The following is a 72089-nucleotide window of genomic DNA, read 5'->3' as shown; positions in this document are numbered from 1 at the left end:
CCCGTCAGTCGATGCTACAATTCGCTTCGGCCGACTGCCAACAACAAGCCCTGTAATGGCTGCCTCGTAACCTTGATTCAGATCACATTGCGTCGTAACAACTTTCGTCGAGCGATGCGCCTTAGACAATACTGCCACGTGTAATCATTCGCGCAAGTCAACTATGTAAATAATCTCCCTATCGAACGTAAAATGAGATTTCGAGCCCACTTTCCCGTTCAAAAGCATTCAATTTTACGCGTTGTAGGAAGCCTGCGTTAGACCTTGCGAAACGCCCGTCAGTCGATGCTACAATTCGCTTCGGCCGACTGCCAACAACAAGCCCTGTAATGGCTGCCTCGTAACCTTGATTCAGATCACATTGCGTCGTAACGACTTACGTCGAGCGATGCGCCTCAGACAATACTGCCACGTGTAATCATGTGCGCAAGTCAACTATGTAAATAATCTCCGTATCGAACGTAAAATGACATTTCGAGCCCACTTTCTCGTTCAAAAGGATTCAATTTTACGCGTTGTAGGAAGCCTGCGTTAGACCTTGCGAAACGCCCGTCAGTCGATGCTACAATTCGCTTCGGCCGACTGCCAACAACAATCGCGGAAATGGCTGCCTCGTAGCCTTGATTCAGATCACATTGCGTCGTAACAACTTTCGTCGAGCGATGCGCCTCAGACAATACTGCCACGTGTAATCATGTGCGCAAGTCAACTATGTAAATAATCTCCGTATCGAACGTAAAATGAGATTTCGAGCCCACTTTCCCGTTCAAAAGCATTCAATTTTACGCGTTGTAGGAAGCCTGCGTTAGACCTTGCGAAACGCCCGTCAGTCGATGCTACAATTCGCTTCGGCCGACTGCCAACAACAAGCCCTGTAATGGCTGCCTCGTAACCTTCATTCAGATCACATTGCGTCGTAACAACTTTCGTCGAGCGATGCGCCTTAGACAATACTGCCACGTGTAATCATTCGCGCAAGTCAACTATGTAAATAATCTCCGTATCGAACGTAAAATGAGATTTCGAGCCCACTTTCCCGTTCAAAAGCATTCAATTTTACGCGTTGTAGGAAGCCTGCGTTAGACCTTGCGAAACGCCCGTCAGTCGATGCTACAATTCGCTTCGGCCGACTGCCAACAACAAGCCCTGTAATGGCTGCCTCGTAACCTTGATTCAGATCACATTGCGTCGTAACAACTTTCGTCGAGCGATGCGCCTTAGACAATACTGCCACGTGTAATCATTCGCGCAAGTCAACTATGTAAATAATCTCCGTATCGAACGTAAAATGAGATTTCGAGCCCACTTTCCCGTTCAAAAGCATTCAATTTTACGCGTTGTAGGAAGCCTGCGTTAGACCTTGCGAAACGCCCGTCAGTCGATGCTACAATTCGCTTCGGCCGACTGCCAACAACAAGCCCTGTAATGGCTGCCTCGTAACCTTGATTCAGATCACATTGCGTCGTAACAACTTTCGTCGAGCGATGCGCCTCAGACAATACTGCCACGTGTAATCATGTGCGCAAGTCAACTATGTAAATAATCTCCGTATCGAACGTAAAATGAGATTTCGAGCCCACTTTCCCGTTCAAAAGCATTCAATTTTACGCGTTGTAGGAAGCCTGCGTTAGACCTTGCGAAACGCCCGTCAGTCGATGCTACAATTCGCTTCGGCCGACTGCCAACAACAAGCCCTGTAATGGCTGCCTCGTAACCTTGATTCAGATCACATTGCGTCGTAACAACTTTCGTCGAGCGATGCGCCTTAGACAACACTGCCACGTGTAATCATTCGCGCAAGTCAACTATGTAAATAATCTCCGTATCGAACGTAAAATGAGATTTCGAACCCACTTTCCCGTTCAAAAGCATTCAATTTTACGCGTTGTAGGAAGCCTGCGTTAGACCTTGCGAAACGCCCGTCAGTCGATGCTACAATTCGCTTCGGCCGACTGCCAACAACAAGCCCTGTAATGGCTGCCTCGTAACCTTGATTCAGATCACATTGCGTCGTAACGACTTACGTCGAGCGATGCGCCTCAGACAATACTGCCACGTGTAATCATGTGCGCAAGTCAACTATGTAAATAATCTCCGTATCGAACGTAAAATGAGATTTCGAGCCCACTTTCCCGTTCAAAAGCATTCAATTTTACGCGTTGTAGGAAGCCTGCGTTAGACCTTGCGAAACGCCCGTCAGTCGATGCTACAATTCGCTTCGGCCGACTCCCAACAACAAGCCCTGTAATGGCTGCCTCGTAACCTTGATTCAGATCACATTGCGTCGTAACAACTTTCGTCGAGCGATGCGCCTCAGACAATACTGCCACGTGTAATCATGTGCGCAAGTCAACTATGTAAATAATCTCCGTATCGAACGTAAAATGACATTTCGAGCCCACTTTCTCGTTCAAAAGGATTCAATTTTACGCGTTGTAGGAAGCCTGCGTTAGACCTTGCGAAACGCCCGTCAGTCGATGCTACAATTCGCTTCGGCCGACTGCCAACAACAATCGCGGAAATGGCTGCCTCGTAACCTTGATTCAGATCACATTGCGTCGTAATGACTTACGTCGAGCGATGCGCCTCAGACAATACTGCCACGTGTAATCATGTGCGCAAGTCAACTATGTAAATAATCTCCGTATCGAACGTAAAATGAGGTTTCGAGCCCACTTTCTCGTTCAAAAGGATTCAATTTTACGCGTTGTAGGAAGCCTGCGTTAGACCTTGCGAAACGCCCGTCAGTCGATGCTACAATTCGCTTCGGCCGACTGCCAACAACAAGCCCTGTAATGGCTGCCTCGTAACCTTGATTCAGATCATATTGCGTCGTAACGATTTACGTCGAGCGATGCGCCTCAGACAATACTGCCACGTGCAATCATGTGCGGAAGGTAACTATATATAAATTTCCGTATAAAACGTAAAATCAGATTTGCAGCCCGCTTCCCAGCTGTAAAGGATTCAATTTTACGCGTTGTAGGAAGCCTGCGTTAGACCTTGCGAAACGCCCGTCAGTCGATGCTACAATTCGCTTCGGCCGACTGCCAACAATAAGCACGGAAATTGCTGCCTCGTAACCTTGATTCAGATCACATTGCGTCGTAACAACTTTCGTCGAGCGATGCGCCTCAGACAATACTGCCACGTGCAATCATGCGCGCAAGTCAACTATGCATATAATCTCCGTGTCGAACATAAAATGAGATTTCGAGCCCGCATTCCAGTTCAAAAGCATTCAATTTTACGCGTTGTAGGAAGCCTGCGTTAGACCTTGCGAAACGCCCGTCAGTCGATGCTACAATTCGCTTCGGCTGATTGCCAACAACAAGCCCTGTAATGGCTGCCTCGTAACCTTGATTCAGATCACATTGCGTCGTAACGATATACGTCGAGCGATGCGCCTCAGACAATACTGCTACGTGCAATCATTCGCGCAAGTCAACTATGTATGTAATCTGCGTATAGAACGTGAGATGAGATTTGGAGCCCGCTTCATAGCTGTAAAGGATTATATTTTACGCGTTGTATTAAGCCTGCATTAGACCTTGCGAAACACCCGTCAGCCGATGCTACAATTCGCATCGGTCGACTGCCAGCATCAAGAACGGAAATGGCTGCCTCGTAACCTTGATTCAGATCACATTGCGTCGTAACAGCTTTCGTCGAGCGATGCGCCTCAGACAATACTGCCACGTGTAATCATGTGCGGAAGGTAACTATATAAAAATTTCCGTATAAAACGTAAAATAAGATTTGCAGCCCGCTTCCCAGCTGTAAAGGATCCAATTTTATGCTTTGTAGGACGCCTGCGTTAGACCTTGCGAAACGCCCGCCAGTCGATGCTACAATTTGCATCAACCGAATGCCGACAACAAGCACGGAAATGGCTGCCTCGTAACCTAGATTCAGATCACATTGCGTGGTAACAACTTTCGTCGAGCGATGCGCCTCAGACAATACTGCCACGTGTAATCATGTGCGGAAGGTAACTATTAAAAAATTTCCGTATAAAACGAAAAATCAGATTTGCAGCCCGCTTCCCAGCTGTAAAGGATTCAATTTTACGCGTTGTAGGAAGCCTGCGCTATACCTTGCGAAACGCCCGTCAGTCGATGCTACAATTCGCATAGGCCGACTGCCAACAACAAGCATGGCAATGGCTGCCTCGTAACCTAGATTCAGATCACATTGCGTGGTAACAACTTTCGTCGAGTGATGCGCCTTAGAGAACACTGCCATGTGTAATCATGTGCGCAAGTCAACTATGTAAATAACCTCCGTATCGAACGTAAAATGATATTTGGAGCCCGCTTCCTAGCTGTAAAGGATTCAATTTTACGCGTTGTAGGAAGCCTACGTGGGACCTTGCGAAACGCCCGTCAGTCGATGCCACAATTCGCATCGGCCGACTGCCAACAATAAGCACGTAAATGGCTGCCTCGTAACCTAGATTCAGATCACATTGCGTCGTAACAGCTTTCGTCGAGCGATGCGCCTCAGACAATACTGCCATGTGTAACCATCTGCGCAAGTCAGCTATGTAAATATTCTCCTTATGGAACGTAAATTGATAGTTCGAGCCTGCTTTCCAGTTCTAAGGCATTCAATTTTACGCGTGGTTGGAAGCCTGCGTTGGACCTTGCGAAACGCCTTTCACACGATGCTAAGTTTCTCTTCTGCCAACTGCCCACATCAAGCACGGAAATGGCGGCCTCGTAACCCAGACTCATATCACGATGCTTCGTAACAACTTTCGTTGACTGATGCAGCTCAGACAATACTGCCGCGTGTAACCATGTGTGCAAATCACCTATGTAAATACTGTCTGTATCGAACGTAAAATCAGATTTTGACCCTGCTTTCCACTTCTAAAGGATTCAATTTTAACCGTTAGGTATGCTCCATTCGAACTTGCGAAACGCCTGTCAGTCGATGATAAAATTCGCATCGGCTGACTGAAACCATCAACAACGGGAATGGTTGCCTCGTAACCTAGACTCATATCACGATCCGTCGTAAAAACTTTCGTCGAGCGATGCACCTCAGACAACCCTGCCATGTGTAACCACGTGCGCATGTAAACTATGTAAATAATCTCCGTCTCGAACGTAAAATGAGATTTCGCGCCCGCTTTCCAGTTGAAAAGAATTCTTTTTTATCGTCGTAGTAGCATCTGGGCTAAACGACGTGTGAAACAGAAAAGGGACAAGACTAGACCAGCACATGGCGAAGGGGGTGGACGACTTCCGCGAGCTGTCTCCTCAGGTGCAGATAGGAGTGTGCACGGTGCCGGAGGTGCCTGTACGTGACAGTAACGTACGTAGCCGTTGTAGCTGTAGCTGTCAATGAGGTTGTATGGACAATAAGCTTAAGAATGGTTTGGAGGTTGTAGAAGTAAACATAGAAATGAGAAAGTGTTTTGATTTTCAACGAGACGGGATCGACATCAATCACAGGCTTGGACGAGAAGTGGACTGGTAACTTCCGCATATCGCGTTCTTATATTTTTTTAGGGGTGGGGGGGCACAAGCGCTCAGGAGGCCAGTCAATACCAGAAAAACGAGGAAAACATGAAGGAGAGCTCGCCATGTAATAGGATTCATAAACATGCAGGGCGGCAGAAGAAAGGAAAAGTGGGTGGAGATTTAGGAGGAGTTACATAGAGAACATAAAGCGGTGTATGCGGTTACAGAAACGCACCTTGGAGACTCGGAAGAGCCGCCAATTTGAGATTTATATTTGGGAGGTATAGAACAGAAGTAAATTAGAATGAAAATGAGGGGAGTCTGTATGCTCATCCACCAGGGAGCCGAATGTTGTACAGTAAATTCAAAATATCAGGAGCATCTTTAAATAACAGGTACAATCAGTGTATAGAAAGGTTCGCTGGCTGTAACGTATTTCTGGACCGGAAGTATATGCAGAGAGAAGAATCAAGAGTTAGTAGAATGCGTAAATATTGATACTAAGGCTTTTGGAATGATGTCGGAATTATGTTATTAGGTGACATGAATTCCCACGCACCGGATCTAGATGGCTATACCGACAACAATGTGAAGTCCGCGGTATATCTTTGTGAGCAACATCACCTCGTCATCGTGAGTACAGTACTTAAGTGTGATGGGCAGACGACGTCGTAAGTCGGAAACTGGTAATTTGGCACTGATAAGTGTGTGGTGACCAATTAAATTTATATGTTGGGAGAAATGGTCATTGACGAGGAAGGGTAGAGTAGCATAGGGAGCCACCATGGACCAATGATATTGAAAATGGGATATGCAGATTAGAAAGAGAGCATAGAGCGCAAAATGGCGAGTCCAAATTAGAGCACTGAACAAATAACAAATATAGCCACAAGAGTCGAGGAAGAACTTCGCAAATGGGCAATCAAAAAGTGAAAATATAGTGAGCTTCTAATTACGACAGAAAAGCACAAAGGAGAAGGGACATGCTCGTTGAAAAAAACAAAAAAAGAGACGGAAAAACTTCCGGAATAGGGAGATACGAGAAACGATCGCCAAACGACAGAAAGCATCCCGAGAGCGCAGGCAGTCAAAAAAAGTGCAGCAGCCACAGAATATTGTAGCGAGACCACTCGAAATATACCGGGAGAAAAAGCAATGGTTCCAAAACTAGTTTAAGTCTAGAGAAAAGGTGGAATTTAAAGTTTTTTTTTGTCAGAAATACGTGAGAAGAAGAAGGCCCCGCTTAGAATATTTTGCAACTACATAACATTATTAGGCAGGGAGTCTGGTACATTACAACAAGATTTCCTAGACGAAGCTGGAAACAAACTGGAAAGGGGCGCAGCACTAAATTACGTCCAAAAAATACCAGCTGAATATTTCCAAGGCAACGATGAGGCTGAGGAAATAAAAAAAACGAGCATAAAAGAGAACCAGATGGAAAAGGAGCCGGTGCTGAGAAATTTCAAGTGGAAGAAAGCCGAAGAGAAAATTCCTAAGCGCGGAGCCACAAGGGTGGACGAGGTTCCCGTTAGGCTGAATAATGCACAAGGACAAAAAAATAAGGAAGCTCTGTTGAAAGCAGCACGAAAAATTGCCTATGGCTTAGCTCAACTAGCTCTGGATATGCAAAGCGAAAGCTTGGTTTATTCTGGTTACGTTTTGCGTTCAGTTGGTTATCCTTTGATTTAGCTGCAATTATTATACTTAGTTATACAATCATCGTTAAGCCAGGTATGACGGATATGCCTACGCCGGTGGCTAGACATGACTTTGATTAGGTTTGGGCAGACACCCATCATTAGCCGGCGATATCCATGGGGGGTTCAGACGCCGCTTGGGGACGATGGTTCAAATCCTCCAGCTCCCTCGCAAGGCTCAGAGAAGGCGGCCCGACCTTGCTCTTAGCCATGCCCAAGCGCGTACTAATAGAATAAAGAACCAACTTTAGAACAGGAAAACTGTACCTTCCGCAGTGGTACGAAATTAAGCAGCGCCAGCGCATGGAACTTAGCGGGATGGACACCAGATGGCGTTGCTCAACCAGGAAGGGGAAGTTCACTTTTTTATAGCCAAATCCAATATGGCCGCTTTTCGCCAATGGCAGGCACTGGTACGCTCCGTTCTTGCCCTGATGCCTATGCGGCATGCCTTATTGCGTTTGCTGCCGCATAGCTGGCGCGTTCTAATCGCCAGGAGACCAAGGAGCCTCTACTGGCGCCCATACAAACAAGCCACAGATGAGTGAACAGGACATGAGACTTTATTGGCAGAAGAAAAGCAGTGCACCTTCTCATACAAGAGCAGAAACAAAATTGGCATTTCGAGATGCGCTGAAAAGCTTACTTATGTCGTTGCACATGGCGGTCTGGTAACGAGCAACAATCAGCAGGGCAAGCAAATTGGGCAGTGCCCTACCTGCCTTCTTTGGGAGTCACCGTAACTTGCATTGCGAAGCAATGAGGTGACGCAGGCATCTGCTGCCGCAGCTAACACGGCGACATGGACTACCCGGCATTTCAGCCTTACCTCCTTTCCAACCTGCACATTTCGTTTTGTTCTTTCGCGTGCCGCTAATATTTAATGTGGAAGCTAATGTGGAAGCTCAATCACACTTCGTGTCCACATTCTCTAAATATAGGCATGGTCGGTTTTGTGGGCATCGCCATTTTGCAGCCACTTTTTCAGGCCTTTCCATCCACATGGATATCAGCTTCATACACTTCGAACCATGTAATCACGTATGATAATCTCAGTTGACGCAAATCATGGCCGAGGAATGCCACAAGCAACATTTCCACATGGCAGCAGCAGGAAAGGACGGAATGGGGAACACCAATCACGGTGCGTGTAAATTCGGAGCCTGTGTCACTGTGCGTACTGCAGGAGCAGGTGCTTGCGTCGAGAGACTGTTTCCCAATGCAACTGACCAGGCTTCCAAATACGAGAAACGTAACAGAGTGGCGAGTACCAAGTCCAACAGCAGCGAAACAAGATTCCGCAATGAATCACTTCAATGTAGCTTGCGTAAAAACACAGACTGTCGAGCAAGAATAGCAATCCTGAACAGTACTAGGAATCAAATATGGGAATGAGAAAGCTTGCATTCAAGAAAGAAGCCACTTTACTTTGCAAGCACTGAAAGCCAGAAACATTAGGGAAAGTTTAGCGCTACATAGCCACATGATGCAAAGGTTAATGCAAGGCACACGCCAGTGCCGCATCAGCTATTTCAGAAGAGCAAGTGCACATGGCATGGTACACTAGAAAATACTGCTACAGATATGTTATGCTAATAGACAGTGACTGGTCTTAAGTATGAACAAAAAATCGGTTGACCTTTAATGTTTGAACGAGGAAGAGGAACGATCTCTAACTAGAATATGAAATGTAAAAGCATACATTCATTAAAAATATATATACTTGGCACAAATGGTATTTGACAAGGCCAGGAAGCTCATTAAGGAAGGGCAAGCTGATAGAGTTGTTGCAGGTACATCTGAAGAGACAGAATTTTTGTTGTAGAGGTACCTGGTGACTCGGCCAATATACGTGCTGATGGAATGATGGCAGAGGCTCTTATCACTTTTGACACAGGCGTCTGTAGATTTGATTTCTCGTGCAAATACTTCTAGAACGACTTCTTTGTTCGTGTTGTAAAACCTTGCGAATTCGGCTCCAGCCACGTCCTGTTGGTGTAGATTGGGGCTCCCGTGATGACCAAGATGCGTTTGCCGCAGACTCTGTTGGGGCAGAAGTGTCACATGAGATACAGCAGAGACTATCCACACTCATGTAGTGTTTTCTTTTACGTTTTAACCAATTATGCGGAAATCTAAATACGAACAAACGTTCATATCATCTTCTAAAAACAAATGACATTTACCTCAAGACTAGCAAGCCAATACAGCATATATAAAGCACATTTATTTCTGAACCAGGTATTGTTTACCTTGTAGTAGCAGCCAAGTCCACACAATAACCTTGTTGTAGCAGGCAACAGCTTCTACTGGTGCCATCCTCATTACTCTTGCCTGGAAGTTATATTTTGGCTGCATCACAAATTGAATAAGGACAATTTTGCAATACAAAATGCGAAAAGGTGTGACATATACATTGTAATGGTTTGTGACTACAGAACACTTGCAAATGTACCCTGCTTGTTTTAGGTTGCTTAGCAGCATGGTATATAAATATTGCTAGTGTCCATAAATTGATATCTGCCTAACTACAAGGCATATCGACAGCTTAAGTATTATTAGGATCCCAAGTAATAATATTTGTGGGCTCATTTATACACCAGAAGAGATCACACTGCTAGTTTCACGAGCAAATGCATGAAATACATTAGGCTATAAGAAATGATGCATTCATTTTCTGCATGAGCGTGACGCACCGCTTCACTAATACAAAAACAACATTTGGAACCAGAAGGTACAAAATATGGGTGAATTATGCGTGTCTATTACATTAAATTCAGTACTTTACCTTCAGTTTATCAAAGGGTTATTCGGTTCTGTGAACGCAACAACTTACAGGCGGACCCGAAAAGACATATACTGATAAGGCTACTCAGTCACCCATGGCTACGGCTACAGCAAGATCAAAAATGTGACGCGCGTTCCGATATTGCTTTCTCTTTCGTGAATCTGTGTGTAATGATGACCTCGCAACTAAATGTTTATTTCGGAAACAGCAACGTAGGGTCTTGACTGCCCATATGTAATGCACCATCTAGTTCATTAACTTGTCTAGGCCTCTAAGTTAACGAGAACAATATTACATAAGTGTTCATGCAGCAATATTAAACGACTCACCGGTAGTGCTGTCCTCAGTCGCAAAATACGGTTCCCGTTTTGGTGCATATGCATGGCTCACAACCGAAACGTAGCTTTCGGGCGCACAGGTCCGCTTGCAAAGACGTCACTTCACCTCAAGTTAAATGACGCGAGACATCGAAGCGCAATAAACTAGCTTTAGCAACAAAGAAGCAACCAGTCTAAGTGTACGAACTAATGAATCCGTGCTGCCGTGCACTCGAAAATACCGGTAAAAATTTTAAATCTAGGCAAGAGGTCACGTTGAAGGTTGATGATTCTGGACGATATTTGCGTTTATATTGAAAAAAAAAACAGTAAGCTTACTAATAAAGAGTACAATATCCAATTATAAATATTTTCTACATTTTTTTATGTATTAAAAATGCTTCGGTAAATGTAGTAGAAAATTTGTAAGAAAACTGGATGGATGGATGGATGGATGGATGGATGGATGGATGGATGGATGGATGGATGGATGGATGGATGGATGGATGGACAGTATGAGCGCCCCCTTTGGATTTGGAACGGGGTGGTGGGTTGCACCACCAAGCTCTTGCTACCATACTGCCTAACATCCTTCCTAGGTTAAACAATGAAAAAAAGAAAAAAAACACTATGAACTACCACGCCCAAATTTTGTGATCCCCTTTTGCGAACTGGGCTTTTCTATGTTTCCGTCTTATGTCGTTTCCCTACTTTTCTTCCACCAGTCCTCCAGTCGCCTCTTACTAATGTCTATTGCGAACATGTTTCCTTTACCACTACTCCCTCTGAACCCAAGGGATTCAAGGAGGCCAGCGGTGCCTAAATCGACCGCTGCGTAGACTTCACATTCGAATAAAACATGCTAAATAGTTTCTCTAGCTTTAGCGCAGCAAGCACATGCTTCTTCCTTTTTATCTCTCGCTTTATAGGTGCGTGTTCTAAGGCATCCCGATCTCGCTTTGAAAAGTAATGAGCTTCTCTTTGAGTTATCATAAATGGTTCCTATCCTGATTTCGTTTTTTTCCTCTTATATAGTTACTCATGGCAGGTTTCTCTTCCATTGCCACGACCCATGAGATTAGTTCAGCCTCCCTGACTTTCCGCTTGACCTTCTTTGTTTCTGTGTTGTCCACCCACAGACCGCATATTGCTGGTAAGCTTCCTAGTTATTTTCCTCCACTGTGAATCAATGTTTTTCCTGTATAGATACCTGAACACTCTCCCAGCCTATTTACTTTCTTCCATATTCCTCAGCCATTCTTCATACTCAATTTTACTGCGAGTTTCCCTCACTTCAAAACTAGTCCAGCCCATATCACCCTGCACAGCTTAATTTGTAGCCTTCCCGTGAGCGCCCAATGCGAGGTGACCCACTGACCTTTGGTTCCCGTCGAGTCCTGATTGTACCCCTGATTTATAGCAAACAACCGCATTTCCAAAAGTAAGTCCTGGAACCATTACACCTTTGCACATACCTCAGAGGGCCTCGTACCTATTGTATCCCCATTGCGTTCTGTGCTTCATTATGGCTGCATTTCTCTTCCCCTTTACTGTTCTGTTTTTTTCCTGTGTTTCCATATATCCATTGTCTTCGTGTATCCATATACCAAGGTATTTATATTCTGTTACCCGAGGTATTTCTTGGCCCTATACCTCCACTGTCTGTTCACTGTTTTCATTGTATACCGTAACACCTGATTTCATAACACTAAATTTCAAACCTAAATTGTTGTCTTCCTGTCCACAAATATTAGCCAGACGTTACAAATCACATTGCTTTTTAGCTAGCAACACAATGTCGTCCGCATAAAATAAACCTGAGTGTCGCTGTTCTATTACTGTACCCGCCTGTTTGTATGAGACATTAAAGCCGACATTACTTCCTTCTAGCGCCCTCTCCATCCTCACCATGTACATCATAAACAGCAGCGGGGATAAAAGGCACCCCTGCCTCAGTCCCTTGTTGATATGAACTTTCTCCTCGCTCCTCATCCCTTCCCATTCAACGCAAACGGTATTTTGTAGATAAATCTCTCTGAAAAGCTGTAGACAATCGTTACCTAAGACTGCCCCTTCCAGAATATGCCACAAAATGTTGTAGTCTACGTTGTCGTAGGCTCCTGTAATGTCTAAAAAGGCCACATGCAACGGTCTGCTTTCTGCTTTTGATATTTTAATACACTGAGTAAGAACAAACAAGTTATTATCCAAAAACCTACCTATTCTGAAGCCATTCTGAAGCTCTCCCAAAATGCCATTATTCTCTGCACATCCTTGAAGCTTTAATTTTATTGCCTGCATTGATAGCCTGTATATTACCGATGTAATCGTCAACAGCCTATACGAGTGAATTCTGTCTTTCTCCCCCTTACCTTTATAAATTAAATTCGTTCTACTTTTTCGCCAACTGTCTGGTATTCGTCTATCTTTTAAAGTTTTTTCCACTGCTTTCACGTGACCTTCCTTACTTTTTGGTCCTAGTTCATCTATCAGCCTAACGGGAACCCCATCTAGCCCTGTGGCTGTGCGTTTAGGAATTTTCTCTTCCGCTTCCAGTTTAAACTTGTCAGCACCAGCTACTTTTCCACTTGCGTCTCTTTCATGCTCTTTTTTTTCATGGAGTACAACCTCGTCATTGCTTTGGAAAGATTCGGCTGTTGCTTTTCGGATGTAATTTATTGCCACATCTCCTTCCAGTCTGTTTTCATCTTCGTCTAAGATATGTTGTTGTGTTGTTGTTGACTTCCTGCATAACAATTTTATGTGGTTCCAAAATATTCAAGGTGCGGCCCTCTTTTTCTCACGTATTTCTGACAACCAACGTTCACTTTCACCTTTGAGTTTTGCTTGTACCAGTATTTGAACCATAGACTTTCTCTCCTGGTATATTTCCCATTTACCGGTTACTTCATCCTGTGGCAACTGTGCCTTCTTTGCCTGCCTGTGCTCTCGAGATGCTTTCTGTCGTTCGGCGATCGCTTCTCGTATCTGCTTGTTCCACCATCTTTTCGGTTTCTTTTTTCCTTTCCAAAGAACATGTTTTTTTCTATTTCCGTATTACTGTCATTATTACACTTAGAAGCTCACCATATTCTCACTCTTTACTTGGCCATTTGCCAAGTTCTTCCTCAACTCTAGTGACTGCATTTGCTATTTGTTCAGCGTTCAAATTTGGACTGGCCATTTTGCTCTCCTTGCCCTCTTTCCCAACTACATATCCCATTTTCAAAATAATGCGTTTATGGTCACTCCGTATGCTGTTAAATCCTTCCTCATCGATGACCATTTCTCTCAACTTATCATGAATTCGTTCGGTCATCAGACAGTAATCAATGGTCGATTGCCGGTTTCCCACTTCCCACGTGATCTGTCCTTCACACTTAGGCCCTGTATTCATGATCACGAGGTTGTGTTGGTCACAAAGGTCCAGCATTGACTTCCCTTTATTGTCGGCATAGCCATCTAAATCCTGTATGTGGGCATTCATGTCACCTAATAGGACAATTTCAGTGCCATTCCCGAAACCCTTAATATCAGCGCTAATGCATTCCACTAACTCTTTATTCTTATCTGTACAATTTTTTCCGGTCCACAAATACATAACGCCCAGCCAAGTTTCTTTCCCACTCATTGTACCTGATAACCAAAGATGCTCTCGACATTGTGAATTTACTCTTTTCCATTTGGCTCCCTGATGGATGAGCGTTCCGACTCCCTCTCCCTTTCTTTCCGACTTAGTTTTGTTGCACCCTTCCCAAACATAATTCTCAATAACTGGCGGCTCTTCCGAGTCTCTAAGGCGCCTTTCTGCAACCTCATACACCCCTATTTGTTCTCTGTGTAACTGCTCCTCAATCTCTGCCCACTTTTTCTTTCTTCTGCCGCCCTGCAAGTTTATGTATCCTAGCGCATGGCGAGCTCTTTTTCTTGTTTTCCTCCTTTTTCTGTTATCGACGGCGATGCTCTTCTGATGTGCCCCTAGGAAACCTTCTCATTACTATCTACTCTGACCTCCTGAGCGCCCGCGGGCCCCCTAAAAAAGCAACAGCGCGACCACCAAGTCGCCAGCCCACTACTCGTGCTAGACTGTAATTGAAGTGGATCCCATCTCGTTTGAAACCACCACAACTTCTCACTTCCCTGTGTACTTCGACAGCCTCGAAGCCTTTCTCTCGGCTCATTTTCTATATTGCATCATTAGCAGCCACTACGGCTCCTTGTACGTGAATGTCACGCACAGGCACCTCCGGCAACTTGCACACCACGATCTGCACCTGAGTGGATAGCTCACGCAAGTCGTCCATCCACCCCCTTCGCCAAGCGCTGGTCTAACCCTGGCCCTTTCCTCTTTAGAACGTCATTTAGCCCACCTGCTACTATGACGAGGTTGCGCACGTGGGCATTTTCCGCGAGCTTTTCTTTTGCTCGCTCCATGACAGAACCCAGTGTGCGCCCTGGAAATGTCCGTACCGCCACTCTTTTGTCGCCTAACACCCTCTCCACAATTGCTTTTGAGCACCCAGCCAGGTTTGAATCGCCAGGGATAATCACCCTTTCACTCTCTCCTATCTCTCCCTGCTTCCCTTTGTCATTTTCCGCGTAATTCGGACTCGACAAGGGTCATTGTCCCCTGGGCTCCTGCTTTTTCCGCGTAGTGGCCTCAAAGTAGGTGCTGCTCTTTCCAGCTAACCCTTCATCACCCTGCCTGCGTTCCACGTATTTCTCTGACCCTCCCGCACCTGCCGGGTCGGGGGTCTGCGTTCCATTGTCACGCACATTTTCGGTCACAATGGTGGCCCTGTTCAGCTTTTCCTGGGCTGCTTCAAGTGTCTTTTCAACTACCTTCCCTGTCTCACGCTCTCTGTTTAGCTCATTTTTGAGCTGTTGCACCTGTTTGAGAAGCTCTTCCTGAAAAGCCTCCATTTTCTGCAGCCTAGTGTCGACATCACATTGTGTGCCGGTTGATTCGCCGCCCTCTCCATTCTCACCCGTTCCTCATCTGCCTTGAAGGACTACCCCCCCCCCCCCCCCCCTACTGCCTGCTTTACCGGCTTTCTCGGCATGTATTGCATGGCTTTTTGCAAATGCTATAATACTATATCAATGTAGAGCACATGCCTTCTAGAAACAAACCGATACGCACAAGATCCAAATCCTCAGAATGCCGCAACGCTACTCTCACCACTGTTTCAACAACGATCAATGCCGCGGAGGCCGAAAGTATGACACGCTCTCGCACGCGCTCAACCACGCGGCCATGCTCTCACTTTTCTACCAAACTTCCGCATATTCTACCAACCTTTTCTACCAAATTTCCGCATATTACAACGCCTCTAGCGGGAGATATTGAAACTAACCCGGGCATCCCTCGAGTACTTCTACTACACCTGTTTTATTAGCAGCAGCGTGCAGTCGACGTTTTCGCCCTCTGTGGCCATTTGTTGAACTTGAGAGTGCGTGGGGCTGGCACACTGACTAGGCGAGGGCGGCACTCCTCCTAACTAGGCGTGCGTCTATTTGTCGTATTAAAATCCCTCACGTGACCTGATTCTATAGTCGGATACAACTTTAGAAAAAAGGGGAGGCCCCGCTGGCCCCGCCCAGACGACCGAAGCGCGACAGCCGATTGCCTCCGCGACTAAAATAATCCCGCAAAAAAAAATCGTGCTTCTGAAACGCGCAATTCTCGGTATAAACAAAGACTTTTGTATTTTGATGACTGGTTTAGTAGAGCTCTCATGTGCTACAGCACATGCCGGATCACGACAAAAAAAATAACCCCGTGCCTTCCACAATGCTTCCTGTCGTCTGCTATTTCGCTTCATTGCAAGTGACAAAAGTAGAAGGAGCAGCTCTGCATGGCTTTTGCGCTTGTTTACATGTACACGGCACATTTACTATTCTTTTTCCTAGCTTAAAATGAATCAGTTGCTATTGGACAAGTACTTATATAAAACAATGCATTTATCGCAACCATTACAAACCTGGGGCGTGAATACTCGAGGCAGGAAAGGTACAAAAATGCTTCATTCATCGTATTAAATAAACACTCATGGTGTTAAATAGCATAAAATTTATATTTTTTGGTTTTGTGTTTCACAAATATTTTCCTTTTTTTTTGCGAGCCTGAAATCTCGCCAGTTCGCGCAAGGCATTCCGTGCGAGTTTTCCGACATGGAGCCCAACGAGGTGACATCGGAATGCGATTCTTTGTTGCCAAACGAGCCTTGTTTAGCCTCGATGTCCACACCACCAAGGATCCTCGACAAGAACAAGAGTGGCCACATCCTGAACAGCGATTCACGCAATATGATCCTCCACTGCTACACGTATTGGCGTAACAGGGAGCCTGAACATAGCGTGGAGGCCACGACCAAGTTTGTCGCCGAGATGCTTGGTGTCAGCGAAAGCACAGTGTTCAAGGTGAGGAGGGAGGACAAAGCATCGCATATTTCGGGTGGCAAACTGTCGACGCCCTCGCGAAAGCGTCCACGAAATGCGGAGAAAAGAACACGCAGCACGAAGTATGACAGCTTCACGTTGTGCGCGCTGAGGTCATGTGTGCACGATTTCTTTCGCCGCAACGAGATACCGACGGTCGAGAAGATAACTAACGAGTTCTCGAAGCGTATGGATCTCTCATCACTGAAGTGGTGTACTGTGCGTCGTCTGCTTGTCGAGATCGGATTCAAGCACGAGAAGAGGAGCCGCAATTCGCTGCTTATCGACCGGGATGACATAGCTGAATGGCGGAATCGCTACCTTCGTGACGTGGAACGCTACCGGGCGGAAGGCCGAAAGATCTTTTTCCTGGACGAGACATGGGTGACGCGGGACACACTCGGTCGATCGTGTGGACAGACACCGTGGTGCAGAAGCGCGGACGCCTATATGCGCGAGCGAATGGTCTGTCGACGGGTTTGAAACAACCTTCTGGGAAAGGCCAGCGCCTGATTGTGACGCACATCGGCAGCGAGGATGGCTTCGTCGACGGGTGCTTAAATATATTCCGAGGCCAAAAAACGGGCGACTACCACGAAGAAATGGATGGCAATCGCTTCGAGGGATGGTTTAATAACGTTCTGTAGAAGTTGCCTGCTGGTAGCGTCATTGTTTTGGACAATGCACCTTATCATTCCCGGCGAGAAGAGAAATTACCGACGACAGCTTGGAAGAAGGAAAAAATACAGGAGTGGCTCAAAAGCAAAAACATCACCTACAGCGAAAGGATGGTTAAAAAGCAGCTGCTTGAGTTGGTAGCATCTGTAAAGCCACGCTTTCTGAGCTACATCGTAGACAATGCAGCTGAAAGGGCCGGTTGCATTGTACTCAGGCTCCCACCGTACCACTGCGAATTTAATCCTATTGAGCTCGTGTGGGCAAAGGTGAAAAATGGAATCGCTGCGGACAACAGAGATTTCAAGCTGTCCACGGTCGAAGACGTCTTGAGGGAAAAAATCAAGCATGTAACGGCGGAAGACTGGAAGAAGAACATTCACCACGTGATGGATCTGGAGGCAAAGTTCAGGCTTGATACCTCTGGGAGTGATCATATCCAACCCATCGTCATCCAGCTGGGTGAAGATGACAGTGAAGAAAGCGACTCCGACTGCGAGCTGTCCAGCATTGAGCCACTCAATGAAGAATAACAGCTTTTTATTAACGAAAGAACAGCCCTTATTAGGGCTACCCAAATTTTGCCGGTGGGTTCGCAGCAGCCAAGCATTCTCCCGTGACCTCTCAAATAAATAAGCAGTTCATTTGGTGACACATTCCTTTTAATGGAAGCTCAATTCTGAAAAAGCAATGTCCTGCACAGATCGTGCTCAATATAAATATTGGCATGGAAACGTGCTGAAATGCTGGAAAATCTGACTGCAAATACAATTATTACCCCTGAATAACCATGTGGGGCCCAAAATGCTCGTTCGGGCAGCCATTATCCAGTTTCACACGAAAAAGCAGTAGTCAACGTGAAATTGACAGCCAATCTTAGCAGCCTGCAAGCGAAAGCACATTCATGTGTTTGCATTGTTTATTTTGGTTATCTGGCCCAGGCAAGTAATGCGAAGACAACAATTATCAAGCATCATTAGCTTAGTGAGGCCCAAAATACTCATTCGGGTAGCCATTCATAGAAGTACTCGAGGGCAAGCTTGAAAGGCACCATTAGCTGCACGTCAAAGCGCAGTCATGTCGTCACCACTGTTGGTGAAACGGCAGCAATCAACGCGAAAATGACAGCCACTGTTGCCAGCTTGCATGCAAAAACACATTTATGTGGTGGCATTGCTTATTTTGGTTACCTGGCCCAGGCAAGTTTTGCGAATAAGAACAATTATCAAACATTATTAGCTTTGTTAGGCGCAAAATACTCATTCGGGTAACTATTAATAGCAGTAGTCGAGGGCACGCTTGAAAGGCACCATTAGCAGTCTGCACGTCAAAGCGCAGTCAAGGTGTCACCATTGTTGGTGAAACGGCAGCAGTCAACGCGAAAATGACAGCCACTGTTGGCAGCTTGCATGCAAAAACACATTCGTGTGGTGGCATTGCTTATTTTGGTTACCTGGCCCAGGCAAGTTTTGCGAATAAGAACAATTATAAGACGTCATTAGCTTAGTTAGGCCCAATATACTCATTCGGGTAACTATTGATAGCAGTAGTCGAGGGCACGCTTGAAAGGCATTGTTCGCAGTCTGCTCATCAAATCACAGTCATGCCACAGCCATTGTTGTATTTGTTTATCTGACCGGGCAAGGAACACCAATGTAAGCACAATTCTTCACCCTGAATAGCTCTGCTAGCATTGTTTGTACGAAAAAATGCTGAGTGAAGCTGAATGTGTTTTATTGAGGCAATTATTTAATTCAGAAGCCATCGGCATAGTGATGGACAGCCAGGTTCAGACAATGACATTTGTGAAGTAATAAATGGTGAAAGTTGCAAAAGCTCTCAGTGCACTGCTTCGCTGGGCTCCACTCACAGAAAAATGTCTTTGCAACGAAGAAAGCGTCAGACAGGAAATGACTCCCCACTGCACTATGTTATTCGTGATGAAAACTTTTACCATCATATGTGATGGGCAGCGAAACCGTCTGTTTAGTAAGACTGAATGCACGAAAATGCAACAGCATAGAAAGATGTTGCTTCGCAATATGCAGCTTTTCATGTGCACTTCTGGTGAGCTGCCACATGTACTGATGCATAAACATGAACAGAGGTAAGAGGCAAAGTTGCTGTGCAACCCACATGACGCTTTTAAGAAAATGTATCTCTAAACCTTTCTGTTTTCATAGGCGATCAAAATTAGTTTTGAGCAAGTTGGTTAATCACATTGAAGCAACAACACAAAAAGTAAGGACAGAAAACACAGCGAGTAGGCAGATTGAGAAGACGAGGTGGACGAGTGAGAAAGGTTTTAATGAGATGGAAGAAGCCAGCCCTGCAGTGTACAGGAGTTGGTGCTATGAATGAGATTCGTTAATGAAAATGTGTATAGACTTCGTTGAAAGAAAACTAGCAAAAACAAATGCTAATATAAAATAAAAGGACAGAAATAAGAGTATGCGCAAACATGCATGGAATCAGGCACACAAACGCGAAAACTAAGAAAAACTCAAATATAAAGAAATGTAGGAAACAAAAAAGAATTGACAAACGCAAGAAAACATACACACATTTACAAACAGACCTGGGTAGAGGTATTATAGGAGCGGGTTCACAAGCTGCTGTGCCTACCTTCTCGTATGTTCTTTTTTTTTTTTTAACCGTTCTCTTAACACTGTCTTGGGAATTTTTAATTGCAGCACATCACAAGAATTTAATAGCAGCGCGAAGCTATGTTGTGGGAAACCATATCGAGCGCTGGCAACACAACTTATGCCTGACTGTGCCACAGCACGCATTCAACAGCTTGCGCGCGCGGTGAGCACTGGTGCAAAGCAATCAATCGACGGTGCCACACAACGCACGAGCACCGCCGTTAGACGCTCGGCCATCTCACTGCTGAAAACGATCGTTCACGCTAAGTTGACGGCGACAAATCTTTGCGTTGGAGGCTTCTTTCGCAAATATTTTCTGTTGAGACGCTCGCAGGTTTGTTTCACGCGCGCACGCTTTTCTGATTTCTCCTGAGAATGGTTTTGCTCCATCACTTCAACCCGTCCGACGAGAAACGCAGCGACACAGTACACGAACACCCGCCGCTGACAGTAGACACCAGATTTTGGCAAACTTTTCTCGTCGTAACTTCACTCGGGAGCGAAATAAAACAGACATGGAACAAACAGGCAGGATGTGTGTTTGCAGCGGTCGCCGTAGTTTTCAGGCAAAGCGTAGTGCAGCGTCAGCGATGCTCGCTGCAATGTCTCTTCCCCGGATCACGGCTTGGAATAAACGCGCGTGGCACAAATGCCGCATCGTAAGCTCGCAGTAATATTTCCGGCATGATAGACAATCACAAACAGTTTGGGAATTCACTGTGACGAGGCGTTGACGCGCACAGCTGACGCGACTTCGCCCAGTTCGAAGCCCGGGCGGCCATCTTCTCCGACGGCGGGGTCCCCGGCCGTCTGGCGCATGACGTCGGTCCAGAGTGCGCGCCCATTGGTGGATGTTCGTGTGCATCCGCCTCGGAGGAGTAAACGCCCCCTTTTTTCTAAAGTTGTATCCGACTTATAGGTGCCTAGGGACAGCATCGTTTAGGGATTTTTGAGAAGGCGCGATGCTGGCGCCGAGCGACGCCGTGGCGTGTTCGTCCTCGGCGTGATCGTTCTCTGGACCGCTCGTTGTTCAACATTACACATGTGATTGTACTTGCGTTGCTTGTGTGTTGGTTGTAGGTTCTGTGTTGCTTGGCGGAAAGCCGTGAGTAGTGGTGGTGCGGCGTAAGCCTCGGTGAGCTCTGGCAGTTCAGAATCTGCGTTCTGTGACCCGTGCTTTCATGAGAACCCGACGGTGGTGCCAAGTGGAATATCGAAGTGGCCTAGCGCCTCAGCAGCGAAGTTCTGCGAAGCGCGATGTGGCGTCGCCGTGTCCGACTTCGCTTAACGGACATCGAGGGATGCGCTGCTCGCTGCAAGTCATGTAAATGCAACTGCGTCGACCGCCCACTGTTCAGTGCTGAATGTGTGTTTGGTAAGCTGTGCTTAAAACGAGAGGTGCAGCCGTGCAGCGGGGGTGGCGGAGGAGCAGAGTGGCTTAGGGGCTTCGTTTGCGCGTTCACAGACATTTGCTCCCGTCTTGGTGTCATTAGCGGCTGTCGCGGGATTGTGGTGTGCTAGCTCCTTGCCTAGTATGAAGTTTACGACGCTAACACACAGCATCTTCACGTTTTTCAGCGCTATATGTCATTTGCATGATGGCCGAGTTGAAAACGAGACATATGCCTGTGTTCTTTGCGTTTGTCTGTCGTAAATTATTTCGTATTGTGGAAGTTCTGGGAGTCTTATTACGCAAGGAGTTCGAACGTAAACATAAACACGTGTGTCTGAAATCTTGAATTACCCATAATACCCTTTACGACTGATAAGTGGGTTACACGGTCTGTGTGAATCAGCTACCTTATGTTGCGACGCTCTTCCGTGCGGTAAACGGATGCATGGTGCGCGTTTATTTCTGTACTCTTATAAAAACCATTTGTTTATTCACTCAATACAAATGTGCAGCTTCTTCGCCGCAGTACACTTTAGTTACGCGGTGAAGCATACTAAAAGTGGTAGGGGGCCGCTATCAGCCAGCATAGTATGTCCACTTAGGCGACCTAAGAGGCGGCGGGTGCGCGAGTGTATAATTAAAGTACTCTTATTAAGGGTTCCAGTGACAGTGGCCCCTTTTCACTTTTTGTATGCTTCACCGCGAAATATTAGTGTGTTGCGAGAAAGATAATCGTAAAAAGCCTAATTATGCAACGTTTCTTTTGTAGCTTGCTACAGCGCAATACCGGGGTGTAATTAACCATCGTGCAGTAAAGCATACTAAGAGTGGAAAGGGCACATAGGTTTACACTGTGCTCATTATTTTTTAATTGTGACATAATTTGCGAGTGCATCTATGCTCGCGGTAAGCTTCATTGACAATTCTTTCTACATTACAATTTCATATTGCAGGGAAGCTTACTAAAGCACATTCGCCATTATGGTACGTGTTAATCACCTTCAGTGCAGGAGCACAATGCGGATTCTTGCCCCTGCTTTTGGCTGGACTGCACTTGCTCCTTGAGAATTGATTCATTCTTTGATAAAACGTGTGACCTAGCAATGGGTAGCCCAAATGTAGATTTGAGAAAACCAAACGAATTCAGCTGTAAGAAGCTAAAGGGTTGTTTTGGTGTAGACCAGTGGCCATGTCCGGATATGAAAGCGGAAGAAGAAAAGCCAAGTCTTTCCACTTCAACACTGGGAGGCACAACTCCCACAAATAAATACGACTCTTACTTATTTGACGTTTTAAGGAGATTACCGACTTTTGGCAAGTGTTCACTTCAAGAAACACTGCATGAAGTAAGCCTGTGCATATTTCACCAGCTACTGCATCATTGTTTCACTTTATGAAGCTGCAATTTTTTTTATGCGACAACTTGCCCAATTTTGTGTTTTGCAGCAGGATGTTAGCAGTGCTATTAAGGCACTTATATACTCATGAATAGTAGTAGAGAAAAAAATATAAGAAAGCAGTGGCTTTTCGTGCGTAGACTATGCATACACCTGGTGCTCGTATGGTCATTTTTTTTCCTATCTGCTAAACCATTCTACACAAGAAAAGTTTATACACAATTACTTTATACACAGACCACAACTAAATCGCAGGTATCGTTTGTAAGCAAAGTATACTTATTCGGTTACATTTTCTGCAGCCCTGCTATTGGGCTTTCCTTCCTTTTCAGCTGTGCAGGTTCATTAAGAAGTGATGAGACAGTTTGACAATTTTAATCGTTGAAAGACTTAGCGAAACCTTTTTCGGGCTGTTTTTTCTTGGTTTCAGACTCTGATATTGCATTTTAAGGCGTGTTTTCTGTGTTTGTTGCATTTTATTTATGGGTAGGGCATGTCAACATTTTTCACACCATGTAAAGTATGTGGTGCCATAGCCTGTTCTTAGATGGAGTCTTGCCTTTTCATTCTCTACAATATGATGCCGGTTTTTGTGTCCAAGGCCGTTTTACAGCGTGGCACCCAAGCTTGAAAGATTGCTACCCACTGCTGTTGACATGACACATTTGACATTTTTTTTTCAATAAAAGGAAGTCTGTCACTTAACCTGTGCACTGGGTGTCTTTTGTCTATTTGAATTGCAATTTGTTGCATTTCAGATTAGGAATGGCTATCATATTTGACATATAACCATATTGTACACAATGTGGATGATACATATTTGCAATATATGGCCAACATAAATATAATAGAAGTTAATAATTCAAGAACAGTGCAGCCATGAATTGTGGCTATAAGGTACCAGCACTGCAGGTAGCACTGCTTTTGCAGAATACAGTTCAACTCTACTACTTTCAAACATTGTTTTTATCTGCATTTGTATAGCTCCAGTTTCTGTGAACAACACACATCTGGTGGAAGAGTGGCTTGCACCTGCAGTTGGGCCCAATGAATATCCAAATTTCTGCCCGTTTTCATGTTATTTGCATATTAGTAAATACAGTCGTTTTTATAGTAGCCCGTTTGCCCAATGTAGAAGCCGCTGCAGGGTGTCAGGATCTCGTACACATCTTTAGCTTTGCAGGGGACACAGCATCTGGCACATAGTTTGTCACAGGCCATGTATTACGGGCAAGTTGAGTTTACTCACTAGCAAAGGGAGAACCGAGCTTGTTGGATATGAAGTAAATCCCTGTATACTCATTGGCCTTCTTCATTTCATGTGACATATGTGGTTATAGCGACCCTTGTTTTAAGCACTTCTTCTCCAGCAGCGGTTGTTTGCTTTTGAAACACTCAGGATACCTTTCAGCAAGCTGGACAGGAATAACACTGAAAAACCAGCAGATGTTGATTGTCGCACTTATCATGCGAAGCTTCGTACAGTATGATGAGGGCGTAAATAAATGAGGGTGTTCCTCAAGGCCTTGTAGCACACGTCATGAGTTTGGAGCAACATGATGTATAGCACTTTTTTGACCGCATGCTATAGGTTTAGCAGGTGTGGCCATGGTTGAAGTGCAGTGCAAGGTCAAGAAAACAGATATCTCTGAGCAGCACCCTGGTAAAGGAGACTTTGGGAAAACTAGTGCGAAGCCTGTTCAATATCTTGTTGACCCACTTGCTGGCTCCATCAGGCAAAGTATGATAAAGAGAAAGAAGTCATCAACACATCAGAAGGTTTTTACACATAAACAATGTGCTAAGGTCATAACATGCCAACAAGTCTTTGTGCGCAGGCTATGCACGACCAACTACATATGCCTCCTGTTCGGACATTGCTCACTGTAACTAACAAGGATGGAGTGGACAAAAAAAAGAACAGCAGCTCCATTAATTTGGTTTCACTGGTATCAACAGTGTTTTGTAAGTGTAGATTGCCATACTCGCCAATGCCTTCTTGGGTGATATCAGCATGGACCTGCTTGAGGCAAGGGGTAATAGATGTCCTTACAAGCTAAAAATGCATGCATGCATGGAGAGCACATTGTGTCCAAAAAGTAGCCACTTCACAGGGGCACTGGAGAAGGAATAGGTTATTAACAGTGGGCAAAGACAAGCTACTAAACACCCAACACTGTTGCCATGTAACGGCCTCTGAAACAATCCCCCTTAAAGAGGAAATCATCTTTGTGTATCCATAAAGAGGGCAGTTGGACAAAGCCCCTTCAGTAATGCTGCCAGCTTCAAAAGCCCATTTTGCACATCCTGAATGCTTCCTTCTTAAGACTTTGCTGGGTGCAAGCATTCTACTGTCCAAAAGCTGTCATTGAGAGCACTATTGGTCTGGTGGCAATACAGTTCAAAAGCGATTGCAACAAACCTCCCCTCCTAGTTGGCCTGGATGCTCACGGTGCTTATGAAGCAGCACCATCAGGCAAGCAAGGTGAACGGATGCCTCCAAGCCCTTGTTCGTTTATCACACTGTTCTGTTAGTAACAACCACGAGACTTGAAACCAACAAGCTCAAGTTCGGCACTCGGGTGGTTACTGCGGAGGATCCATAAAGAGCACAAAAACAGAAAACTCAAGGGAAAGGATAAAGCACCATTTAACACTTAGTATTGCTGCAGCCCACCCTCTTCTTTTATTTTGCCTGTTCGTGCTACATCTTTTTACTATACATAGGCATTAACTTAGCTTATGTTCCCAATCAGTGTCCAATATTTATGTACACTATGTGCTGGTTCAAAGAGGCTCGAAACATTGCAATAGAAGCTTCAAGATAAAAGGTGCCTGGAAAAAAAAAAGAAGCTGTGCTGCAACCATCTTAGCAACATCTTGTCCCCTTAATAAAAATTGTGCTCTCATATGAACTTGAGCCCTTCAGTTTAGAGTAAAGTACCAGTGCACTTATGAACAATGAATCAATTCTCAAAGGGCATATGCAGTCCAGCCAAAAGCAGGGGCAAGAATCCGCATTGTGCTCCTGCATTGGAGGTGAATAACACGTACCATAATGGCGAATGTGCTTTAGTAAGCTTCCGTGCAATATGAATTTGTAATGTACGAAGAATTGTCAAGCTTACCACGAGTACAGATGCATTTGCAAATCATGTCACAAGTGAAAATAATGAGCACAGTGTAAACGTATGTGCCCTTTCTACTCTTAGTATACTTTACTGCACGATGCCTATTTACACTCCTGTGTTGTGTGTAACAAGCTACAGAAGAAACGTTGCCTAATTAGGCTTTTTACGATTATATTTCTCGCAACACACTAATATTTCGCGGTGAAGCCTAAGCAATGTACTGCAGTGAAGCATAGTAAAAGTGAAAAGGGGCCACTGTCACTGGAACCCTTAATAAGAGTACTTTAATTATACACTCGCGCACCCGCCGCCTCTTAGGTCGCCTACGTGGACATACTATGCTGGCTGATAGCGGCCCCCTACCACTTTTAGTATGCTTCACCGCGTAACTAAAATGTACTCCGGCGAAGAAGCTGCACATTTGTATTGAGTGAATAAACAAATGGTTTTTATAAGAGTACAGAAATAGACACGCACCATGCATCCGTCTACCGCACGGAAGAGCGTCGCAACATACGGTAGCTGATTCACACAGGCCGTGTAGCCCACTTATCAGTCGTGAAGGGTATTATGGGTAATTCAAGATTTCAGACGCACGTGTTTATGTTTACGTTCGCACTCCTTGCATAATAAGACTCCCAGAACTTCCACAATACGAAATAATTTACGACAGACAAACGCAAAGAACACGGGCATATGTCTCGTTTTCAACTCGGCCGTCATGCAAATGACATATAGCGCGGAAAAACGTGACCATGCTGTGTGTTAGCGTCGTAGACTTCATACTAGGCAAATAGCTAGCACACCACAATCCCGCGACAGCCGCTAATGACACCAAGACGGGAGCACATGTCTGTGAACGCGCAAACGAAGCCCCTAAGCCACTCTGCTCCTCCGCCACCCCCGCTGCATGGCTGCACCACTCGTTTTAAGCACAGCACACCAAACACACATTCAGCGCTGAACAGTGGGCGGTCGACGCAGTTGCATTTATATGACTTGCAGCGAGCAGCGCATCCCTCGATGTCCGTAAAGCAAAGTCGGACACGGCGACGCCACGCCGCGGTTCGCAGAACTTCGCTGCCGAGGCGCTAGGCCACTTCGATATTTCACTTGTCACCACCGTCGGGTTCTCAAGAAAGCACGGGTCACACAACGCAGATTCTGCACTGCCAGAGCTCACCGAGTCCAACGCCGCACTGCCGCACCGCCACTACCCACGGCTTTCCGCTAAGTAACACAGAACCTACAACCAACACACAAGCAACGCAAGCACAATCACATGTGCAATGTTGAACAACGCGCGGTCCAGAGAACGATGACGCCGAGGACGAACACGGCACGGCGTCGCTCGGCGCCAGCATCACGCCTTCTCAAAAATCCCTAAACGATGCTCCAGCCAGGCGTGCGTCGAGCCACGTGGTCAGGCTGCAACCCAGCTGCGGAGAGCGCATGCACTAAGCCGGCGGTGGCATCTAGCCCATGCGGCGGCGGCGGTGCTACTCGCAGCGAGTCAAGCAATGTGTTGCCGCGGTTACAGTGGAACTGCGGTCATATGTAAGTCAAATTACTGGCCATGGCGAAACCCTGCTCGACTAGGTTAGTACAGCTTTCGCTTTAAAAACCTAAAAAGACAGGAGAATACCAGACTCTCGGGGACGTACCACAATGAATTAAATTTATAAAGGTAAGACGGAAAAAGATGGAATTCACTCATATTGACAATTGACCATTACAGCCCTTATATACAGGTTAGCATTGCAGGTAATGTATTTAAAGCTCCAAGCATAAGCAGAGATAACGTTATTTCGGAAGAACTCCAGTATGGCTTCAGAATAGACAGGCGCTTCGATAACTCATTTGTTCTTACTCAATATATTGAAATATCCAGAGTAGAAAACATACCATTATATGTGGCTTTTTTATGCATTACCGGGGCGTATCAGAATGCAGACAATAACATTTTGTGGTATATTCTGGAAAGGGAAGGCTTAGGCGACGATTGTATACAGCTTTTCAGAGATTTATCCAGAAAATACCATTTGTGTTTAGTGGCAAGGGATGAGGAGTTAGGAAAATGTTAATATCAAGAATGGACTGAGGCAGTGGGGCGCTCTAAGCGCACTGTTGTTTATGATGTACATGGTACGAATGGAAAGGGCGTTAAAGGGAAAAAATATAAGGTTTTCTCTGTCACACCAGCAGGTGAGTACAGCATTAGAGCAGTAGTTCCCAGGTTTATTTTATGCGGACGACATTGTGTTGCTAGCTAACAAGCAAAGTGATATGCAACATCCGGCTAATATCTGTGGACTGTAAGGCGAGAATGTAGGTCTGAAATTTAGCGTTAGGAAAATAGGTGTTATGGTGTTGAATAGGAACAGTGAAGATACAGTGTCAATACAGGGCCGGGAAATACCTCGGGTAAAAGAATTTCAGTACCATGATATATAGATAACCCAAGGCAGCATATATATGGAAACACAGGATCAAAAAATAGCAGTGAATGGGGAAGAGAAATGCGGTCATAAGGAAACACAGAGCACTATGGGGATACAATCGGTGCGATGTGCCCCGCGGTGTGTGGAAAGATGTCGTTGTTCCAGGGCTTACGTTTGCAAATGCGTTTGTTTGCTTGAAGTCAGGGGTGCAATCAGGACTTCGTGGTAACCATAGATCAGTGGGACGCCTCGCATGGGCACTCACGGGAAGTCTACAAATCAACCTGCACAGGGAGATATGGACTGGACAAGCTTGTAGTGAGGGAAGCTCATGGTAAAACTTATTATGAAGAACAACTGAAGAATATATAGAAGAATGTAAGTGGGCCAGGAGAGTGTTCAGTTATTCATAAAGAAAAACAATTTCATTCACCGTTAAGGAAAAGAACTACGAAGCTTACCAGCAAGTATACGACCTCTATGGTGAGCAACACGGCAATAAAAAATGTCAAGCGGAAAGTCGGAGAGGCGTAGATAACATCACGTGTGCCGGCAATAAAGAAGAAACCTTATATGAGTAACTACCTAAGAGGAATAAACGAAGTCTGGTAAGAAACAATTTACGATAACTCAAATTGAAGCTCGTTACTTTTCGGCGCGACGTAAGGATGCCTCAGAACACACGCTTATAATGCAAGATATAAGAAGGAAGAAGAAACATGTGCTTAGTGCGGCAAAGCTAGGGACGCGATGGAGCATGTTTTATTAGAATGTGAAGGTATCTGCCCAGTGGTCGATTTAAGCACCTGTGGCCCTTGGGTAGTGCGAGAGCAGGGGGAAAGTGAACATTTTCGGAGCAGAGAACTACAAGAGGCGATTGGAAGGTTGATGGAAGAAAAGTATGGAAACGACACACAACGAAGGCGACTAAAAACAATGTTCCCAATTGGAGTTCAGAATGTTTGGGTATGGGAATTCTTCGTCATCTTCGTTTTTTTATCATAGGCAGGACATTAGGAATTCTAATAACAAGAGCTTGATGACATAACCCACCCCCTTTCTTCGAAGGGGACGCTCATAGCATCTATACGCATCGATTCACCGACGAAAACGGCTATTGAGATGAGTCCATAACAGTTTACGCTGTAATAAAAAACTCTGTCATTATACATTAGGTCTTCACAACAACCAGCGTAGCCGTGGCAAATTACTTATTGCTGTTGACGAACAATCCAGTGATTACCTTGTCATTCGGTTCTTAATACAGATTCTGCACACTAACGCACAATTTTGTGCATGGACCAAGTTTTGTACTACTCACTAAATCGTATATATCAATGGCATATACGCAGTTGTAGAGTTTGTGTACACGTATGTATCCATAGTATATCCATACTATCCATATCCAGGAAACAATTCATTAGCGTAATACTGAAGTGAATACATTGAATTTACTTTAAAATTATATGCAAATCTAGAAAACATTGTGTAGGTTAGTGAATATTTGGAGCTATTGGCTGTTTCCTGCGGGGAGAATGTTTTCACCTTGCTTATAATATTTCCCTTTTTTTTCTCAACGAGAAAGCCGGACCAGTGCCACACGCGATTTTTATTCCAAGTAGCTGTATGACTAAAAAAAGAAAGCACATAAACTCTACTTATCACTTCGCCCCCTGTATTAGCAATGAACTGTTTTCTAATAATCGGAAATGTTATAATAGATAGCTTGGCTTTGTGGTTGCTACCGAATGAAGATTCGAAAGTGTTTTTTTTTATATATTCTGAAAGTGCATTTCCAAGGATGAAGGGCAACGTTGTAGAAGTGGCGGATGCAGATGTTTTCACAATTATAAAAAACCGAAGGTAGCACGGAGGATAATTTTACTGTCAATTTTGAAATTTCAACTTCAATGCAAAATCGTTTTTGATTACCACCTCGAATATATTTGTTTAAACCATACGAAAAACTTGACCCTGACGTTGCAATCTCATTACTGAGAACTTAGGAATTTTTTGTCAGCTAAAGATGTCTATGTTACATCTAATCTTCACCTTTAATAAACACACCGCATGAAGTTTGAATGGGAAAGCACTACGTGCTCCATAACGCGATAATCAGGCGTTTTCGTCACCGGTGTGACCGAAAGATGCTACCAAAAGTGGTAGGCGGCGCGAAGACACAAAAACGCATCACAGGTGCTTCCACTGAAGTCATATTTGGCAGGCAGGTCTTTGTAAACAAAGTCATAAGTGCCTTCGAAAAGCTCAGGTAAATTTCTGTCTGGGTTTGAATCTAACCTGGGCCTTCGGAGTGCGAGATGAGCATGCCTCCTCGATGCCGCAGTGGCTTCATGGTTATGGTTGATTGAAGTTGTGCCTACTGCATGCGTCATTGCACACGTCACGTCACTGGCTTCGTCACTAGGTCTCACGTGTCATTTGCTTTTCAGAATTCATCAGTGCTGTGTATACTGCGATGCACTCTCGGCACCAAATTACGAGTGTATAAATGGAGGTGCACCTACTGCGTTCGTTATTGCACACTTCGCGTCGCTGCCTTCCACGCATCACTTGCTCTTCGGATTTCTTCGGTGCTCTATTTACTGCGATGCACTCCGAAGCTTCTACCTCAGTGGCAGCACGCCTCAGAAGACGAACAAGGTAAAACAAAAGAAGACGGCACAGTCATGACAGACCTATAATTAGGCATAAAATAAAATAATCATTCTGCAGCAAAATGGTTTGAATGTTTACAGCGTCTGGCTAACGTAGAGATAAACACACAAACACACATCGATTCAGCAGAACGAAATTTAATGCTTGTCGAAAGCATCAATCGAAAACATTTTACTTAAGCGATTCTAATGGTTTCGCATTCCCACACGTAAGCAGTATTAAGTGCCTCTCCTGAATTTTTTACCCTTTTACTGCGGTATACGATGGCAAATAACATTATGAATAATTGTTTACTTGATTTATCTCTTGAAAATAAAGGATTCGAAATATTATTCGGGTGTGGCAGTTGCCTGTTTCAATGCGGATATGGCACTGAAACCCATTGTGATAGTGCTTATGCCATGGTTATCTGTTTGAAATTTAAAAAAAAAATGCGTGATAAGGAAATGGAAGGCCCCGCTGTATAGCTGCTCGTAAGGCCTGCGACGCAGTGAGAGCGTTAGAAAAAGTAATGCGCGGAAGACATGGTAGCTTGGGTTTTTCACCAAGGAGGCAAAGTACGTCAAGGACCGTATGCGTGTACTACCACTTTTGCTGTACCTGCAACGACTTCAGGCAATGTAACTTTTTAATGGCATACAGTGTCAGCGTGTGTTTGTTTAGAGCACATATACTTACAGTCATGTCCCCCGAACAATAATGTATTAAAGTTTTCAAACTGATAATAGAAAAATGGTCCTTGTTTTAACACTGTGACTGAGTTCGACTAGACCTTGTATGTTTTTAGGCTACGACTGCCAGCCACGGTCATTTGTGTGCCTCAAAAGCAGGTTTCCAATCATGGCCACAAGCATCTATACTGACTTGGCGTTTCTGTTTGGTAATTGTACTTTAAAATTGATAATAAATCTGCAGCAATAGTTTTATAACTTGTAAGGTATTGCTTTAGAGTGAGTTATATAATGACAGCGTACATTTACACGCCGTTTTTATTTGCCTACTGTTTCGTAACTGTCTCGTTCACATCAAACGGTCTCTTTTGTATGCTTGTCGTTTTGAAAAGTGTTCTGCATCAGTTTATCCTAATTTATATGTTTTCACATGTATATGTGGGCCGCTCAACTTTCAAAAAGTTCAACCTGGTCAGTCAGTGTACGTCGCATTTAGAAAAAAACAATGCTCTGCGGATTTACAACCTTGACAGCATTACGGCTGCAGTGTCTTGCGTTATTTGATGAACTAAGGCAACTTTTGATGAGATCTATCACAAACAACTCTCTTCAAACGCAGACTTTGCGCCATCGTAACACAAAAACAAATTAATATATGAAGAGTACAAGCAAACCAAGAGGCAACACTAGCTTTACAGGATGTTCACACAATAACTTAACGCGCAGAGCAGTATCTTCAACTAGCAAACCGAGGTCGTCGCCAGCTACAAGGTCGCAGCCGGATGTTTTGAAGATGCCAGCGCGTGAGTCCCATAAGGATTTGTACTGAGACCTATTCACAAAATCAATTAGCGAATTATAAGCATTACATGTGAACTCAACACTACAGAAGAAAATGGATTATGTTGGACTCAAAATGCAAGTACACGTACATTGTTTAATATTAGTTCATTTTTTCCCGGCGACACACATTACACGGTTAATAACGTACGGTTTTGAACAGCACAACACACACCGACTCAAATTAGAACATTATCGATTATTATCGTTGATTTGATCTGCTGCTTCGTTCGTCAACGGACCTTCTGTAATAAGAATTTACGCGCTACGGAAATAATGTCGTATTTTCTGGAAGGCACGTGGAAACCAGCGAATATGCTTCAACCTTCGTAGAGTGATCTACAAATAGCTTATCTGCCAGACTAGCTGATCACATTTTGGGATGATCAAAGAGTTTCGTCATCACCATTATTGTACTCTATTACTTGTTTGGCTAGGCACACCTTCACCCAAAAAAGATTTAGATTCGTAACTGATACCTGACATCGCGTTTTTCTTCATTGTCACAACAACGTGAAAATACAGACTGCGATTTCTTTCGATGAAATACAGGAGGCGTGAACTCTGATGGACAACTTTTTAGTCGAAGGTAAAAATGTTTCATTGATAACCCTCGTCGGTCTGGTGGACTGACATTGGGGCATAAAGTTTGTAAACCGGGATAAGGTGCCTCAAAAAGGCTGGCCAACGTTTCGATAGGAGGACATACCTTCGTCAAAGGCGGCCTCGTCACCCTTGTCATATTAGTTTTAAAGGGTTAGTACAGGGACATCACGTGCGGGTGTTACCCGTGGCGGTTGGTTATAAAGAGAGAGACTTCATAGGTAATGAGCGCTGTTGCCTGACGTCTGTGAGTTTCGTTCTCAAGATGAGAGAACAAGAGCGGGAAAGTGGGAAGGCGCAGAGAAAAGAAAGAAAAGGAGTAAAAAAAACATGGGGAAACACCAAGAGGGAAAAAAAGAAAAAGAGAAAGAACAAGAGCAAGAAAAGGAAAGAATGGCGCATGGGAGGGCGATGGGGAAGTGAGAAGTTAGGGAGCATTCAGGGGTGTCGTTGGCGGCATGTTTTTGTGGTATTAAAAAGAGCCGGTCAGGCGGTCAGTGCGCGAGCAACACACACACACAAAAAAAAAAAAGCATGAGTTGAAATAATAACTTGAGTGGCATAGCTGCAATGCGTCGAGTAATTTTGAAGTAGTTAAGATGGTGACAAGGAGTCTGCGGCGCAATGTATGGGGTGACTGAAAGGCAGCGGGATGTTCTTTCACGGGGCCTTAGTTCCAGTTGCTCAACATAGGTGTCGTTACGGCGGTATCCAGAAATCGCAATACCCTGGGTTGAAGCACAGACAAAGGCATATTGACGTCTGGGACTCCAGAATGTGTAAGGCGAAGGTGTTTCAAAAGATACATAAAAAAGAAAAGAGAGGGGGGGAACCGAAACCGGAATAACAAATAGGAGGGTGACGTGCGCAGAAGCGAGGGGGGGGGCAAAAGTATGTGGGAAAAGGGGGCCGTACATTTGATATAAACGTAAAAACCTGAATGAGTATATTATATTGAGTAGTAGGCAGGAAAAAATTTTCGAAATGAAGGAGTCGGTGAGCTTATGAATTAAGGTTAGCTGATGGCATAATGTGTTTTGTGTCTTCGTTGATGATAATGAGGATGAAATTAAATATCAAATTCTCATATCATCAACCAAGACAAAAAACACATTATGCCACCAGCTAACCATAATTCTGAAACTCACCTACTCCTCCATTTCTTAATTTCTTCCTGCCTACTACTTAGTTTATTATTGTTTTTCAGGTTTTTTACGTTTACATCAACTGTACGACCCCCTTTACCAATGTACACTTGCCCCCGCCCGCTACGTACGTCACCCTCCTATTTGTTATTTCCGTTTCAGTTCCCCCCTTCTCTGTTCTTTTTTTAAATATATTTTTCGAAACACCCTCACCAAACACATTCCGAAGTCCCAGACGTCAATATGTCTTTTTCTGCGCCTCAACGCAGGGTATTGCGATTACATGACACCGCCGTGATGACTCCTATGTTGAGCGACTTGGGCTAACGTCCCTTGAAAGACCATGCCGCTGCCTTCCAGTAACCCCTAGATTGCACCGCAGACTCCTTGTCTCCATCTTACCTACGTCAAAATTACTCGATGTATTGCTGCTATGCTACTCAAGTCACTTTTTCAACTCATGTTCTTTTTCTTTGGGGGAGTGTCTTTTGCGTTACTCGCGCACTGACCGCCTGGCCGGTACGTCTATTGCCACGAAAACATGCCGCCAACGACAGCCCTGAATGCTCCTTAGAATCTCGCTTCCACAACGGCCTCCCATGCCCCCTCGTTTCCTTTTTTTTTGCTCTTGTTCTTTCTCTCTTTTTTCCCTCTTGGTGTCCCCCCATGTTTTTTTTACTCCTTTTCTTTCTTTTCTCCACGCCTTCCCACCTTCCCGCTCTTGTTCTCTCGTCTTGAGAACGAAGCTCACAGACATCAGGCAACAACGCTCATTAACTTTGAAGTCTCTCTCTTTATAACCAAGCGCCACGGACAACACCCGCACGTGACCTCACTGTACTAACAATTTAAAACTAACATGCCGAGGATGACGAGGCCGCTTTTGACGAAGATAGGTTCTCCTATCGAAACCGGACCAGCCTCTCTGAGGCACCTTATCCCTGTTTACAAATTTTATACCATAGTGTGCTATTCAATCTGTCAGCCCCTTCCTTGATACTGGACTGATATGCGTGTCCACTTTGCTGCAATATAACTTTAGATTAGTTATGCTCAATTCCATGCCCCAGATTGAAGAATATATTATTGTTTGTAAAAGTAGTTTCATTCGCGTATATTCGACTGTACCTCTTCAGACAGCTGCACCTGTAGTAGTTCCTGGAAAAAAATATATATATATATTTACACTCTACAAAGCTAAAGCTACAAAAAGTGCTTAAGTACTTAAATATTACAAGTCGAAATTTATTAATCCACATATTAAAGCAGTACTGAGCCGTAAATGTTACAGCTAGTTTCTTTTCGGCTACAATAATTACTTCATGACCCAGTAATCAAGGCACGAAACATCATTTGCTTCAGAGCACGACAGGTAATTATTTGGAGTCTCGTTTGTAGCGACCAGTCCAAGTTTCAGTTACAGAGAGCAAGGAGATGGGCCAAAGGAGAAATGTAAACTTGACAGCGCACGTGATTGCACAAAACTGTGAAGTACGCACGCAAGCCCGATCAACGGCGCGCAAGCTTCTTGATAGTACTTCGTCTGCTACGCTTGCGCGCGCTTTGTGACGTCCTCATTTTCCTATTCCAACGGAGACTATTTCCTGCAGGTGGGAGTCACCATCATGTTAGACATGGTCAACTACTTTTGATTGGATTTACGACAAAGCAGCGACTCAGAAAGTGCAGCGAGCGACGCTGTCAATATGCCTACGCACTACTACAAGTAGTAGGAAACATTCGTCGAGGGCGCTTTTTGGATGAAGCCTACTCGGGGACAAGACACAATGCGGGGTGATAGTCAGCACAGCATCAGGCTTGGGCGTACGTTGTCTTGGTGGAATATCATCGGAATGTTCTAAGCTCGGCGGCTTTTTTTTTATACCAGGCACGCTCGAAATGAAACGAACAAAGCTGACTGCTGTGCAATTTTAAGCGTCCAGCGGAGCGCACGAACGCGGATCTCTTGTGATGCTTATCGACGCGGACGGTAGCGAACGAGCAAGCCGAGGGATGTGGCCATAGCTGTGAAGCGGTATTAGTCCCGAGAACGAACTACAGTTACCGAAGCGAGCGACGCTCGCCTGAAGCCAAGGCATGGACTCGGGCCTTTCGTGTACTGCAGTTCGGGCGGTGTCCGGCTAGCGGCAGCGCACGGAAAACACATCTCCGAGGCGCCAGGGTGTCTCAGTTGCGCGCCTATTGGCTCTAGCCGCAGGGCACTTCCGTTGTCATGGCGGCACCCAGAGCCGCGTCCTCCGACGTAGACTCCGAGGTTTAGGTTTGTTTTCGCTCCGACGCTGGGCGGCCATTGCGGGGAACGCGATGCAGCCGTAAGCACTGACTCCCGGTTATAGGACCACGCATCACTTGCATTGTGGTGCATCCGAGGCACGTGAAGCAACTTGAAATGCTTCAAGAAACCCCTGTACAATGTTGCGCAATGGCTGTGTGCAAGCCTCTGACAACGCCAGGCCCCGCTGCAGAAAGCCGCGTCGCTCCGTTTTCATTGACGTTGGAAAATCATTCATGCGGAACGTGGACACGCGCCACATAGAAAAGCAAGAAGACGGCAACGGCATGATCATGGAGCCAAGTGTTGAGGCCACTGCATAACGAAAACACGCTAAGAAAACCGAAACGTTTTCGCAGACCCCATGTTCGGGTTCCGCCGGCACCGGTCCACGCAAGATGTCCTGCTTCAACTAGACCGCGATGTTCTAAATCCCGTCGAGTACCCCCTCAATGACAAGGCAGTACTTGCCCTCGATTTGAAGGGGGCTTTCGACAATTTCACACACGACATAATTTTGACGCACCTCTCCCAAACCAACTGTGGACACAATATATTTCAATACGTTAAGCAATTGCTCTCCGACCGGCAATCGTACATCCGCATACCAGATGAAGAACACGGCCATTACCAATTAGGCACCAGAGGCACCCCGCATGGGGCGGTCCTCTCACCGGTACTATTCAATCTGGCAGTGCTGAAACTCCCGGCTCAGCTGGGGAATGTAGAAGGCATACAGCACGCGCTCTATGCCAACGACATCACCATCTTAGCTAAAAACGGACCGGTAGGGGACATTGAAGCAAACCTGCTGCAGCGGTGAAAATTGTGGATGCCTACGCCCGCCACTGCGGCCTTCAATGCTCCCCGGCCAAATCGCAATTTGTGCACATTCGCCCCTCACCGAAGTGCACTACCAAAATCTAACTGTCCCTACCAAATGGACCCGTCAGAGAACAGGATGAGATCAGAGTAGTGGGTCTCTTTATTCATAAACAGCAGCCTGCCATTATCCCTCAAAAGAAAAGTGTATAATAGCTGAGGGTAACCAGTACTAACGTAGGGGCAGAAACATGGAGGCTATCTAAAATGGTTCTACTTAAATTGAGGGCGACGCAACGAGCTATGGAACGAAGAATGATGGGTGTAACGTTAAGGGATAACAACAGAGCAGATTGGATGAAGGAACAAACGGAAGTTAAGGACATCTTAGTTAAAATCAAGAAAAAAAAATGGGCATAGTCAGGACACTTATTGAGGAGGGAAGATAACCGATGATCATTAAGGGTTACAGACAGGATTCCAAGGGAAGGCAAGCGTAGCAGGAGAAGGAAGAAAGTTACGTGGGCGGATGAGATTAAGAAGTTTGCAGGGACAGCATGGCCAGAACTAGTAAATGACCGGGGTAGTTGGAGAAGTATGGGAGAGGCCTTTGCGCTGCAGTGGGCGTAGCAAGCCTAATGATGATGATGATTCATAAACACCACCGAGTCGACACAACACTGGCCACACTGCGCAAGGTGGGGGACCAGGTGGGCCGCATGGTTCGCCGGATTTCCAATAAACGTGGGAGGTTACGGTGCAAAGACACCTTGTGGCTGGCGCACGCATTCGTAACCAGTCGAGTGTTGTACACGACTCGTTACCTCCACCTTCGCAGGTTTGACGAAAACGCACTCGAGGTGATTCTCCGTAAAATTTACAAGCGTGCTCTCTACATCCCAGTCAACCCATCCAACCAGCACATTGTCAGCCTGGAAATTGTCAACACCTTCGCGGTACTCCAAGAAGCACACTTGATGACCCACTACTCAAGACTCTCAATGACACCGTCGGGTCGCCACTTTCTTGCCCGACTACACATCCACCATCCAACACTGACTGAAGAGCGGGTGCGCATCCCGAAAAACTGGAGATGCGCCCTGCACGTGCGCCCTCTTCCAGCCAACGTGGCACGAGGCGACCATAGTGGCCGGGGCCTCGCGCGCGCGGAAGCATTGGCACGTCAATATGGGAAGAAGCACGGAGTATCCTACGTGGACGCCTCCGGCCCACACCATGGGTGTTGGTACACGGCCGCAGTCGTCCACCAAAACACCGCGGTGAACGGCCTTACGTTCAAAGCGAAAGACATAACACGTGCGGAAGAGGTGGTCATCGCGTTCGCCGCCGCTGATCAGGATTCACGGGTCATTATTAGCGACTCGCAAGGGGTCTGCAGAAACATCGAAAGGGACTTTATTCCCTACTTTGCGTACCGCATACTTCAAGGCAGCAATTTTCTCGGGGTCCCCGCGTCCCGTACGATAATATGGACTGCGGCGCACGAGAGTCTCCAGGGCAACGAAGCCGTCGACGCCGCTGCCAGCCCGCTCACTCTCTGGGCATCGCCCTCGCCTCCCCTCGCTGCGGACTCCGACCCAATCCGCATTTACATTTAAGAAAATCACCCAACATTTCCAATACGGCCATGAAATCCTTCCCATGCCCTGTAAGGGCCTCGCGAAGGCGGAGGAGTATTTACGCCTTCGCCTCTATACTAAACAGTATTGTGCCCGACAGTCCGAAAACATTTCGACCCTGCGTGCACAGGGAAGTACCCGCACAGTGAGAAAAAATCTTCCGACATTTTCCACATGCTGTGGGCATGCCAATAAACCCCGCACCTTCCGCGTATACCCTACCTTACCCGGCAGGACTGAGAGGCGGCCCTGCTCGGCTGCTCCGACCTGTCGAGCCAGAAGGTCCTGGTCGGCCGTGCCCCATCCGCGGCTACAGCCAATGGGCTTCTGTAATGAGGAGCCCACCTAGTCTTTATGAGGAACGGACCCTTAAGAACTGCTCCACCCGCTTCCTGTAAATACTTCGACCAATGAAGTTTTTCAGTCAGTCAGTCAGTGCTCCTATCACCAAATGTGCCCACCGCTGCATGGCGTTCACCGCGGCGAAAGCCCAGCGTCAGAGCGTGAACAATCCTAAATCACGGAGGCAACGTCGGAGGCCGCGGCCCTGGGTGCCGCCATGCTACCGGAAATGACCTGTGGCGAGAGCCAATAGGCGCGCAGCTCTGACCCCCCGGCGCTAGGCGATATGATTACCGTAGGCACGCCAGGGGCCATGCGAGGGGCGGTGGGGGGGACTTGTTTTTTCGGCGGCTGCTACTTAGATGCGGCCATGCGGGCGCCCTATCTTGAAAGCGATCTGTGAGGAAACCAAAGTATGCGCTCGCTCGGGCATGATCTTCAAAGTGATGTGGAATGTTTTCAGAGTGCGCGTAGGCACGGTAGCTTCCTATGCGCTGTGTTCGTTCAGTTTCGTACGCGTTGAAGCAAAATCTGATGATTGAGGAATCGCTGCTGGTGCCGTGATTCCTCAATCCAGAGTTCTGACAGCTAGTTTTCGTGGTCATCTTGTGAGTTGTGTCAATCTTTACCTGCACGCACGTGACACGGCACTTTTTATTTTAGTCAGTAACCGAATGTTTACAAGTTTATACAGCCTATAAAACTACTATCCTCACTTTGTATATGTATCTACAAATTTTCTGTCACAAGCGGTGCTTCGACTTTCGGGCGAAACAGCGGCTTTTCATTTGTCATTTTTAATAGCGACGTTCAAAAGGCAGATACAGGATACATGGTACTTCATCGACATCTTTCGGCACTGAAATATAGTTGCCTGTTAAACGCCAGTGGTAAGCGGGTTCCGCCGCACCGCTTTTCCGCAGCCTCGAGAAATGTCGCCACGCTGCGTGCTGTCTCCTTCAGGCACTTTTCTTTTTCTGGCTGGGCAGTGCACTCTGTCTTCCTGGCATCATTCGCTGCCCGTCGTGTCGCCTTCAGCCGGTTTTCTTCTTGTAGCTGGGCAGCGTCCATGTGGACCAGCGCACATTATGGCGTGGTGGGGTGTTGTGCGCTGTGGTGTGTGTGTCTTTGAGAACATGCAGTGCACCTAAATTAAAATTGTTTGTAGTATCATCTCCAACAAATATGCTTGGCCGGTTGCCTACAGGAATTTTTTTTAAAATTCTGCAACTAACCATGCACTTTAAAATTGACTTGCTTATGAAGGTAAGCCTGTCTCCCTTTTACTGCATATTTAAACTTGTCCATTCCATTCTTGAAGAATAGTGGCAAAATGAATAGCGGCAAATGCCTACGACGCTCAAATAGTGCTTCCCAGCGGTAAAATAGGCATTTCCCTTCAAACACTGCAATTAAACGGCACAGTTTAAAGAAATTCTCTATATCTTGCAATATTGTTACTATTTTAGAGAAATGCAAGTTTTGCTGCTATATTAGGTTGTTCTTTGTCACGGAAAAATCATGCATATAACGTTTTCAAACGCTTGTACGATGCTTTGCAGTATAAAACACGTCACTGCAGCGCTTCGGGAGCGCTCTTCAGAAATGGGACACTGCAAACGTGAACGACGTAGCTATGTTTGCAAGTAGTCAAGCAAAACGTGTTCTTGCCAGTTAACGCGATATATTTTATGCCTTTTCATAAAAATAAAGTTGTGTTCTCCACACCACTTATACTAGAGTAAAATGCTTTAAGTTAGCCTTCGTCACCTGGAATTGATAGAGAACTTTAGTCACGACACACGACATCAGGTTCAGTTGCTTTAGATTTCATACAAATCAATTTTCTAATAGGAAACAATAAAGCTCATTCACCGCATCCATACCCCTCTTCACAATTATGGTTTCGTCTCTTCGAAATCGGGTTACACCTGGCGGCGCACATTAGACAAGGCACCATAAAGTGTGGTAATTATAAGGTAATAAACAAAAGTCTTATAATTAGCTTCCTTTTACATATTCATTTACGATGTCCATCGCAAGTAAGTAAACTGAAGCGACAGATTTTTTATGCTACATCAGCATTTAGATTACGGAAATAGCGATTGCCCGCTGCTTTTCAGTGTGACGAATCTTCATATGCGTGCGAAACCGAAGCTCAAACGCCAATAGAATTGCAAGCACGCGCTGAAAGAGATGTCACTCGTTGTGAACACAAGTAGTACTTTAATAACGATATGCAACGTCCTACAATAGACTGATTACCTGCGATAAAGGAGAGTAAATAAAATACTCTAAGTAATAAAAATATTTGTTCCAAGAGGAACGCTCCCAATTCACCTTTTATTAGTTGGATGACAGAAGTAATGAAGAAAACTGAAGTGACGCAACACAGTCGCGACAGGCATAGTGAACGGTTTATTGCGCTGTACTTGAGCTGTAAGTGAATGAAAACAACATGAGTAGCGATACCTGCTGCGAGTGACCACATCGTTTCTTGCTGATAGCTAACAAGGAACTCGGCCACGCAATTGTGCTTTATCGATTACGACACTGGAAAAATGACATTGGTCAGCAGAATACTGTGAAACCTATGAATGATAGCACCCTGGTTGACTCAACACATGACAGCCTTAATTCGGCTGCTCAGGGATTTCTTACATGGTGGTAAGTGGCCTATAGACGCAAAGGAAGACGCATCTCAATAAAATGAATTCTCGCCGCACTCACACGTCATCATTCCGCTACAATGTCTCGGATGCCGTGAAACTGTCGCTCCGAGCAAACTACACTGATACGGATCAAAACTACCGAAACAAAAGTGGCTTGGGAATCGCATAGGGGCTGATGTGCATCATTTGGTCGGGTCTTAATTGTATACTAGCTGATACGAATTGAATATTGGGCATCATCTTTAAAACGAGAGGGAAATGTGTGCAGATCCGACTCACAGGGAGTATGAGTGCTGCGCGCAAATTAAATTTGCAATAATTGGCTTTATGTATGTCGGCGTATGACAGCATCCGCCTATGGCTAAAAGATGCTTGTTCTAATCCTCTGTAATATTGTTCTTTTTTATTGAAGAGGCCTCAAAGTGGGCTAGACACAGATTGCAATGTTCCGCAAAGGAGCAATGAATCTTTACACTTGAACTCACATGCGTATAATTACCGCACTACCAATTAGTGCTCGCGCAACCGACAATAACATGAGTGTTAGCGCACAGTGTTAGGCAACATGAGCCTTAGTTTAGCTATAATAGTGCTCTTCAACAGTTATATCGCAGCTGAAGGCGACGAAGGGATTACTTAGGCTTCTGAGAGGCGGGATTGGACAGGCGGCTGTGACAGTGATGTCATGTACCACGCAAGTGTGATGGACTCTAACTGAAGATGTGTGAGCTGTGATGTGATGTATAGTATGTGCTGCGCTATGTGCTCTCTCTATCCCTCGCTTCCCCATCTTTTATTTCCCATCCCGCTCCCATGTGGGGTAGTAAATCGGTTGAGATAAACTGGTTAACCTCCCTGCATTACCTTCTCCACGTTTTCCTTTCTTCCTTCCTTCTCGCAGAAGGACACGCGTTGCCACACAATATTCTATAGCAACGTCTTCCAGCCAATTCTGTGGCAGTGTTATGCTGCACTGTTCACTGTCGACTGGACCCGTTGACAACGCGGGTGGACTGTCAAACACAAGCGAACTGCTCAAAAAGAGAAATCCGCGAAAGAAGCACCGCTACAATATAGCGGTCCAGATATTCCGCCAGCCTATTTCTGTGGGTAATCGCCATCTTTAAATAAGACTAAATTGTTCACGTCCGACTTCAATCCTGAATTGGTTACTCCGTCTTGAGCGATTGCAAAGCCGCCCGGCATCCACATGGAGAATGATCACTCGCAGACCTTTCCAAGGTTTCGAGTCTACACAGCAAAGGGAGCGGTATATGTTATGACTCGGTGCCATGCAACCATTTCAATAAATAGTTGTTCCCAAACCGTCATGCGCGAACACCTCTAAAAAAACCAATGCTCGTACGAAGGATAAGAAAAGTTGATCCAAAGTGGCAACAGCTAGCCTCGATATGCTTCTTATACACAACTAACGCAAACGCAGCATGGCATATTTATTCAAACGTGTTTTTTTGCCGCAGTCAACACGCTAGCAGGGAAAATAAGTCTAGACACTCTACTTCTTAGCATAGTTGATGAATCCCTTGCTTGGAAGAATCTTCAGCTAAAAACAGTTAGCTTTCGGGAAAGGCATTACCATGTTGCCCAAGTGGATGAATAATAGCCTGCCTTCCCTCACCATGTAATATAACGCTATCGTATCTCTGCAAATCTTCGCCAGGTTTTATAGTGAGTGCATAAAGCGACGCAGCCTTGCACATTTCGAGTTAAACATGCAGTATCATATGTGCCTACAGTAACCTAAGTCAAAAACAATAAGAAATATTTACACACATCTTGGCGACTTTGTTCTGTTACGTCAGAGGTGCATGTGAAGGCCTTCCTCACGAGGTTACTGACAGCATGCTGAGGCCTTGGTGGCCTTGACTTTGGTGTCCTAGGTACCCGATATTCTCTCATGTCAACAACTGCGTATACTTTGTAGCCTGTGTCCTGATCGAATAAAGCCGATAAACGAAGAAAACGAGACACCAATAAGAATACACTATGAATGGCCACCTTTTCTCGTATGGGGCATACTTAATCTTATGCAGCTGATTGTCAGGCTCATTAGTAACGAGGGTACCCAATAAACACACCGCAGTATTCAATTCAAGAAGAGTGATATCCACATATGAGTGTCTGTGGAAGATTTCCGTAGGTGCTGATTTGACTCTATACAACTGAGACGCCTACTCCATTCTGCCTGAGGTGTATATATCACTTCGAAGTAAATTATCTAAACTCAAACGGCACTTTATATTCCGTGTAACGTGAAGATGCAATGAAAGTAACCTCCGGATAAGTTTGTAATAAATTAGTAGCCTATACCCTCAGCAATATTGGTAGAGATGCAGGGGTGGTAAATGTCTTATTTTGTATCTAAACTACAGCCCAAAAGTATCACGCAAGTACCAGTTTAGAGTGGGCATGTCATAACGGCAGAAATGCGTTCATAGTTCACAAACCTGTTTATGTTCTACATTCAGTTTGTCATTTTGCTGGGCACATCCCTGTCGGAGACTTTTGTAGGTTTTGCCGGTGACACAGTTCATATCATCTACTTTCGACCAAGATTGTGTGTGCTATTTACATTACTTGGATAACAGCGTCCCTGAAATATTCGCTAGCCAGCAGCATAGCCACCGAAAGTCCCGTCAGAAGATTATAAAACGCCAAAGATCCGGCCGCCACCTTACTGGTCACAGGATTGCAACACCAACGCCTTCATCTCTCACAAACCCGTTTCTGTTATACAAACAGTTTGTCACCTTGCTGAGCTCATTTCCCCCGTACAAAGCTTAAGCAGTTTCGCCAGTGAGCAGATTGCAACATCGACTTGCGGCTATGATGGTGGGTGATACATACCTTACTTGGACAACCGTGTCCCTACAATCACTGGCTGGCCAGCAACATCGTAACCGACAGTCCCACAAGATTACAAAAGCCCAGAGGATCCGGCTTTTGCCTTCACTTGGCACGGGATAGCAGCGCCTACGCGTTCGTTGCTCAAAAACCCGTTTCTGTTCTACATTCGTCACATTGTTCAAGACATCTCCCCAGCCCAAAGCTTAAGTGGTTTCGCCAGTGAGCAGTTTGTAACATCGACTTTCGGCTGTGATGGCGGCTGCTTTCTACCTTATTTGTATAACAGCGTCTCTCCAATAAGTGCTAGCCAGCCGCATAGTCAACGAAAGTGCCGCCAGAAGATTACAAAACACCAAAGATTAGGCTGCCACCTTCACTGGTCACAGGATTGCAACACCAACGCATTCGTCGCTCACAAACCCGTTTCTGTTATACGTACAGTTTGTCACCTTGCTGAGCACATCTCCCCTGCACTAAGCTTAAGCAGTTTCGCCTGTGAACAGTTTGCAACATCGACTTTCGGCTATGATGGTGGGTGCTACCTGCCTTACTTGGATAACAGTGTCCCTACAATCTGTGTCTGACCAGCAGCACCATCACCGACAGTCCCACCACAAGATTACAAAAACACATATGATCCCGCTTCTGCCTTCACTTCGCACAGGATAGCAGCGTCAACGGGGATGTCGCTCAAGAACCTGTTTCTGTTCTACATGCAGTTCTTCATTTTGCTGGGCATGTCCCTGTCGGAGGCTTTTGCACATTCCGCCAGTGACGCAGTTCGCACCATCCCCTTTCGACCACGTTGGTGTATGCCATTTACATTACTTGGATCAGCGAAGTCTTACTGGAAATTTAGCGATTTCTTACTGAACCTAGCTACGTCTTATAGGAACTGTATTCCAACGGACATCAAGCTGTCTCATGGTATAGACGGCTTTAAGAAGCATTTGTTATCATGTTAACTTGTCAAAGCTGTGATGGAATTTAACATGTTATTTTTGCCTAATTATGAGTAAACCATTTTATCTCTTTACCATTTCACCATGTCTCAGTCCACATTTTTCTCGTTAGAACAGTGCCTCTTGGCTACAGTTCACTTCCACTCACTTGATTTCTTTTTAATTCAATAAAGGATAAACTTCTGTAGAGCGTTATGCCATGTTTTGAGTTAACTCGTTTTCTTGCAATAATACATGGTAATAATTCTACCGCTTTGCTTTATTTATACTAACTTGAATTGTTTTGTTATTTTTATTTGATCAAAACGCAATTCTGCATGTTATTATATAATGTGTCAGTTATTTTGTTGTCATATGTAATTATTTGTAGATAACTTTACAACTTTGCTGCATTTTCTCTAACCTAGCTTGTTTTGATCTTTCTAATTAGAACAGGAGGCCCCCTACAGCCTTGAGCTTTGGGACCTCCATCTGTATATTTTGTTACTGTGCTTTTATTTACATGAGTGTGTCAATATAATTCTTCTTCTTCAACAGCGTCCCTCCAATAATTGCAAGCCAGCGGCGTAGTCACCGAAACTCTCGTCAGAAGACTATAAGACACCGAAGATCCGGCTGCTGCGTTCAATGATCACAGGATAGCAGCGCGAACGCGTTCATCTTTCGCAAACCCGTTTCTGTTCTACATGCAGTTCGTTGCCTCGCTGAGCACATCTCCCCCACACAAAAATTAAGTGGTTTCGCAAGTGAACAGTTTGCAACATCAACTTTCTTATATGATGGCGGGTTCTATCTACCTCACTTGGATAACAGCGTCCCTCCAATCACTGCCTGGCCAGCAGCACCATCACCGACACTCCAACCAGAAGATTACAAAAGCACAGAGGATCCTCCTTCCGCCTTAACATGGCGCAGGATAGCAGCACCAACGTGGTCGTCGCTCACAAGTCCGTTTCGTTTCTACATTCGTCACCTTGCTCAACACACCTCCCCCGTCCAAAGCTTAAATGGTTTCGCGAGTCATGCACTTTGCAACATCAACTTTCGATTATGATGGCGGGTGCTATCTACCTCACTTGGATAACACCGTCCCTCCAATCACTGGCAGACGAGCAGCATTGTCACCGACGGCACCGCCAGAAAATTACAAAGCACTGATGATCCAGCTTCCGCCTTCAGTGGGTCCAGCTTCCGCCTTCAATTTGTCGCCCACGAAGCCGTTTCAATTTCCCGGGCACCTTTCCCTTGTCTGAAACCTAAGCTGTTTTCCCATGGCACAGTTTTCACTACTGACTTTCGAATATGATGGACTGTGCCATCTACCTTACGTTTATAACAGCGTCCCTCCCATCACTGACTGGCCATCAGCATCAGCACCGACAGAAGAAAAGAAAAGCGCCAAGGTTCTGACTTCCGCCTTCAGTGGGTACAAAATGGGTTCAACAATGCGTTCGTCTGTCCGAAGGGTGAATCTCCTCGTGGCTGCGACTGGCTGTTTTAATGCAGACGCTGTATCTTTCCCGCCAAGGTGCCCATCAGTTACGGCCCTAGTAGGAGGACGACACTTTGGCAAAATACCGGTGCACACGATTGTCTTCGTTGTCATCTCAACAGGAACAGCACCCACGTGGCGACTCCTCCCCCTAGCGCTGTTTTCCTTTTTTGGTTTTATTATGACGAACCGCTCCGCTATCTTTCTACCCTTCCCCATGCCCCGCGCATCTTAATTTTCGCTTTCTTCTTGCCTGTCTGCGGCACGTTTTCTTGTTTCTTTGATCGCTCGCCCTCGCTAAGCCAGGCATTGGCATTGTTTTTGAAGTGACGTGCGGTTTGCTTTGGATCCTTTATGTGTTCACACGCACGCAGTCTAGTCCATACATTGAGTATGGCGGCACGCGACAGAGCATATACAAAGACCACTTCCAACAGATCTTTGGCCTCATTTTGTTGACTTCAATTTCCGAAAAGCAAGTTTTTCGTATAACTTGGTATGATACACCCTCAGAAAATGAAGAAATGTGAAAACTTCAAGACAAGCACATGACTTCTACACAACACAAAAGCTCACAAACAGTGAAATGACAGAAAAAGAAACACTCTAGAATGTTCGGGGCCGTTTCATGTGCACATTTTAAAAAGATTTTTGTATAACGTCCAAAAGAAGAAAGTGTAGAAGAGCTTCTGCTATACCCACTGAGATATTGCACAAAACTAGACTACGGATATGACATCGTCATGGCAACTACAGAAAGGTAAAATTCTCTGGTAATGGCAAAAAATAATGACATGCAATGTAGCTAAACAATACAATAAAATGCTGATTGCTTTATTGCCACCCACATAAAAAAGCGGGAACTTATATACCTGCACAAAAGTACATGAAATGCGTGACGTGTTCATTACTACAAAACCAAATGAGGAAGGCATGGGAGAACAGAATAGCATTTTACTAAAAACAGAAATATGGTCACATTGTTTTGCACTTTGCCACTACTTGATTATGATGGAAAAGGTGCGCAGAAGGTAGCAGCTTTTGCAGTAGCAGGTAGAAAACATTTGCGGAAAGGCCTATTAAATGAAAGACTAGGTAAATAAGCCGACATCAAGATTTTTCTTTCCCCACGAACCCAATGGTCAGCAGGAAAATCATGTGACATAAGGCACTAAGCCATACCTTGTATACTGCGCACTCCTTTGCGTAGAAGACGACGAGTGATAGGCTCGCTTCCGAACGCCCGTCTGTGATTTTAGGTCTTTTCAGCAAGTGTAGAGCTCATTTTTACTTTTTGTGCCTCTCTCTCACCGAACGCCGGTCTGGGGGCCACCGCCCTGCGAGAGAAGCACAGCAAGCGGCTCCCGAAGCGCCCCGGACCGAAGCAGCGCGGCGAGCCTCCGCCGTCGGCCGCCCTTCGTGATGCTCTGATGGCATCCGTCACAAGCAATCAGCAATCAGGTCAGCATGTTGCTTCTGTAGACCACAGGGAGGATGAGCAAGCAAGGAAAAGGCTACGTGAAGATGAGATCGACACAATGGAATCTACAGGAGGCAACGAAGAGATGGACCAGGCAGCCTTTACTGTTGTGCCTTACAAAAAGAAAAGAGCCGCAGGTGTTCCTGTGATATTCAAGCCAACGCAGCCTGACAGCAGCTTATGGAAAGCAAACCCAAATCTTCTGGCTTCTGCGGTCGGGACAACAGCCCAAGAAAAGATACTCAGCCACCGTCTCAATAAGGATGGCAGCCTCATGGTGACAGTGTCTTCCTGCAGTCAATCGTCTTCTCATAGTGACACATCTATCGGGTATTCCTGTAGAAGCTCGAGTTCCATACTCCTATTCTGCCACGTACGGGAGGATAAAGGACGTTCCTGTTGAGTACTCGGATGACGACCTCAAGGAGTATTTGAGCGAACAAGGAGTCATATCTGCTAAAAGGCTAGTTTTGTACCTTCCTAACGAAGATGGCGTAGTAACGGAAACCCGAAGACGTTCGGTCATCCTGGAATTCTCTAAGGAAGCCCCTTTACCAAACCGAGTGTCGCTTGGATTCTGCAGTTATCCCGTGACGGAATACATGGGGTCGGCTACACAATGTTTCAGATGTCAATGACATGGACATATAGCGAAATATTGTAAAGGCGCCATCCGCTGCAAGATATGCGCTGGTCCACATACGCATAGAGTGTACGTCACGTTCCCAGCGTCGGTGTGCAAACTGTGGAGCTGAGCACGATGGAGCAAATCCAAAGAAAAGTGCGGAAACGACGAGAACCACCACCGGATTCGGATGTGATATATCCATCGACAAACCAAAAGCAACACGACACAGTACAGCGCAGCGACACAGCTTTGAAAAAGTCCTTCGCCTCAGTCGTGAAAGAAAACCAGCAAAGGCCTTCAACTGCAAAGGGTCCATCTGTGATGTGTGGTGCGCGACATGGTGCGGTGATCGGGTCGGTCAGCAGCAGACGACAAGGAGTGCGCGCGCCAAGGCAAATTCCGTGCTGGAATGAGAAAGACGACAACGCCGAAGAGCGTGCGGCACGTGAACGCGCGGCGCAAGAAAAACAACTAAAAGAAGAAAAGCAAACCAATTAGGCAGAACCACGGGGCGTCAGGCAGCCAATCCGAGAATGCCAAATCGGCCAAACCAGAAGAAAAAGTGTGGTGCGCTGGCAGGAGACGCAGAGGCGATGCCAGGAGACGCCAGGAGAGTTCCAGCAAGCGACGGCAGGAGGAGGTCAACCACCGGAGCGGGCGTTGAAGACGGGCCGTGGGGTTCCGGACCCGAGCCACGAGGACTTCACCCGACCGGGGCCTCCTGCCAACCTGTTCCTGTGTGTCGCCCGTCTACCTGAGCGTGCCGCCAGCAGCTCAAGGCTGGTGAGCTTCTGCGCCCGTGGGCGAGACGAGAACAGTCGGGTTTCGGGCCCGAGTTCTACGCCAGCTGCCCGGCCAGAACGCCATCGCCGTCTTTCGTGCCGCCTGCTGCCCGAGGCCGGCGTTCGAGCTTCTGCGCCCGTGGGCGAGACGAGAACAGTCGGGCTTCGGGCCCGAGTTCTACGCCAGCTGCCCGGCCAGAACGCCGACGCCGTCTGCTCCTGCCACCAAGCCGCCCGCTTTACCTCGCCTAGCCAGAGCTGGCGCGCTCCGGTCGCCCGGTTGGTCAGCTTACGCCGCGACCTATGGTGAGACTGACGCCACTCCTCTCGCCAGCTTGTCGCCGTGTCCCAACGTCGAGACTGTTACGCGTCCCTACCCTTGTGGCAAGCCCAGACTCGCGCACTCGTTAACCTCGTGCAAGTCCTATGTGTGTTCCTTGCCGCAATGTCTGCTTGAGTGTTTATTTTAGGCATGCTTTCTATTTCCTTCTATTTACTTTATGCCTCTTTTATGCGAAGCATACTAGCCGCACAACCACGCTCTTCCTTGCTGTGCCGCGCGCGGCCGCGTAGCTACCATATGACGTCATAACAGCTGCAAAAGCGGAGGCTCAACTCGTGCGCTCGCTTGCAGCCGCGTAGCTACATAGCCGGGTCTCAGCTCATGCGCTCGCCTGCATGAGTTGTTTCTTCGCCTCGAACCAAATATAGCCAAGCAACAGCAGTTCACCAGGCTAAACAGTGGTTCAACAACTAAAATAAAGGCAATATGCTTCGCATTCTGGGCTTAACCTTAGCTAAGCCACAGCCATTTTTTAGTTTGATTAAAAGCCTTTGTGTGTGTGTTCAAACCAACGGCTTTGTCTTCAATTGGGTTCTCGGAGGCTCCGCCTAAGAGAACCAACCTAACCATTGAGTACACGAAGCTTTGCCCCATATTAGGGTCATCACACCATCAAAGCCCTCAAGTGATATAACCTCAAGCCCACGACAGGAACAAGTGTCCTCAAGGTCGCAGCAGAAGAACAGGAAGAACCAAGAAAAGCTGTTCAGTGGTACCACTGAAAATGAAATATCAAGTACACTGATTCCCATGATGTTCGCCACAATCAAGTCTATTCTCCGTGCCAGCCCATCGTTTAAGAGCATCCCTGAGGTAGAGGCCGTCCTGGCTTTAGAACCTCTGGTGTCGTCTTCTTTCACGGCGCAAAGCCGTGATTCTTCGCAGTAGCAGCGATGGCTTCACCAACAATCGTCTCGCAAGTGGTGTCCACCAACAAACACTTCTGCACATGTACTATATTCCAGTGGAACGCTCGCGGCTTGCGCTCGAAGTTAGCAGACTTTAAGCATCTTGCGCAAGTGTACCGATTCCCCTTTATGGTCATTTCCGAGTCACGCGTCGGCGAGCAGTTTAGGATAAAGGGTTATTATTTTCTTCATTCAAGGCGACAAAATAGAATTAGCTGACTGCTCGTTGGATTTCGCAATGACATACCTGCCTCTGCGAATGGCGTAGCACCACATGACAAGAACGAATATGTTTGCGCAACCACAGTGATTGCATCCAAAGTGTTTACCCTGATCGGCGTCTACTTGGAACCAGGATCACCTTTCGACGTGACAAGATTAGACAACTTGTTGACAAACACTCAGTCTCCACATATTATTTGTGGCGATTTCAACGCACATCACGAAATCTGGGGCAGTTCACATACATGTGCTCGGAGTGCTAAGCTGGCGAAGCTTCTTGCAAAATACAATATACAGCCCTTAAACGATGGCAGCATAACATGCCTGAAAAATCCCAAGACTGTTAGCTGCATTGGCGTAACATTCGTATTATGTCAAGTGGCCCCTATGTTCGGATGGTGTAGAGATTTCGAGACTCGAGGTAGCGATCACTTCCCAATCCTAATCTCTGCCATTCATTTTCGGACGTCGCCCAGAAGAGTGAAACTGAAGTCGATAGACTGGGAAGCTTACACAGCAGCCGTAGACAAAGGTATCGCAGCCTCGACTACGAATACAGAATTAATACCGACAATAGCTCATTGCCTCAAACAAAGTACCCGCTCTGCCACTAAGCATTGTAATGTACCAACTAACGACGAGGAATTTGAAAGGTTATGTGCCATTCGAAGGCATGCCGAAAGGAAGGCTCTACGTACTAAGAATATCGAAGACCTCAGAACTTGTCGACGGGCACAAAGACATATACGACGTTACCTCACCAAACTGCACCGAAAAAGGTGGCGGGACTTTTGTGGGACACTGGACATATGACAACCGCTGAGCAAAGTATGGCCAGTCGTCAGAAGCATTTGCAAAGAGCCGCAACAACTTTATCCCTTTATCGCCCTCTTATTACAAGAGCGCGCACCCCTGAAAGAGGTGGCGGAGCAGTACTGCAGGCTGCTTTCCAACGGGGCACAACCTTTCCGGCAAATTGAAAGTCATCAGCCAAGTCCACCTCAAGCTACCTTTCCTGACTTAGAAGCTACCTTTCCTGACATTCACCATCGAAGAGCTCACGCTAGCAATCAGCGACGTAAACAAGCGTTCATCACCTGGCCATGACGGTGTAAGTTATGAAGCGCTCGCAAATCTATGCCACACATCTCGCCTACGCCTTCTGGAGTACTACAACGCCTCATGGATAACTGGGGAGGTTCCTACGGAATGGAAGCTTGCGAAAGTTATTCCTATATTGAAGCCAGGAAAGCAGCCAACAAACTACGCCTCCTTCAGACTCATATCTCTGCTTAGCTGCGTAGGGAAGCTATTCGAAAAAATAATCTACAAACGACTTAACTGGTTCCTGGAAACTACAAAAGTTTACCCGGGGGAAATGAATGGCTTGCGGCAAAATAGGTCCGCAATTGATAACGTCATTGCCTTGGTCTCATCAATTGAAGAGGAATTGGTCTCTGGAAACATGCCTACTGCATTATTTTTAGACATTAAGGCAGCATATGATTCGGTCTTTCACAAAGCAATACTTGACGCTTTGGAAACCCTTGGTCTTGGATGACGGCTTTACGCATGGATTGAAGACTATCTTCAAGGATGCCAACTTTTCATGTGTACCCCGGATGGCCCCACGGCGCTTTATGCCGTCGAGAAGGGAGTGCGAAAAGGTGCAGTGTTAAGCCCGGTATTATATGATTTAGTCCTCATCCATCTGAGAAGAAACCTGCCCCGCGGCGTCAGAATCACACTGTGCGCGGAGGACATCTGCATTTGGAGTGCAGCGCGTTCCCGCAGTACCACCTAACAACGTCTCCAGAGAGCGCTAGCAAATATATTGGCCTACCTAAATCCAAGGGGTCTGAAATTGTCCCCCGACAAAAGCGTTGCCATGGCTTTCACGCGGAGGTGTATGGAAAAATACACACTAGTGTTAGGTGGGCGTGCCCTTCCATACGTCAAGACGCAAAGGTTTCTTGGAGTGACGATCGATAGGAACCTCACATGGTCGCCCCAAGTAAAAAAACTGAGTGAGAAGATTTCTTCGGCGTCGCACGTATTCTGATTTTTAGCCGGATAACAGTGGGGCAGCAACTGTCGATCAATGGTACTCCTCCATAAGGCCTACATCGATGGAACACTATGTTATTAACTCCCGATCCTGCAGAACTTGTCTCCCACAAGCAAGAGAAAACTTGAGGCAGCACGAAACAACTGCCTTCGCGTATGTCTTGGCCTTCCGAAGGGGTCGTCCCACTCAGGAACTGTAGCAGAAGCTGGATGCCTGCCTCTCGAAGTGCTATCGTCGCAGGAGACACTTCGGATTCCCCTCCGCCACGTCATTCATACGAAGACTCACTTTTTAAAGGATATTTCTAGAACCCGTGCTACATCTAGCGTTGGGCAGGCCATCGGAAGCATATCTATTTCGATTCCTGCTCAGGCGTCACAAATTATGCCACGAAACATATCACCATGGCCACTGTCCCCACTGGAAATCGTGCCTTATATACCTGGAATAAGTGCGAAAAAGAAAATGCCTCAAGCAGCGACTTATCAGACAACTTTGGAATATATGCACAAAGAATACGCAGCCGCAACGCACATTTTCACAGATGGCTCTACAACTCCAGATCGTTCATCATGCGGACTTTTTGTTCCCTCTACAGGGCTACGGTTCTCGTATCGTCTTGAGCGAGCGACATCATCTACTTCAGCGCAGCTATATGGCAATAAATAGGCCCTTGTGTATGTCCTTCGACAGCAGCCGCCGAAGACATGGGTGATTTTCACTTATTCAAAAGCAGCCCTACAAAGTATGTGGAACAGGAACAAGCGTTGCAATAATCAACCTGCAGCATTTCACATTGCTTATCTTCACCACAGGGCTAAGATTGTTGGGCATTGCATAAAGTTCCAGTGGATACCTGGCCATGCCGGCGTTTCGGGAAATGAAAGAGCGGATGAAGCTGCCAGAAATGGACTCCAATACCGCAAGTTCAAAAGAACATTTTTTTACAAAAGCCGACGCTTCAAATATGGCAAAAAAATATGCCTATAAAAAAAGACCGCATCTGGAATCTGCCACTTCACCAAGATAACTTCCTGCGTTACATTGACCCAGAAATGAGACCGAAAATTCCACGACCGCTTCCTCGACACTTAGAGACGTTGTACCATCGTCTTCGACTGAACTTGGCATACACGAACAATTATCTGTATCACATAGGGCTTACCGCTAACCCATACTGTAATAACTGTCGCAACCCAGATACAATTAAGCACATATTAATAGAATTACCCGCGTACCGCGATGAGAGACAATTTTTTTAGCAACAAATGGACATGATTTGCCACGAACCGTTAACGTTACCGAGCATCTTAGGTCCAATGCCCGGCCTTTCAAAACAGCGACGAGTTTTGCATTTATTTTTCAAATACCTATCAGAAATTGATCTAATCGGAAAGCTTTAAAATTTGCACCCTTCATAACAAAAGCCTAAATTTACCCGCCATGTCACCTGTAAATATTAGTATCAGGCCCACTCGGACATTTCATATTTATTTTTCTCCTCTTTCTCTCACTCTCTTCTGGAATATTTTAATCCCATTCCCCATCCCTACACAGAGTAGCATGCCAGCGGTTATATACGCGCCGGGAAAATTCTCTGTTTATCCAATATAGAGCTCTCTCTCTCGCTCTCTAAACACGCACTTCGAAAATCTGGATATGTACAATTGCAATGATCATACTTTCCAGAAAAAAAAGAAGCGTATCCTGCCTACAAAAAGAGGTTGCCCGCGTGGCTTTCTCATCGGCTATTAGTGTGATAATACATAAACACGATCTGTAATTCCTCTGCTGTTAATACGTTTGTTGCACGGTGACACACAAGATCACTGATGGCGGAATGTAAAGCTGGGCTAGTTGCTGAAGTTGCAGAATGATACTTAGCACAGAAAAACACAGGTAATAGGCCAGGTGACAATAAGGAGGAACATCTATTTGTCAGCTTTGTCTACTGCTACGAACCAACAATACACTATACTGATTGGCGACTTCAATGCCAAGGTAGGCAATAAGCAGGCTGCAGACAAGTCAGTGGGCGAATAAGGCATAGGCACTAGGAATAGCAGGGGAGAGTTATTAGTAGACTTTGCAGAACAGAATATTATTCGGATAATGGCTGCCTTCTCCCGCAAGCGGAATAGCCGAAAGTGGAGGTGGAGGAGCCCGAATGACGAGACTAGAAATGTAGTAGACATTATACTCTGCGCTAACCCTGGCATCATACAAGATGTGGGCGTGCTCAGCAAGGTGCGCTGCAGTGACCATAGGATGGCAAGAACTCGAATTAGCCCAGACTTAAGGAGGGAACGGAAGAAACTCGTACATAAGAAAGCGACCAATGAGTTAGCTGTAAGAGGGAAAAAAGAGGAATTACGGATCAAGCTACAGAACAGGTATTCCGCTTTAACTCACGAAGAGGACATTATTGTTGAAACAGGGAACGACAATCTTATAGGCATCGTTAAGGAGTGTGCAATAGAAGTCGCCGGTAATTCCGTTAGGCAAGATACCAGTAAGCTATCACAAGAGATGAAAGATCTGATCAAGAAACGCCAACGTATGAAAGCCTCTAACACTAAAGCTAGAATAGAATGGGCAAAACTTTCGAAGTTAATCAGCAAGCGTAAGACAGCTGACATAAAGAATTATAATATGGATAGAATTGAACGTGCTCTCAGGAACGGAGGAATCCTAAAAGATGTGAAGAATGAACTAGGAATTGGCAAGAATCAGAGGTATGCGTTAAGACACAAAGCCGGCAATATCATTACTGATATGGATGAGATAGTTGAGGTGGCTGAGGTGTTCTATAAAGACTTATACAGTACCAGTGGCAGCCACGACGATAATGGTAGAGAGAATAGTTTAGAGGAATTTGAAATCCCAAAAGTAACGCCGGAAGGACTAAAGAAAGCCTTGGGAGCTATGCAAAGGGGGAAGGCCGCTGGGGAGGATCAGGTAACAGCAGACTTTGTTCTAGAAAAACTGGCCACCCTGTATACGCAATGCCTCATGACCTCGAGCATACCGGAATCTTGGAAGAACGCTAACATAATCCTAATTCATAAGGAAGGGAATGCCAAAGACTTGAAAAATTATAGACCGATCAGCTTACTGTCCGTTGCCTAGAAAGTATTTACTAAGGTAACCGCAAATACAATCAGGGACACCTTAGACTTCTGTCAGCGAAAGCACCAGGCAGGATTCCGTAAGGGCTACTCAACAATAGACCATATACACACTATCAATCAGGCAATGGAGAAATGTGCGAAATAGGAACCCTTATATATAGCTTTCATTGATTACGAGAAAGCGTTTGATTCAGTCGAAACCTCAGCAATCATGGAAGCATTACGGAATCAGGCTGTAGACGAGCCGCATGTAAGAATGCTGGAAGATATCTGTAGCGGCTCCACTGACACCGTAGTCCTCCATAAAAAAAGCAACAAAATCCCAATAAATAAAGGCGTCAGACAGGGAGATACGATTTCTCCAATGCTATTCACAGCGTGTGTACAGGAGGCATTCAGAAATCTGGATTGGGAAGAAGTGGGGATAAGAGTTAGTGGAGAATACCTTAGTAACTTGCGATTCACTGGTGACATTGCCTTGCTTAGTAACTCAGGGGACCAATTGCAATGCATGCTCACTGACCTGGAGAAGCAAAACAGAAGGGTGGGTCTAAAAATTAATCTGCAGTAAACTAAAGTAATGTTTGACAGTCTAGGAAGAGAACAGCAATTTACGATAAGTAGCGAGGCACTGAAAGTGGTAAGGGAATACATCTGCTTAGGGCAGGTAGTGACCGCGGAACCGGATCATGAGACTGAAATAATCCGAAGAATAAGAATGGGCTGGGGTGCGTTTGGCCGACATTCTCGGATCATGAACAGCAGGTTGCCATTATCCCTGAAGAGAAAAGTGTTAAACAGCTGTGTCTTACCAATACTTACGTACGGGGCAGAAACCTGGAGGCTTACGAATAGGGTTCTACGTAAATTCAGGACAATGCAATGAGCTATGGAAAGAAGAATGATGGGTGTAACGTTAAGGGATAAGAAAAGAGCAAATTAAGCGAGGGAACAAACGCGAGTTAAGGACATCTTAGTTGAAATCGAGAAAACAAAATGCGCATGGGCAGGACATGTAAAGAGGAGGGAAGGTAACCGATGGTCATAAAGGGTTGCGGACTGGATTCCAAGGAAAGGGAAGCGTAGCAGGGGTCGGTAGAAATTCAGGTGGGCGGATGAAATTAAGAAGTTTGCAGGGACGACGTGGCCACAAGTAGTACATGACGGGAGTAATTGTAGAAGTTGGATGAAGAGCAAAGTGTAGCACAGTCATGGCGCAATGACGTCCTGAGTCTCATAGAACACAAACATGCACAGGTGCATGTGTTTTTTGTTTTTTTAAGGGAGTATAACATGCCACAACCACTTTCTGTTTATGGGACACGCCGAAGTGGAGGACTCCAGATAAGTTCGACCACCTAGAGTTCTTTAACCTGCATCTAAATCTATGTACACGGGTGTTTTCGCATTTCGCCCCCATCGAAATGCGGCCTTCACGGCCGGAATTCGATCCCGCTATCTCGTGTTCAGCGGCGCAACACCATAGCCACTGAATAAACATGGTGGTTTCGGGCCATGTTCCTGTACTTACATGCGTCTTCTGATGCCTTTGGATGTTCGTGCTCATCTGTTGTCTTTAGGCACCGTGAACAACATTGTAGGGCTTGTTTTGAGAATAACCGCAGATAACGAAACATGAAGCTTCAGGCTGCGGGCAAAGCTGGCACCGGGGTGGCCGGCGGGTGCGCGCGAAGACAGTCGAAAATAGGGAGTTGTGATGGCGGGAAAGGGGAGAAGAGTTGTGAGGAGGCCGTGCAAGGGATGCGGATTCGCTTTCCCGCCATCCTAATGGATTGCGCCAATTACCTCTGCCACCGAAGCGGCGGAGATTCCGAGGCCGGCGCTGGCCATAAAGCCGTTTCTGTTCCACGTGTAGTTCGTCATTTTACTGGGCACGAGACCATTGGATAATTGGCGATGACTTGGCTCTACCTTCGACCCAGGGACTAAGCAAAAGATAACGCCGGATGGTGCATATGCTCAGCGTCTAGGGGCTTTCCAGCTAGGAAAAATAGCACGTAGATTTACATTTGGCCGCCTCAGTCATTGCAACACCGTCACCAGCGGGCGTTGCATTTGTTCAAGACTTCCGCCACTCCACATGTGTTGAGTTTCGCTTTGGAGCGAAAATAAAAACAGGTTTTCTTGCGTTTCAGGGCTCAAGAGAACGACATTTTCTTTCCTTTAAAAAATTACGTAGTAGTTCTGCGGAAACCCGCAAGGAGAAGAGAAGTAATGAATAAAGGGTTTCCTATGCAGCAATTGCTACGAACGGGTGGATGTCTGATTTTCCCTTTATTCTTTAAAAATTGATATGACATCGACTTTCCTAGGGTTTTACGTTCGCCATTGAGATGATCTATGAAACTTGCCTTATTAAGCAATTTATTAATAAATAATATTTGTCCAGCTAAATAATTCCCACGTTCCTAACATTTACTGACGTCCTCAGCAGCTAGCAGTTTTCTTCTGTAGAGTTTTTTTTTTCTTAATGAGCCTACTTTTGAAAAATTCTGAAAGTGTTCGCTGTAACACGGTATAACGAACCGCTTTCTTTCAGCCGAGCTCGTGCTGCCACCACGAAGATTAAGCTGTGCAGCTGATGATTATATATATACCGATAAGGAAGAAGTGCAACGGCTAATGATATTTAAAGGCGCTGAAAATGATAGTAAGGCATGTGTTGCGCTCAGACTGATTACATCTCGATGTGAAAGCGGCCGCCAGGCTGTACGAGAGTATTATGTGATGCGCGCCGAGTATGTGGTTCAAAGCAACAAACACATTATTTTTGTGCCACGCCTACGGTCATTGGACGGCATTCTGAGGAGCGACGTAGGGTAATTAAGAGTGTAAGACTGCTCAGTAACCATGTAGGGGCCAATAAGTCAAGCGAGGAATCTTTCGCATAAGACGGCAACGTGCACATGAGTCCAAAGTAAAAACATCGTCGCCAGGAGGAAAAGTTTCAGCCTGGTGAGTCGAATGGTAGCGAGACTTCAGATTATCCTGGGAGATCCCGGTGTTGACGCGGGCAAAGTGGTGGCCATCCGCGAAACGATAAGAAAGTTGTCCTGAGAAAGGACGAGCTGTGTGCACCGGAGTAAAATGAACGATAAATCCAGAACGAAACTTGGTGATTGGCTGTAGTTGAAAAAAAAGGAGAGCAGTGGGCATTACATTGTGTAGCCGTGGTTTAATCGAATGTCACTAACGACAGAACTGCATCGCAGTCCATGTGTTCAGCGCAGATGTATATTGCACTCATGCCTGAGAGTTTAAGATAAAAATGCTCTAAGAAGAAATTAGTCGGTGGACGTTAAGTAGAAGTCGTCTTGGCAATCGTGTTTAAGACGCACGCAGAGAAATTCAGTCAAAAAAGTAGAGAGGAACACTTTGCCGGCGATCGCTGAAGAGAACGCTAGGACATCCACGGCGTAACAAAACGTAGCATAGAAAGCAATCGGCAGCTTCACCGGCCGTTCCCGATTGTACAGAGACTGCCTCCGCGTAGCGTGTTAGATGGTCGACGGCCGTCAGAATCCAACAATTGTCATTTCAAGTCATGGGAAGAGGGCTGCACAAGTGTATTTCAACGGCTTCGAAAAGCGAAGCAAGACAAGAAAGAGGTTGCAAAATCCAGAATGAGCTGTTGTCTTTTGTTTGCGGTTCTCACAATGAACTCAAGATCCGACGTACTTCGTAGTTGCTGAAGAGAGGCCTGGCCAGGAGCAGTGACTTCGTATGCTGTAGTAAGCCTCGTGGTAGCCTAGGTGACAGGCCGTCGGATGATCGTGAAAGTCTTCTAGCACTTCACGTTGCAGAGAACGTGGTATGGTGGGGACCCATTTGTTACCATCGACGCGAGCAATGTAGCCACACTTGGCAGCTTGAAGTGAATAAGTTGTCGACGAAGTCGGCTGTTCAGAGCTGAAGAATCTTCCATGCATTGAAGAATAGTTCTTCCATATAAGTGTACACGTTTATGGTACAGAAAAACATATGGGCTGTCGGGTTTTAGCCAATTGAGCGTTCCGACGGGTAAAGATTGGTGTAAAGAGGACACGGGATCTACGCTAAAATGAAGAAGCGATGATGAGTCTTCATGGTTCGGCATAAGGTAGGAAAACAGAATATAGGCGTCTGGATGCTTCTTTTCAACCCTGTAGGTGACATCGAAATAGAACTCCTGTAAGCGAAACACCCAGTGACCAATGCGACCTCATTTGTTTAGCGATGAAAACCAGCGCAGTACGTTATGGTCGGCAATGACGATAAAATGGCAGCGGTGATGATATGGGCAAAATTTATGCACTGCCCAATAGAAAGGCGCTCCTGTTTAGTTATGGTGCAATTACCTGCAGCAGTTAATGTACGAATAGCTTACGCACATGCTCGTTCGCGTAAGATATTGTCACATTGGAGAACAGCCCCATTGTCTTGACTGCTAGAGTCAGTGTGAAGGACCGTGGGCGCATTCAAATCGACCAGTCCAGACATCAAGGCATGTTTCAGAGCCAGGAAAACACATTCACATTGGTCGGACCAAAGGAAGGGAGCGGCATCTTAGAGGAGGTGATCGAGCCGGGAACAGGCGTAGCAAAGTTACCTATAGAGTACAGGAACCAAGAATAAAGTCAGAAAAAACTGCGCAGGTACTTTTGACACAACGGACTGCGGAATTGGAGGACGGCGGCAAGCTCCTCAGTGTCCTGTCCAATAACCTCTTTGGTGTAGGTCAGTCTTTTAAGGCAGACAAGGACTACATGAAGGCGTTGCAAATGCTGTGAGAACGTTGTTGAAAATAATACAATGCCGTCGATATAGCATAGGCAGGTTTGCCTTATGAAACCCATGCAATACGTTATCTATGAAGCATACGAAGATGGCAGGCACATTGTACACTACAAAAGGCATCAGAATAACTCGTGTAGCCCATCTGGGATTGCACACGCCGTGTTTTTCTTTGTCGAATTCGACCATCAATTTCAAGCCTGATCTAAGCTCAAGGCTTAAAAAATATACGGCGCTGTGTACTGAATTTCGTACATCGTCAATCCATGGCAGGGGGTAAAAATCCTTGCGAGTTGTTCCGGTCTGCGCGTGGTAATCGAAGTAAAAGTGTGCTTAATCCTCTTTTATATCCAACGGAAGATATGGGGTAGAACATGGACTCGAGTAAAGACTTACGATATTTCATAGAAACATGTTTAATACGTTTTCGTCCATGATTGTCCGCTCTGTAAGAGACACGCGATGTGGGTGCCAAGAATATTGCGGGAGCTCTCAGTCTGTACGCGGTGAGTTGCGGCGATAGTCATGCTGTGGACGGGCGAATTGACGTCGAACAAGGAACGGTGTTTGCTCGATGGGATGATGAGATCTTGACTCTGGGCAGGCGTCAGGTCAAGGCTTACAGTTGTCGAAAATGGTATGGAAAAGGCATACTTGGCGCTGACCTTGACTCTGGTGGCACTGTCGAAAGGGCGAGAATTGCAACGGGATGAGTGTCAAAAATGCAAGTGGCAGTTTATACATGGGCCAACAAATGGGGTTGGTATTTTGTTTAAGGCAGTCAGCAAGGTAGCCCCCTCATAGGAGAGAATAAGGCCAAGGGTGTTCCGAATCCCTTGACAGAGGGTATGGCCATATGGTAAAATAAGTATATCGCCATCCACAATGTTGCTGGAGTTGACACTTATAAACTCTTCTCTAGCTGGCCAAAGAGTGTAATCGGAGGAGTAGATAAGACGAACATATTCTTCATGGTAGAGGAGAGAATAGTCAATGCCATCAAGATGTATGAGGCTCTAATGACAAGATACAGAAGTGGACGCAGAAGTCCCACCACAAGATTAGTTGGTGTATGCACTCACAAAATACCGAAATAACAATATGATGACAACTTCCATCTAGGCAGGCACGAACAGTAGACTTCGCGATTGGACAAAGTATACCATTGGTCGCTCCGTGAAGGCGAGAGCCGGAGTAAGGCGTGATCACTTCTCGCAGGCCAGAACAATAGGTGCCACGAATAATCGAAATGGCAGTGCCTGTGTCAACGAGAGCGCCGATGCCTACACCTTTTACAACTACTGCTCACAAGTTCGACGCTTTCTCTGGAGGAATTGCAGGCTATTTAGTGGATGTCGTTTCTCCTCCTACAACTGCATCGGATAGTTTTCTGAGTGGGCGTTTCTGACACAGGAAGCGGGCCGGATAGGCGACATTGACCGACGACGTGTATAAGGTAACCTGCCCCGAGATCCACGAGAATTCACAGGCATATCAGTAGGGTAGGGAGGAGAAAGTGACAGGTGATAGAAAGAGGCAGTCGGACGTGCGCTGGTAGCCCATTGCTGGACGCGTGCCCACATGCTCCTCAGAAGAACAGCCGCCTTGCTCATCGCGTCAACACCTGTGACAAAATCGGCAGGTGTCGCCACCGTAGCCTCAGTAAATCCAAATGGGTGTGGCAGGGCGCGGAGCGAAGTAGTGACGCTGAACACGCCCTGGTGGTGACAACGAAGCCACTGGAGCGTGGTCTCTTAATGTAGGCAGAGAGTCAGTAATGGCTGGACAGAGCATAGAAACTTTGGCACACGTGTGTACATGACAAATGAAAGGGCCATCAGACCATGGTATACGCGAAGAGGACCTCATTTATAGCCTAATGATGTCGCGCTAGCCGTTTGGTTAAGAAGGAACTGTATTTTCCAGAAAGCAAGAAGAGCACCGTTGGTAAAAACTTTCACGCACGATGTCGCGGATCAGCATGCGCAAGACTATGGCCAATGGTGTGGTCTCTGTAATGCACGACACAGTGCGGTGGTTGGAGAGGACAAGAAGCATACAAGTAGTGCAACCGCCGAGACGAATTCCGTGCTGGATTGAAGCTCCCAACGCCGAAGAGCGTCCCGCACGTGAACGCGCAGAGCGAGAAAAGACACTTAAAGAAAAAAGTAAACCCAATCAGGAGAAACCATGGAGCGTCTAACAGCCAGTGAGCAAACGACGAATCGGCCAGAGCGGCAGAAAAGCGAGGTGCGCTGGCAGAAGCGGGGGAGACGCAGGGAGAGTTCCAGGAAGCGACGCCAGGAGAAGGTCGGCCACCAGACCGGCAATTGAAGAAAGGCCGTCGGGTTCCGGACCCGAGCCAACAGAACTTCACCCGACAGGAGCATCCCGCCAACCCATTCCTGTGCGTCGCCACTCTACTCGCTTGTGCCGCCTGCTGCCGAAGCCCGGCGCGCTTCTGCGTCCGTGGGCAGGACGAGAGCAGTCGGGCTACGAGCCCGATTTCTACGCCCAGCGGCCTGGTGAGAACACCGTCGCGATGTGCTCTTGCCGCTAAGCCGCTTGCCTTTCTTCTTCAAGCTTTGGTCACCCAGTCAACGGTCAAACACACAGACCTTTAGTGAGACCGGCGCAACTTCTCCCATCATCTTGCCACCTATTCTCCACGTCGAGACTATTATGCGCCCTTGCAGTCGTGGTCAGCCCGGACTCGCGTATGGTTAAGGCCATCCTAGCCCTAAGTGTGTTTCTTGCCGTGATATACCTTTGGGTGCTCATTTTATACTTCATCCTCTTTCTAGTTTCAGTAAAATCTTGTGTGTGTGTATTTGAAACAAACGGCTTTGTCCTGAATTGGGTTCTCGGAGACTCCGCCTCAGAGAACCACCAGAACCTTTGAACAGAAGAACCTGCACCACAAATGGGAGAATAATGTTCGAGGTATCGATGCATAGCCGAAAGGACTGAATTTGCAGCAGTCGTTGGGAGGTAAGCGTAAGTTGGATGGCAGCAGGATTTTGTGCAGCAAGGGCGTTGAAGGCAACAGTATTCATGCCTTCCATTATGTGGCGTATTCAGTCAATCTGGCACTTGTTGGCGTTCATACGCTTGCACAATGCAAGCAAATCTTCACTGCGTGCGATGTAGGATTCTCCAGGGAATTGGATGCGTTCACCGAGCTTTTTTTTTTTCGCAACTTCAGCGCGAACAGCGTGACTGCCGGAAATATGCGGAAGTTGTTGCGTGTGTTGGAAATTGTGCTCGCGCGTCGCATCGAAGAAGAGGAAAAATAGGATGGGCTCGCGATTGGGGACAATGGTGATGTTAGGCTTGTCGCCTTCAGTACACCATGTTAGGACGGCTTAACGGTCTGCGACAATAAACCTGGCAGAAGTGCCTTTTCCCACGTGATATTTGGTGCCGAAACCCGGGAAGCGAGCGAGCGCCTTTCCAACTTGCGTCTTCGTCTGAGAGAGACCTCTGCAGCCCGACCGTCATGGAGCGCATCAAGAACAAGTGGACTTCTTGCCGAATGGTAAGCACGAGGATCATTACTAAGGTGAACGGGATCACTCAATCCGGACAGTTCGACCTTTCTGCCCTTCGTGCCCTGCATCGCCGTTTAAAGGTGACGAAGTCGGAGTTATCCGCACTCAGCGCCGAGTTGGAAACACTCATGACCGACGAGCAAACCGCAGCAGATTATGATTCCGTCATGAAACATAAAGACGCTGCTACGAGCGCTTTGGCCTTGCTCAATCACAATATCGACATGCTCAAGGTTTACTTCTCGCCTCCGACAACTCAGCCACCGAGAGCATCTCACGTGAACCAAGTGTTTGCTTCCTTGAGAAACATGACATGTTCACATCGTGAGTTTGGCGCTAGGTTACCGAGGTTAGAAGTTGTACGTTTCGACGGAACGATACCCCTTGGCAGCCGTTTTGGGATATGTTTATTCATTCCGCTCACGAGACGCCGCGGCTGTCCAACAAGGATTGCTCCCATTACCTTATTTCGCTACTTGATGGAGCTGCTGCTCAAGTGGTCACCGGAATCCAAGGGACGGAATCAAGCTACAGCGATGCACTGGAATATTCAAGCAGCTCTACGGCAACCGGAAGTTGATCGAGCAGAAGTTCATGGAAAACCTACGAATGCTCGGATCGATGACATCTTCGAGCAACGTTACCGTCTTGCGGAAGATGCTAATGACATTCAACTCAACAGACGAGTACTCGAAAACGTTGGGGTGAGCGCTTCATCTTACGCTTCGATGCTAGGTGAAATACTTCTGAAAGCTATTCCTCAAGATATGGTAGTAGAATATTACAAGAGCGAGAGCACCGAGTTCACAATGCCATCCGTAGGTTTAAGCAATAGTGAGGACTCACCGGAACAGGAGTTAGAGCGCTTGCTGAAATTTCTTCAGCTAGAAGTGGATTGTAGGGAGAGGTGCGCTTAGACTAAAACACCAAGGCTGAACGAAGCACGTCCTAAATACAAAACGAGCTTCAATTTATCGCCGACTCATGCTGCAAGGGTTCTTCGCAATAAAACAGAAGTATAATAGAACCATGCCTCTTTTGTTCAGCCAAAGACCACAACACCGAACGATGCACCAGTGACGTTAGCCTCGAAGAAAAACGCAGCATGCTCAGGAGAGATGGTGGTGCTTCAAGTGCACGACGAGGGGAAACCTTGCGCGTGACTGTCGTCGCAGTATCCAATGTACCGCATGCAAGTGGCTTACATGAAACAGAGGGGGCCTTTACTGGCACTGCACTGGTTATCATAAGTGGCGAGCCTCCGTCAAGGCACCGACCCATCCATTAACCACGGCAGACACCGGAGGTGGTGGGGGATTAGGAAAAGGGAGCTGGGCATTAGAGTTAATCGTTACGTTTATGGTAGTCTGAATAATGATGTAGTAGTAGACAGTACTCATAGAGGTCTGTGTTACCCTGCTTATCTTTCAGTGCATTCATCTTGGTTTGTCCTATGCCAAGTTTTCTTATCACTTATTTCAGGCTGCGTCTATTCTTTGCAGCATCATCAGTCTTTCTCATGTTATAATTTCTAATATCACTTATTTTCGCTTTGTTGATCAGCTTTGACATTTTCGCGAATTCTATTTTATCCCTTGAGTTGGACACTTTCATTCTTCGTCGTTTCTTTATTAGGTCATTTGTTACTTAGGAGAGCTTGCCTACTAGTTGCCTTGGTGCCTTGCCTCCCACTTCAATTACTGCCTCTTAAACGAGCCTCGTTACGGTTTCATTCATTACCTCTACGCCATCCACATCATCTCTCTGTTCTAAGAATGCATATTTGTTTGCAAGTAGCAGCCTAATGCTATCTGCTTTTCCCCTTATTGCTTCTATGTTGACCTGATTTTTCTTGACCAATTTTTCCCTTTATCTGTTCAAATTAAGGTGAATCCTGACCCTCGCTAAATTATGATCACTGCCCTTTATCCTACCATTCGTTCTACATCCTTCATTATGCTTGGATCGGCAGAAAGTACGAAATCAATTTTCTTTCTTGTTTCATCTTCAGGGCTGTTCGAGGCACATTTTCTTCTTCTACGTTTCCTAACAAAGGTGTTCATTGTTCTCAGCTTATTCCTTTCTACAAATTCTGCCAACATCTCCCCCCTAGAGTTCCTAGAATAGACACCGTAGTTGCCTATTGCCTGTTCACCCGCCTGCTTTCTCCCCACTTTAGCATTGAAGTCACCCATTATTACTGTATACCGCGTTTGCATTTAACTCATCGCTGATTCAACATCTTCCTAACACTGACCTACTTCCTCATCGTCGTGACTGGACGTTGGAGCGTAGGTTCGTACTACCTTCAATGTTTACCTCTTATTGAGTTTAATTGCGACTACTCCTACCCTCTCGTTGATGTTGTAGAATTCGCTAATGTTGCCCGCTATGTCTTTATGGACTACTAATCCTACCCCATATTGCTTCTTATCCGGAAGACCTCTATAGCAGGGGACATGACCGTTATTCAGCAATGTGTAAGCATCACTAGGTCTTCTAATCTCACTAAGGCCGATTATATCCCGAACAATGCCTGATAGTTCTTCGAAGAGTCCTGCTAAGCTAGACTCACTCGAGCGGGTTCGGGTCTTAAACGTTGCAAGGGTCAGTTTCCATTGGCGGGCTGTCCGGACACGGAAATTCTTAGCACCGTCTTCTGCGTTGAAAGTGTGACCACCGCCTTGGTCAGGTGCTCCGCAGCCGCTGGGGACTGAGTGCCATTGCTGAATTGAAGATATCACTAGAGAGGTTGTGTCCGAATGCTGCACCAGGGAGGCCAATTACTGTTGTGGTGAGGGAGTATCTTTGTTGAAGATTAGTGGGCATTCCTAATTTGGTTGTACGTTTATTAGTATAGCCCCACTCGCCCTCGGCATCTTTCGCCGGTGTCAGGTGTGACCCCAAGCCTGCAGATGTAGTGCGCTGGAGAATGCAAAAGAAAAAATCTTTTTTTCTCCTTTCTTGCGCGTCATGTTGGCGGCTGCCTTGTGTTCAGTGATATGAGTTTGGGTAGTTGAAAATTCATCACATTTCCCGATGTCGTCTTTCAGTAACCTGCCGCATGAATCGGCATATGCTTCCCCTTCGTCAGTTCGCTTTACGGGTCCGTATTTTCAGTGACATGACGTCGAAATATAGTGCTACGGCATGAGCTCGGCAAGGACAAGAAGGTGTTAGCGGGCACAGCCTGTTGACGACATATTTACCTGACCATCAACCTCGTCATCTAAGTAAACACAGTTCAACGGTAACCGTAACAGTTCTCTCGTAGAGGTGCTGGTTACTTCGACCAAGACGACGGAGGGATGGCACAAGTCCTGCGCCAAAGCCGACGCCTCGCTCGACTGCCTCCAACACCACTGGAGATCACGATGTCCCACAACGAGTAAGAGCCAACTCTGGCTGCTCCAGCGGGAACAACGTGAGCCTAGATGGATCAGATGGAGCTACACGCATTTTCGGGAACATTCGGCGATGACGTCGAGGATTTGCCCACCCACTACAAACGTGCGAGCAAGTATGACGGCTTGAACTCCATGGCTCAGCTAGAGAATGTCGTCCTTTTCTTCACAGAAAGTGTACTAGTTTGGTTCGAGAACCTTGAAGATACATTCACAACGTGGAAAAGCTTCGTAACAGACTTCCTATAGTGCAAGGAGTATCTATCACGAAAACGAAGCGGGCGGAGCAGGCATTGCTTCAGCGTGCTGAAGTACGAGGTGCGACTTGCTTTACGTACATAGCTATGAAAAGCTATGAAAAGCTATGAAAGCTATGAAAATGATCAATCCTCTAATGTCAGAAGAGGTCAAAATAAGAGACCTTCTCGACGGCGTCGCCGAGGATGTGTACACTTACTTAATCCTTAAGGAGACCCTCGCCCCGATTACAATACCACAGTTCGACGTTCAGAGCGAGTACTCTGTTGCCAAGAAGCCGACGTCTTGCCGAAGAGGCCCGGAGTATTGCTCGTCTTCGTACCATGGTATCGGAACACCAACGAAAGAGCGCTATGACAGCGGACATCAGTATGTCTCGTACGATAAAGAAGACTTTGTGTGGCTGTGGAACCTGCAACGTAAACATGGCTGATGCAAAGTCTTTAGCCCAGTGAACGAGCCCTTTCGGCATTGTCGATTGCTTGAGGGACTTGACATGCGGGGTGACACGCTCAACGTCCGCTGGTCGTCGGTCTAGCCAGAGCCATTGGTACACATTGCTCGTCTTAGGCGGTTTTATCCTAAAGCTATCCTGCGATTTGTACTTTCCCAGTGGGCTTCGTCTGGGATCCAGGAATCGCTAAAGCAGGAATGGGGCAAGGAGATGAGGAAGAAGGCGTCAGTAGGCGCAACTTATTCACTCCGTTTTACCTGACCATCAACCTCATTCTGTAAATAATCACAGTTTGACTGTAGCCGTAACAGTATTCTACTGATTGTATTTTTTAGACATTCACTGTGTGTAAATGAGTGACAACAGTCACTCATAATAAGATTGTTGATAGTTTCAACTAAGGGTAGAGCGTTCTTGATTTAAACTGGAAAAACTGACACAAAAATGCAGCCTTATGTGCCGTGTTTGTCGAGCGACACAGGTTTAACTGAAAAGAGGCAGTGAACGGAAATATAAATCTGTGCGCAGCCGCAAGCCCACATGCTCTCCGATCGGAGTAGACAGACCAAGTTCATGTGCCTGCTTGTGGTTTAAGCAATCCATACTTTTTAATGCGCAAACATATATGCTACATGAAGCGGAAAATCCGGCGTCCATTTGTCAGTCATTGTTGACCAGCGCAATAACACAGAACTGCTCACAACGCTACTGCTGGCTCATGTTATCTATCATTTAGAGCCGTCTATTTCGAAACTGGGTTCGTTTATCATCTGCTTCTAGTACACACACACACACACGCACACACGCACACACAATATATATATATATATATATATATATATATATATATATATATATATATATATATATATATATATATATATATATTTCATTCTATTATCACTATACTTGAATTCATGCAAAGCCGTTGCGCACCGCACCCCCCTCGCAGAAGAACTGTCTGTACCTACTCTTCAGGGCTGTTTCATTTGCAGTTGATGAATACGCACAGAAGGTTTCAGCGACCATAAATTACTCCATCGTACTGTTGTCATTTCGGTTCCATTTGGAGGCGTCCATCCATAAAACATACAAGATAACAATAAGGCCAAATATAATTCTATATAAGGCGAACTTTAACTGCAGAAGCGTACGCATTTGGGCTGGTTGGTTCATGATTACGAGCAATAAAAACAGCGCTAAATGACAGGACGAGTGAAGGGACACAGACAACAGTGAAACAGCGCTGTTGTCTGTTTCCCTTCACTCGTCCTGTCGTTTAGCGCTGTTTTTATTGCTGGGAACTTTAACTCTTTTTTATTCGCTCACTATTGCGTCCTTTTACGGCAGATCGACGGAAATAATTGGGCTCTTTCCAAGATGAAAACACGGCACTATAAAAGCCCATGTTCCATCCATCACTTCAATAAACGATATGAAAAACTCTTCGTTCCTATATCACTCCGCGAACAGCTAAAGAAAGTAACGCAGCTATAATAATCCTAAACCATTAAGTACACAGACATCACGTTACCCATACCAGGACTGTCTAAAGACTCGTAGTGCTGACCGCACATCAGTCAAAGTTAAATAAACAATCAAGATTTACGCGAACTGCTAAAGACAAATCGAATGAAGTCCAGATACATATAATCACCGAACGAAACTAAACCTCATCCCTCTTTATTTGACAGTACTAGAATTAAATACCAGACGGTAGTGCGCATCTGCTCTAAATCTGTCCTTTTTTCATCTATATTTATCAAACCGACCACATAGCTCTTCCTGAGGTTAGCTATACTAATGACGGGTCCATGGAGTCCATACGAATGACAAGAGAAGGCGCCGCAATACTGGTGAATCGCGTTGAGCTACCTATTTTTTGCCCCGTTGACGCTGTGATTCTGAACTTTTAAAAATGGAGTAAAATTTTGTTGAAGACGTCCACAGTGAGGTAATTTAAATGGGTTCAATCCGGTGGCCTTTGCGACATTGCGAATGTGTGTGAGATTGTAGTTGTCGAAACAGACTACAGTCGATAATGAATTCAGGAGGCTGATTAAGGGCTAGATGGCAGAAGCTTGCACTTGGCCTGAGGAAAATAAAACGACTTTTGAGCTGCATGGTCAGGGGGCGCGTTAAGGTGACAAGGTTTGCCAAAAAAATCTCGCAACTAGCAACAGAGGGGGAAAAATGCGAGTATAATGAGAAAGGTGAAAGTACTCAAAATATTAGGACAGCACTAACATTGTAACATCCATAGCTTTGACACAGTGGCCAAATTTTGGGACAAATAGCTTGGCTCTTGAGGAAGTTCAGCAAAAACCACATGCAGCAAAAAGAGGCGAGATATCGGCTAATATGAAAATTTTAGTAGGTCCTGTGCTTGACGCCCGCGTCCGGCAACTGTCCGGCGATGGCACATATACGTCGTCAGTCGCTACAGCGTGAGTATGAACTGAAATTTAGGACTCTCAACCCATCACATGAGAGACAATGTACTCTGCAGTGTCATTTTTTTTCGTGACTGATACCGATCTTCGCGCGATGTAGACAGGAACAAGCCGTCTCATGTGCCGCCTGTCACCTTTCTCGAATTGCCCTAATGATATCCTTGAATGTCGCGCAGCTCTTGAAT

This window comes from Dermacentor andersoni, unplaced genomic scaffold (assembly GCF_023375885.2).
Source record: "Dermacentor andersoni unplaced genomic scaffold, qqDerAnde1_hic_scaffold ctg00000039.1, whole genome shotgun sequence".
Classification (NCBI taxonomy): domain Eukaryota; kingdom Metazoa; phylum Arthropoda; class Arachnida; order Ixodida; family Ixodidae; genus Dermacentor; species Dermacentor andersoni.
Note: the sequence above shows the minus strand (reverse complement) of the source record.